Below are 72,089 nucleotides of genomic sequence, written 5' to 3'. Positions count from 1 at the left end.
CGTTCTGTCACGGTTCACTACGACAGAACCCAGAAGCAGACCAGGACGAGGTGAGTTGAACGAAGGTGAGTATTTATTAACAGATTCAAAAAGATGCAGAGTAATCCAGGAGACGGAGCGGGCGGCGGAGATGAGTTGGTGGAGGTGAAGTGGCAGATCCAATGATGGCTCGGCAGCCGCCGACAACCAGGCAGGGGTTGGGTGAAGGTCCCGGGAGAATGATGTTCATGGCTAACGATCCGGCAGGGAATGGATGTCAGGTCAGAGCTTATGAAGGGGTGATGATCAGGACCAGGTGTGCCGAAGCTGATGAGAAGCAGATGCGGGTAATCGAGAGATCACCCGCCTAGCAACGTCGCCCGGCAACCGGACAGGGTGTGTTCAGGAACCTTCAGGAAACAGGAGATTCAGAGCAGAAAAACGGCAACACAGGCAGGAACAGACTCAGGACGCAGGGTTCATGACATTTACATTACATTTTACATTTACATTTTAGTCATTTAGCAGACGCTCTTATCCAGAGCGACTTACAGGAGCAATTAGGGTTAAGTGCCTTGCTCAAGGGCACATTTACGTCATTTAGCAGACGCTCTAGTCCAGAGCGACTCACAAATTGATGCATTCACCCTATAGCCAGTGGGATAACCACTTTACAATTTTTTTTTGGGGGGGGGGGGTAGAAGGATTACTTTATCCTATCTCAGGTATTCCTTAAAGAGGTGGGGTTTCAAATGTCTCCGGAAGGTGGTGAGCGACTCCGCTGTGTGTGGGGGGGGGGGGTAGAAGGATTACTTTATCCTATCCCAGGTATTCCTTAAAGAGGTGGGGTTTCAAATGTCTCCGGAAGGTGGTGAGTGACTCCGCTGTGGGGTGGGGTGGGGGGGGGGGGGGGGTAGAAGGATTACTTTATCCTATCCCAGGTATTCCTTAAAGAGGTGGGGTTTCAAATGTCTCCGGAAGGTGGTGAACGACTCCGCTGTGTGTGTGTGGGGGGGGGTAGAAGGATTGCTTTATCCTATCCCAGGTATTCCTTAAAGAGGTGGGGTTTCAAATGTCTCCGGAAGGTGGTGAGTGACTCCGCTGTCCTGGCGTCGTGAGGGAGCTTGTTCCACCATTGGGGTGCCAGAGCAGCGAACAGTTTTGACTGGGCTGAGCGGGAACTATGCTTCCGCAGAGGAAGGGGAGCCAGCAGGCCAGAGGTGGATGAACGCAATGCCCTCGTTTGGGTGTAGGGACTGATCAGAGCCCGAAGGTACAGAGGTGCCGTTCCCCTCGCTGCTCCAAAGGCAAGCACCATGGTCTTGTAACGGATGCGAGCTTCAACTGGAAGCCAGTGGAGTGTGCGGAGGAGGGGGGTGACGTGAGAGAACTTGGGAAGGTTGAACACCAGACGGGCTGCGGCATTCTGGATGAGTTGTAGGGGTTTAATGGCACATGCAGGGAGGCCAGCCAACAGCGAGTTGCAGTAATCCAGACGGGAGATGACAAGTGCCTGGATTAGGACCTGTGCCGCTTCCTGTGTAAGGCAGGGTCGTACTCTCCGAATGTTGTAGAGCATGAACCTGCAGGAGCGGGTCACCGCCTTGATGTTAGCGGAGAACGACAGGGTGTTGTCCAGGGTCACGCCAAGGCTCTTCGCACTCTGGGAGGAGGACACAACGGAGTTGTCAACCGTGATGGCGAGATCATGGAACGGGCAGTCCTTCCCCGGGAGGAAGAGCAGCTCCGTCTTGCCAGGGTTCAGCTTGAGGTGGTGATCCGTCATCCATACTGATATGTCTGCCAGACATGCAGAGATGCGATTCGCCACCTGGTTATCAGAAGGGGGAAAGGAGAAGATTAGTTGTGTATCGTCAGCGTAGCAATGATAGGAGAGGCCGTGTGAGGATATGACAGAGCCAAGTGACTTGGTGTATAGGGAGAAAAGGAGAGGGCCTAGAACTGAGCCCTGGGGGACACCAGTGGTGAGAGCACGTGGTGCGGAGACAGCTTCTCGCCACGCCACTTGGTAGGAGCGACCGGTCAGGTAGGACGCAATCCAGGAGTGAGCCGCGCCGGAGATGCCCAGCTCGGAGAGGGTGGAGAGGAGGATCTGATGGTTCACAGTATCAAAGGCAGCAGACAGGTCTAGAAGGACAAGAGCAGAGGAGAGAGAGTTAGCTTTAGCAGTGCGGAGAGTCTCCGTGACACAGAGAAGAGCAGTCTCAGTTGAATGACCAGTCCTGAAACCTGATTGACAACTCAACCACCTTTATGTCGCATATTGTTTTATTTATCCCTCATATTGAACTTCATCTCTATTCCCATCCTATTTCAGGGAGCTAGCAGATGATAGCCGCTTGAGTGCAGCGTCAAACTCCTAAATGTCTAGCCCACTTTATGCTTTTACAATTCTGCCTCTTTTCGCTCCTGCCCAGTTATTTTCCCTTGAGGTGAGAGAGATGTTGTTTCCCATCTGGCTGACTCCATGGCAGACAGTCTGTTTGCAACTCTCTTGTGACCTGCTGCTCTGTTGCCTACTCTCATGTTCTTCCTACTACCAGAAGCTTGCTCTGAATTAATTCATGACCATTTTACATGATTTGATAGTGCTTACTTAAGTCCAAACAACTGCAATTGTTTTCCTCATTGTATGAATTGATGTACAACAGTAAACTACTGTGGATTTGTTATAATATGCTAATTCTATTATATGATATTACTGTAATGATCACCAATCACTATTCAACATATAATTCATAATACAGTATGTAACAGAAAGCATAACAGCGAAGGTCATTATCTGTGGAAGCAGTTTTGTTTTGCTTCTGGGGTAGTATAAGGACAGGACTGACTATACAGTATGGAAATGATTCAGGTTTGCTGTGTGGGAGAGAGCCATCCCAAATGCATAATCGCTCCTTAACGTCAAACTGCCGAAGGGGGAAATCTGACACTGAAACCACCCCACTGAGATAAGATTCTCTTTAGATCTGGGAACTATATTTAAATGTGTTGACCCTCTTCTTCCACAGCACAGTCCCTCTTCCCAGTTTCATGAAGGCCTCCGAAATCCATGGGTGCATCCCAAATCGCACCCTATTCCCTACAAAGTGCACTACTTTTGACCAGAACCCTATGGGCCCTAGACAAAACAAGTGCACTATATATGGAATATGGTGCCATAGGGAAAATGGTGCCATTTGGGACACGGCAACACATATTTATTGGCCAGATGACACTCAAGTCTCCCTCTCCTGTCCTATCATGAAAATAGAGCTATCATGAAAATAGAGCTCTTTGGCCACGCACACTAAGTTTTAAGTTTCAAGTTTTAATGTCAAGTGCACAAGTACAATGAAATGCCTTTCTTGCCAGCTCTAAACCCAACAATGCAGTGATCAATAACTATGTAATAATAAAAATAACATACGGTAGAACAAAAAATAAGAAATAAGAAGAACACGAGAAAGTAAGTAAGCATACTATATACAGGGTCAGTCAGTTCCAGAACCATATTTACAATGTGCAGGGATACTGGAGTGATAGAGGTAGATATGTATAGGAGTCAGCATAAATGTGCATATTATGTATGTGTGAGCTAATGATGGAGTGAGTGTTTGTGTGTTGGAGTGTCAGTGTGCGTGAGTGTGTCGGGACCTGTTAAGTGTGCATAGAGACAGCGGCAAAAAAAAATACAAGTGTAAACTTTGAATTAGCTATTTAGCAGTCTTATGGCTTTGGGATAGAAGCTGTTCATGAGCCTGTTGGTGTCAAACTTGATGCACCGGTACCGCTTGCCGTGCGGAAGCAGAGAGAACAGTCTATGGCTTAGGTGGCTAGAGTCTTTCACGATTGTCCGGGCTTTCCTTTCACACCGCCTGATATAGAGGTCCTGAATGGCAGGGAGCTCGGCCAAAGTGATATACTGGGCTGGCACACCACCCTCTGTAGCCCAATGCGATCGAGGGCGGTGCTATTGCCATACCAACCAGTGGTGCAGCCAGTCAAGATGCTCTCAGTGGTGCAGCTGTAGAACCTTTTGAGGATTTGAGGGCCCATGGCAAACCTTTCTAACCTCCTGAGGGGGAAAAGGCGCTGTCGTGCCTTCTTCATGACTGTGCGCGTGTGTGTGGCCCATTTTAAGTTCTTAGTGATTTGGACACAGAGGAACTTGAAGCTCTCGACCCGCTCCACTGCAGCCCAGTCGAGGGGGAGGGGGGATGGTGGCGTCCCCCCCCCCCCCTTTTCCTGTAGTCCAAGATCAGATCCTTGGTCTTACTGACGTTGAGCGAGAGGTTGTTGTTCCGGCACCACACTGCAAGGTCCTCCTCCCGGTAGGCTGTCTCATCGTTGCCGGTGATCAGGCCTACCACAGTTGTGCTGTCAGCAAACTTCATGATGGCGTAGGAGTCGTGCGTGGCCACTCAGTCGTGGGTAAACAGGGAGTACAGGAGGGGACTAAGCATGCACCTCTGTGGGGTCCCCGTGTTGAGGATCAGCGTGGCGGAGGTGATGTTGCCTACCCTCATCACCTGGGGTCGCCCCGTCAGGAAGTCCAGGATCCAGTTGCAGGGGGAGGTGTTCAGTCCCAGGGTCCTAAGGTTGGTGACGAGCTTGGAGGGGACAATGGTGTTGAACGTTGAGCTGTAGTCAATGAACAGAATTCTCACATACAGTGGGGAGAACAAGTATTTGATACACTGCTGATTTTGCAGGTTTTCCTACTTACAAAGCATGTAGAGGTCTGTAATTTTTATCATAGGTACACTTCAACTGTGAGAGACGGAATCTAAAACAAAAATCCAGAAAATCACATTGTATGATTTTTAAGTAATTAATATGCATTGTATTGCATGACATAAGTATTTGAAACATCAGAAAAGCAGAACTTAATATTTGGTACAGAAAACTTTGTTTGCAATTACAGAGATCATACGTTTCCTGTAGGTCTTGACCAGGTTTGCACACACTGCAGCAGGGATTTTGGCCCACTCCTCCATACAGACCTTCTCCATATCCTTCAGGTTTCGGGGCTGTCGCTGGGCAATACGGACTTTCAGCTCCCTCCAAAGATTTTCTATTGGGTTCAGGTCTGGAGACTGGCTAGGCCACTCCAGGACCTTGAGATGCTTCTTACGGAGCCACTCCTTAGTTTCCCTGGCTGTCTGTTTCGGGTCGTTGTCATGCTGGAAGACCCAGCCACGACCCATCTTCAATGCTCTTACAGAGGGAAGGAGGTTGTTGGCCAAGATCTCGCGATACATGGCCCCATCCATCCTCCCCTCAATACGGTGCAGTCGTCCTGTCCCCTTTGCAGAAAAGCATCCCCAAAGAATGATGTTTCCACCTCCATGCTTCATGGTTGGGATGGTGTTCTTGGTGTTGTACTCATCCTTCTTCTTCCTCCAAACACGGCGAGTGGAGTTTAGACCAAAAAGCTATATTTTTGTCTCATCAGACCACATGACCTTCTCCCATTCCTCCTGTGGATCATCCAGATGGTCATTGGCAAACTTCAGACGGGCCTGGACATGCGCTGGCTTGAGCAGGGGGACCTTGCGTGCACTGCAGGATTTTAATCCATGACGGCGTAGTGTGTTACTAATGGTTTTCTTTGAGACTGTGGTCCCAGCTCTCTTCAGGTCATTGACCAGGTCCTGCCGTGTAGTTCTGGGCTGATCCCTCACCTTCCTCATGATCATTGATGCCCCACGAGGTGAGATCTTGCATGGAGCCCCAGACTGAGGGTGATTGACCGTCATCTTGAACTTCTTCCATTTTCTAATAATTGCGCCAACAGTTGTTGCCTTCTCACCAAGCTGCTTGCCTATTGTCCTGTAGCCCATCCCAGCCTTGTGCAGGTCTACAATTGTATCCCTGATGTCCTTACACAGCTCTCTGGTCTTGGCAATTGTGGAGCGGTTGGAGTCTGTTTGATTGAGTGTGTGGACAGGTGTCTTTTATACAGGTAACGAGTTCAAACAGGTGCAGTTAATACAGGTAATGAGTGGAGAACAGGAGGGCTTCTTAAAGAAAAACTAACAGGTCTATGAGAGCCGGAATTCTTACTGGTTGGTAGGTGATCAAATACTTATGTCATGCAATAAAATGCAAATGAATTACTTAAAAATCATACAATGTGATTTTCTGGATTTTTGTTTTAGATTCCGTCTCTCACAGTTGAAGTGTACCTATGATAAAAATTACAGACCTCTACATGCTTTGTAAGTAGGAAAACCTGCAAAATCGGCAGTGTATCAAATACTTGTTCTCCCCACTGTATGTATTCCTCTTATCTAGGTGGGTGAGGGCCATGTGGAGTGCAATTCAGATTGCATCGTCTATGGATCTGTTGGGGCGGTATGCAAATTGGCGTGGGTCTAGAGTGTCTGGGATGATGGAGTTGATGTGTGCATAACCAGTCTCTCAAAGCACTTCATGATTACAGATGTGAGTGATGCAGGGCAGAGGTCATTGTGGCATGAAGCCTTAGTTCTTTGGAACAGCAATGATGGTGGTCATCTTAAAACATGTGGGGATTACAGACTGGGACAAGGAGAGGTTGAAAATTACTGTGAATATGCCTGCCAACTGTTCTGCGCATACTCTGAGAACGCGCCCTGGAATACTGTCTGGCCCCGCAGCCTTGCAGGTGTTGACCTGATTAAAAGACCTTACTGATGACGGCCTCAGAGAGCAAGATCACTCAGTCCTCTGGGTCAGTGACGGCCCTCACACCTGGCACGATGTGGTTATTGTCAAAGCGTGCATAAAACGCATTGAGTTTGTCTGCTAGAGAGGCATCGTTGAGCAGATCAAGGCTGGGTCTTCCTTTGTAATCCGTAATGGACTGTAGCCCATGCCACATGCGGCAGGCATTGGAGCCTGTGTAATATGATTCCACCTTATTCCTATATTGTCCTTTTGCTCATTTGATGACTCTGCGGAGGTCATAGCAGGACTTCTTGTTCATGTTCCTGTCCTCAGCCATAGCCTCAGAGTTGTCAACGATAGCCCTGTGTGTGGTAGCACTGTCCTTTAGTTTAGCACTAACCTCTGTGTTAATCCAGGGCTTTTGATTGGGAAAGCAGCAAACCTTTACTGTGGGGACAACGTCGCTGATACATTTCCTAACGAAGACGGTGACTGAGGTGTTTTTATAAATATTCTATAATTATTAGATGATGCTTACCCAGACATACTTACCCAGACACTCTAAATTGATGGGTCATGTGAAAGAAATGCCGTATTCACCCCCAGACACACCTGGCTAACATGATGGGTCTTGTAATCATCTGGCGAACTGGTCTTTTGTTTAGACATGTAGCTAGCTAGCTAGTTAGCTAAACAATGAACCATAATTCCAACCCATACAGTACAAACGGATTGTCACAGCTAGCCACCATGAAATGCGGTAGTATGAATCTGCAGGTAGCTAAAGCTAACCAACTTGGTTCAATGTTAGCTAGCCAGATAACATTAGGCTATAACTAGCAATGAAAATGGCTTTCTGAGATATGAATAACATTAGTACACAGATCACACACGTAACGTTAGCTAGCGAGACAGCAAGCTAACTTTAGCTAGCTAGCTAACAGTACGTTTTAACATGCAATGAAAACAACTTTCTGACAAAATTAGAAACATATAATATCTAAAATGTAGCTACTCGTATACAGTCGTGGTCAAAAGTTTTGAGAATGACACAAGTATTGGTCTTCACAAAGTTCGCTGCTTCAGTGTTATGAGATATTTTTGTCAGATGTTACTATGGTATACTGAAGTATAATTGCAAGCATTCCATAAGTGTCAAAGGCTTTTATTGACAATTACATTAAGTTTATGCAAAGAGTCAATATTTGCAGTGTTGACCCTCTGCAATCCACCCTGGCATGCTGTCAATTAACTTCTGGGCCACATCCTGACTGATGGCAGCCCATTCTTGAATAATCAATGCTTGGTTTGTCAGAATTTGTGGGGTTTTGTTTGTCCACCCGCCTCTTGAGGATCAACCAGAAATTCTCAATGGGATTAAGGTCTGGGGAGTTTCCTGGCCATGGACCCAAAATGTCTATGTTTTGTTCCCCGAGCCACTTAGTTATCACTTTTGCCTTATGGCAAGATGCTCCATCATGCTGGAAAAGGCATTGGTCGTCACCAAACTGTTATTGGATGGTTGAGAGAAGTTGCTCTCGGAGGATGTGTTGGTACCATTCTATATTCATGGCTGTGTTCTTAGGCAAAATTGTGAGTGAGCCCACTCCCTTGGCTGAGAAGCAACCCCACACATGAATGGTCTCGGGATGCTTTACTGTTGGCATGACACAGGACTGATGGTAGCGCTCACCTTGTCTTCTCCAGACAAGGTGTTTTCCGGATGCCCCAACAATCGGAAACGGGATTCATCAGAGAAAATGACTTTACCCCAGTCCTCAGCAGTCCAATCCCTGTACCTTTTGCAAAATATCAGTCTGTCCCTGATGTTTTTCCTGGAGAGAAGTGGCTTCTTTGCTGCCCCTCTTGACACCAGGCCATCCTCCAAAAGTCTTCGCCTCACTGTGCTTACAGATGCACTCACACCTGCCTGCTGCCATTCCTGAGCAAGCTCTGCACTGGTGGTGCCCCGATCCCAACTTTAGGAGACGGTCCTGGCGCTTGCTGGACTTTCTTGGGCGCCCTGACGCCTTTTCACAACAATTGAACCTCTCTCCTTTAAGTTCTTGATGATCCGATAAATGGTTGAATTAGGTGCAATGTTACTAGCAGCAATATCCTTGCCTGTGAAGCCCTTTTTGTGCAAAGCAATGATGACGGCACGTGTTTCCTTGCAGGTAACCATGGTTAACAGAGGAAGAACAATGATTTCAAGCACCACCCTCTTTTTAAAGCTTCCAGTCTGTTATTCTAACTCAATCAGCATGACAGAGTGGCAAAGAGGGACTTTGCAATTAATTGCAATTCATCTGATCACTCTTCATGACATTCTGGAGTATATGCAAATTGCCATCGTCAACTGAGGCAGCAGACTTTGTGAAAATTAGTATTTGTGTCATTCTCAAAACTTTTGACCACGACTGTACATGGATGAACATTTCACGGCAGACTGGAACCACGTTAACTAAGTAAGACATCTTGTGTCGTTTCCGTTATGTTTGTAGCTACAGCTTGTTTGGCCCGTTGTTTCAAGTCACTCCGGAGCACACTGACCGTGTGCAGAAAGTAGTCCATCATAACTTTTTCCCACTGATCTTTGTCGATAGCGCCTGCTAAATTCAGGGCAGCAATGTTGTTGAGACCAGTAGCAACACTTTTGTAGTTCTCCATGGCTAACTTTATATCTTAAAAAAAATCTGCAGTAGCAAGGATTATCTACACATACTAAGCAGCTCATGTTATAGACAGAAGCACGCTACATGGCAGACCAATCGAAACTCATCTCTTGGCATGTCCAGCCCAGCCATTATATCAGCCAATCATGACTAGTGGGAAGGTTCCTTCTCTTTTTCCGTGGCTAAACCAACTAGGATCGTAATTTAAATGTTTTATTAGTATTTACAGGTGGCATACAGGTTTGTTATTAAGGCACATGAAAGTTCACATGTTCCAGGAGTCATTTCTGCCCAAAAAATGCACTTTGATAAAAAATTAAAAAGAACATTCAAATTCCTCTCCTGTGAAGTAGTGACGTGCAACATATGCCTAGCTTCCAGAAACTGGTCACATTTGAGAAAACAGGCTCCGCGCTGTTATCCTCACAAGGTGAGTTGTTGAAAGGTATTGAAAACAGGGGTGCAAACAATTTTGACCCCTATCTTTTTGAGAAAACAGAAAATTAAACAATGTCAATATTTTTGAGCATACAATACTCAGAATTTGTGTTATTTATTTTATACAGTGTTTTTTTGCTCATCCTTTTCAAAGGACAAGGTTGCCAATATTTTGGACCTGACTGTATATATTCAAATATGTTTTGATGAAAGTTCAGATGTAGGTTCTTAATTTGAGCCAGTTTGCTACATTAGGAAAATAAACCTGCACCAACAGGAAATTTGAATTATTATGTGGGTTGTAATTAATCGACATATTTTGTAGGGGTTTATTTTTTATTTTTTTATTTCACCTTTATTTAACCAGGTAAGCCAGTTGAGAACAGGTTCTCATTTACAACTGCGACCTGGCCAAGATAAAGCAAAGCAGTGCAATAAAAACAACACAGAGTTACATATGGGGTAAAAAACATAAAGTCAAAAATACAACAGAAAATATATATACAGTGTGTGCAAATGTAGCAAGTTATGGAGGTAAGGCAATAAATAGGCTATAGTGCAAAATAATTACAATAGTATTAACACTGGAATGCTAGATGTGCAAGAGATTATGTGCAAATAGAGATACTGGGGTGCAAAAAAGCAAAATAAATAACAATATAGGGATGAGGTAGCTGGGTGGGCTAATTTCAGATGGGCTGTGTACAGGTGCAGTGATCGGTAAGGTGCTCTGACAACTGATGTTTAAAGTTATTGAGGGAGATAAGAGTCTCCAGCTTCAGAGATTTTTGCAATTCGTTCCAGTCATTGGCAGCAGAGAACTGGAAGGAATGGCGGCCAAAGGAGGTGTTGGCTTTGGGAATGACCAGTGAGATATACCTGCTGGAGCGCAGACTACGGGTGGGTGCTGCTATGGTGACCAATGAGCTAAGATAAGGCGGGGATTTGCCTAGCAGTGATGTATAGATGGCCTGGAGCCAGTGGGTTTGACGACGAACATGTAGTGAGGACCAGCCAACAAGAGCATACAGGTCACAGTGGTGGGTAGTGTATGGGGCTTTGGAGACAAAACGGATGGCACTGTGATAGACTACATCCAATTTGCTAAGTAGAGTGTTGGAGGCTATTTTGTAAATGACATCGCCGAAGTCAAGGATCGGTAGGATAGTCAGTTTTACGAGGGCATGTTTGGCAGCATGAGTGAAGGAGGCTTTGTTGCGAAATAGGAAGCCGATTCTAGATTTAACTTTGGATTGGAGATTCTTTATGTGAGTCTGGAAGGAGAGTTTACAGTCTAACCAGACACCTAGGTATTTGTAGTTGTCCACATACTCTAGGTCAGACCCGTCGAGAGTGGTGATTCTAGTCGGGTGGGCGGGTGCCAGCAGCGTTCGATTGAAAAGCATGCATTTAGTTTTACTAGTGTTTAAGAGCAGTTGGAGGCTACTGAAGGAGTGTTGTATGGCATTGAAGCTCGTTTGGAGGTTTGTTAACACAGTGTCCAATGAATGACTGTTGTCCTCTGTAGCTCAGCTGGTAGAGCACGGCGCTTGTAACGCCAAGGTAGTGGGTTCGATCCCCGGGACCACCCATACACAAAAATGTATTTACGAATGACTGTAAGTCGCTTTGGATAAAAGCGTCTGCTAAATGGCATATTATTATTATTATTATAAGGGCCAGATGTATACAAAATGGTGTCGTCTGCGTAGAGGTGGATCTGAGAGTCACCAGCAGCAAGAGCGACATCATTGATATACACAGAGAAAAGTGTCAGCCCAAGAATTGAACCCTGTGGCACCCCCATAGAGACTGCCATAGGTCCAGACAACAGGCCCTCCGATTTGACACACTGAACTCTATCCGAGAAGTAGTTGGTGAACCAGGCGAGGCAGTCATTTGAGAAACCAAGGCTATTTAGTCTGCCAATAAGAATGCGGTGGTTGACAGAGTCGAAAGCCTTGGCCAGGTCGATGAAGACGGCTGCACAGTACTGTCTATTATCAATCGCGGTTATAATATCGTTTAGGACCTTGAGCGTGGCTGAAGTGCACCCATGACCAGCTCGGAAACCGGATTGCATAGTGGAGAAGGTACGGTGGTATTCGAAATGGTCGGTGATCTGTTTGTTAACTTGGCTTTCAAATACTTTCGAAAGGCAGGGCAGGATGGATATAGGTCTGTAGCAGTTTGGATCTAGAGTGTCACCCCCTTTGGCGGTTGGGGATACATTTTTCATTAGGGAAAATCATGTCTGACATTTTAAAGTGTAAATTACAAACTATAGAAGCCTTTTTAAACCTTGAATACACGACAAGTTTGCATTTCCTGCAACAAAACTCAATCAGCATGACAGGGCTAGGGAAGGAGGGGTCTCCTCCATTACCTTCACTGTTTGCCTGGTTTGCAGGGAGGCTTTTGTGTATGCTGATGATGTAATTAGCACAAAAGAGTGATCAAATTAAGATCCTACATCTGTAGCAATCATTAGAAGATAAATAAAAACGATTGGTTTGGCTCAGATTGCTGGATGCGTTTGAGTTTCAACACGCAGAGGGGTACCACTGAAATTAGGTGCATGCAATTATACACAGACTATTGCTGTAGCTATAACATATAATATTGTTGGGAGCGTATATTTTGCAATGTTTTACAATGAAATTATAGTGAGGATCTCCACTACTTGAGTTAGAACAGTGTGCCTCAATGTTACTGGAACTGCAGCAGTAGCTGTTCCAGCAAATTGAGTGTTTGACTCTGTCACAAATGGGACCCTATTCCCTCTATAGTGGACTACTTTTGACTACCCACTACGGTGTAGGCTTACATTTAACTTTTATATTGACCTCAAGCACTTAGCCAGGTGCGTAAATGCTGAGTTTATTAATTTCTTCCCCATGTAATTTCCACCTCTCTGTGTGGTGATGCCTTTCTCCTGCTTCTAGTTTATAACTGATCATAGATAAAGATAACTCAGCTTATTTAAGCAATAAGGCCCGAGGAGGTGTGGTATATGAACAATGTACCACGGCTAAGGGCTGTTCTTATGTACAACGTGCCTGGACACAGCCGTTAGCCATGGTATATTGGCCATATATCACAAACCCCCGAGGTGCCTTATTGCTATTATCAACTGGTTACCAATGTAATTAGAGCAGTAAAAATAAATGTTTTTTCATACCCCTGGTATACGGTCTGATATACCACAGCTGTCAGCCAATCAGCACTCAGGGCTCAAACCACCCAGTTTATAATTAGTAACATGTCAGTTACTCTGTTACTGTGGGTGCCAGAGGCAGAATGTTGTTGAAACACAACCTACTGTAAAAGTCCATCAGGATAATTTGGCCTGTGGCTGATTCATTCAAGTAGGGGTCTGTATGTGTGAGTGTGTGCGTGCGTGCATGCATGCATGTGAAAGGGAGAGACAGAGAGAAGCCCATTACATATTCCACTTCCATATGTTCTCCTCTCATTTGAATCCACTTTCCTTGGGGGAATAATCATATTAGAGTGAGTCACACTTGACTTCCCATACAGAAGATTTAAATGGACAATAAATACTCCACAAATATGGTCAAATCATTGATATGTGTGCTATGTACTGAGAATTTTCCTGTACCGCAACAAATGTAGAATTCACTGAAATTCTGCAGGAACAAACTGTTATATTAACAGTATTGCACTTTTCGTGTATTCTAATTTTGGCCAGCCAATAGCCTAACCCCTGATCAAGCAACATTATGGACTAAAAGTTTAGGATTATTTTGTTGCAACAATACTGGTCAAATTAAGATCCTATACCTGTAGGAAATAATAGAAAATGTAGGAGTGAAATAATTATTCTGCTTTGCTAAACATGCAGACATCTATAAAAGAGAATCTAACAGGGCTAGGGAAGGAGGGGTCTCCTCCATTACCTTCACTGTTTGCCTAGTTTGCAGGGAGGCTTTTGTGTATGCTGATGATGTAATTAGCACAGATACATTAAACATGAGCTAAGCATTGGACACTGGATTAAAAGGGAACAGATTGTTAGCGTATTTTGAGCAAAGTCAGACTGAATAATTTCAGCCTACGGAGGATACTGCTAAAATGGCCCCTACCACCACTTTTAATTGCCCATCACCACCAATGTTTGTCCGGCAGAGATACTGTTGATGTTTTCAAATCATCGTGATTTGGTTCTGGACTTCTGTCCCTTTGTCCAAATCTGTTTTGATGCTGTCTGTCTACCTCAATCAGCCGATGTGATATGATGGCAGCAGGATCAAATGCTAGGCTGAGATAACTGTGCTGCTCTTTTGTCCTTGATGGGATAGTTGTCCAAAGCCATATCTGTAATGTCAGGAAAGAAGAGAATAGATGATGCCCATTGTTGAATTGAAATCTTTCCTTTGTGCATTGATGTGTTTCTTATATACTAACCCAGATAAGTCTTACTGTATGTCTATTTGGTCATTTCTTTGGTTTATATCGTTGTCAACCATATTGGCAACAACAACCCGGACAAATTAATTTGAATCTCATTGGTACGAACTCTAATAATGTTAAGCTGTGCTCACACCGACTAGACTAGACTATACCTGAAAAATGTTGACCCGTGTGTTGATTCAGATGGTGAGTCAAGCTGCTGCCCTAAGGAGTTCATCATTCCTGTTACCATAGAAAGTCAGGCTCACTGGAAGTCTCCAACAGGCACCACCACTGCAGCTGTCAGGCCAGACATCGATATAGCCCACCGATCAATTAGATAATGTATGCAGTCAAATATCAGTGATTTTCTCAGCGACAGTTCCCTCTTGGTTTATCACTAGCCACGCCGTATCCAGATAATAATGGATGCTTGTAAATGTGTAGTGAAGATATCTTTCAGAAACGTACCTTACTTTATTTTCATTTTGACAAATCAATCCATCAAAAGTCCTACTGTGCTGTTTTGTCCTATTCGTGAGGGTAAAATAGAAAGTTAAACAAACCAAATCTAAATCTAAATGATTTATCCAAAAATAAATGGCATGGTAGGCATTTTATTTTGGCTCGACAGTGTTGTACATTACAGATATAGAGTGATTCATTCCGTCTGACAAGTAGCCCCATAATTTAATGTACCTGTCATTTGCCGTGATGAGAAGGCTGTCAGAGTCACCCACGTTCTAGTTCTCTTTCCGCCCTGTAAGCCAACCCCCGAACGCTCCAAGTTCCAACCCTAATTAAGATTGTTTCACCATTCCACCACTGCCTTGAAAATAAATTCCAGCCAGGAAAAATAGGGCAGAGGGCGAAACAACAATAAGGGTCCATTTCAAATTTGAGCTGACCAATTACAGGGTTTGTATAAACAGAATTAAAATGACTCTTTCAGTCATTTTGTCAGCTAGGAGACAAGTTCTACTTTTTTGATGGTTGATGAATCCAGGGGATGTATATTTATTGAGCACCTCAGAGTAGAAGTGCTGATCTAGGATCAGGTCTCCCCTGTCCATAAATGACAGACGCAGGTCTTCTTTAGGTTAGTATCACTTTCGACAGTAGTAGAAAGCTACAATAACAGTAGGGTTTGTCATTTTATTCTAAGACATTTGGCTGCGTCCTAAATGGAACCCTATTTGCTTGATAGTGTGCTACTTTTGACCAACGCCCTATATTTATTGAATTAGCTCCCTGTGGATTAAAGGTTAGAGAGGTTTAGGCTCCAGCAGTTAACCAAAGTGGATGCTGTGTGAATGCTGCTTCTTCTTTTTCTTTTAATAGCATTTTAGAAAATGTAGGTGAGGTCTATCTTATAAGTGCTTTAGCCCTGAAGTGAAAGAAGCTACCCACTGCGCAAAAACTGGTTGAATCAACATTGTTTCCACGTCATTTCAACCAAAACATTTAATGTGATAATGTTGAATCAACTTGGAAAACTGATTGGATTTGAAAAATGTAATCAACATAAGGGAATTTCGTCTTTTAACCTAAATCCAGTGACATGGTGACATGTTTTATTGATTTCACGTTGAATTCAAATTAGTTGACAACTCAACCACATGTAAATCACAACTACATGTAGAACTGACATCTGTGCCCAGTGGGTACCCTATCCTTCCATACCAGTATAGAACTGGACTCAGACTAAACCATCAGCCATCTATTATTTATGAGGTACTTGTGTTGCATGAAAATCTTTTTGAGAGACAGAGGGCCTCAGGAGTCTGACTAGTCATGTCAAGGTGAACTCTATGTGACAACAGTGCATGGATTGTCTGAAGCCTACCGGGTTTAAACCAGGGTCTTCTCCTGGGCCACAAGACTGTGTTAGCCTGCTGAGCTAAAGTCTAGGCACACTGTTTTTAACAAAAATATCTGGTATTTTCTAACACTGTCTTAAGATGTAAAGATATGCAATATGAGAGAGAGAGAGAGAGAGAGAGAGAGAGAGAGAGAGAGAGAGAGAGAGAGAGAGAGAGAGAGAGAGAGAGAGAGAGAGAGAGAGAGAGAGAGAGAGAGAGAGAGAGAGAGAGAGAGAGAGAGAGAGAGAGAGAGAGAGAGAGAGAGAGAGAGAGAGAGAGAGAGAGAGAGAGAGAGAGAGAGAGAGAGAGAGAGGTGAAAAGTCAAGTGCCCAGGAAAAATGTACTAAGCTGTGTTGAGCAGTAGACTTTCCCAGGAGGATGGTCTGAAGTAGAGCACATTACACCTTACAACCAGGGGATGTAATCAAGCACAATACAGAATGGGGACTCTTTAAATATTCATTATACAATAACAGTACAAGGGCCTGGGGTCTTTTTGGAAAAAAAATGCCAAGAAATGCCTCAACAGCTTTTTACAGCAATGTCAGGCCATTTCAGCCAGAGACAAAGAAAATCGGGGAGATATAGGCACAGAGATCCTATTAAATGACTATGTTCTACATGTAATTAGAATAATACGAGTTCTATATGTAATTCTATGGATATACCATCCTGCTTTAACATTGACCGCCTGAGATCAATAGCACAATCATGGTAAAGGTAAACACATAAAATATGTAAGTCAACATAATCATATTTCATGACAGGCAAAGTCAGTGTTTGCTCATATGAAATTAATAGCCATGTGTGCAGAGCCTGGGATGACCTACAGTGGTACTTGAATAAAGTACATCTCTGTAGCAAGGAAAATGCCTAAGCGAAATTGAAATTAATATTTATGTTCTTAAAACATTTACAATAATTGTTGAATTCAAATTGAGGCCTATAATTCCTAGTCCTTGCATGACTTTGAGAACATAATTTAATTCAGATGCCGTTTGCAGTTGCTAGGTAGCAAGTATATGTGGAAAATCCTCATCATGAAGTATTTAGAATGCATCATTAATTATTAATTCTCACACAAGACATTGAGCATTCCTCCTCAATATTATATTTTGTAGGATAGTATTTGAACTTTTTTGACTTAATTTCATCACATACATACATGCCTGTCCATGTTTCAAAATAAATATGATTATTATTGTTACTGTACATATAACTAGCTTACAGTATGTGATTCTTCCTTGGATCATTTGTTATTTCTATGTATGTATGTGTGAATGACTATATATATGCATGTGCATAGAACTTTAAAGAATGTGACACATGCAACTAGGGACTGGCTTATGAAACCATGGTGCTTCCATAGCAGCAGAACAGAGAGCACCCGAAGATGCAGTGGAATGAGTCCCACCAGCGTATGAAAAGGCGTATTTTTAGCAAGCATGGATTATCTGAGAGCACTTGTTTTATTTCAGTCCTAGCGGCTCTGCTTCAAGCACCACAATTATTAGGATACTCTCAGTATGCACAAAGTCCATTTCCCTCCCTTCAGTATCTTTACAACAGATGGGTGGCTAAACACTGATGTTATTTATTGTTGCTCAAGCAGCCTGCAGAATAAGATTCCTCATGGCGATGTATTTGATAAAGCATGCCCTGCTTTTGCTTATTCTGAAAAAATCTCATCAGTGGCTTCCGTAATGGAAGGTAATATGAGATTCCATGGAAATGCAGCCCCAATTCGTAGAATTATTTAATTTAATTCAATTTAATTCAATTTATTCAATATACTCGTCCTTGTATGCTATTTTGTGCCAGTATGAAGCTGCAAGAACACGAAGTCATAGTTAGAGCATCATCACAATACGACAGCCAAACGATCAATAATTATTGTAATGTCTGCAGTACATTCTTCAGTGGTAAATACTGTGTGGCATGCAAGGGTTTCTGAATAGAACAACGATGATAAACAACTGTTTAGATCATCGCCGTCACCCATTTTTTATTCATGTTCTCTATTGCGATGTATTACTTTCCAGAACAGTGTCTGTGCCACTGGCGTAACGCAGTTTCTCTGGACCTCCGCAAGGTTGGAGTTAGCCCCCCCCCCCTCCCCCCTCCCCACTCCCCCTCCCCTCACCTCCCCTCCCCCCTCCCCTCTCCCTAAAAAAAATCGAATATGTCAGCCTGACAGCTACTCACAAAGTATAGACTACCGATCGCTGTCCATGGTGCTGAAATTGCGACATGTCTATGTGGCTGCATGCCTATCGAATCAATGATTTCTGTGGTGTCATGGCATGTAGAGCTTTGCTTTAACTATGGATAAATGTTTATTGGTAGGCCTATTTGGTCGTCATTTTTCCCTTGTTAAGCCTAACATTTCACGAAGCTATACATGGTGTCGCAGTGCTGACATTTGTTTACTGCTGGCTGGTGGCAATAATGTAATTAAAGTTGGAAATTCAAATATCGCAGGTTGTAAAATAAATGTTCGATGCAACATCATACTAATCAGCTACCAATAGATTTTTTTGAATATGCAACTGTCCTGTATAGGCTAGCTGAACCTGCATTACACAATCGTCCTCTGCTCTCTTCCAGCTCGGATAGAAAGTTGTTTTGCATAAAACCAGCCTATTAATTCCAAATCATACAGTCAGTCCAGGATTGTTTTATTATGCAGTGTATTACATTTACGTCATTTATCCAGAGTGACTTACAGGTAGTGAGTGCATACATTATACTTTTATTTTTTTCATACTGGCCCCCCTTTGGAATCAAACCCACAACCCTGGCGTTGCAAACGCCATGCTCTACCAACTGAGCTACAACCCTGCCGGCCATTCCCTCCCATACCCTGGACGACGCTGGGCTAATTGTGCGCCGGCTACGACAGAGCCTGGATTCGAACCAGGATCTCTAGTGGCACAGCTAGCACTGCGATGCAGTGCCTTAGACCACTGCCCCACTCGGGAGACGTGTACTAGCTATAGCTAGGATATACCGTATTTAGCTGCTATTTATAAACTTTTTCTAAAAAATTACACATCAAATAGCCTAACAATGAGGGGAAAAGTAGGCTTGAGGATCAATTCAGCCACTATTTATTGTTGAACTCAGCGGGTTTTGTCTGGCTAATAGCCTACACAAACGGGCAATTTTCAAGGTAAATTAAATCCAACTTGAGAGACTCCTCTGGTCTCCTTTTGTGTGTGCAAATGTTTTCACCACAGCCTTTAGGTCCAGGTTGCGGGATCGATAGTTTTCTATACTGAGTAGGCTATTGCCAACCCAGACAGTCTTCCCACTGGGCACAGACGTCAATTCAACGTCTATTCCACATTGATTCTACGCAATTTCATTGAAATGATTCAACTAGTGTGTGCCCAGTGGGTTTCCTGAGATATTGTCCATTGCGCTGCACACAATTTATACTTAGTCTTGAATGATGCATGACAAGATATAGGCCTACCAGAGTTAAGGGACTGTTGACATTGCAAGCACACAACTCAAATGCCGATTCACCAGTATGAACGAAATGGCAAACCACTTTTTTTGTTCAAGCATGAGAACTGTTTTCCGCTAAAGACGATAATCTGTTTGTATCTGCCAATTTATTGGCTGTCCAATATCCAGGCGACCTGCCCCCAGATCTTCCTATACAGTTAATTTATTATGTAACGTGTTGAGGCCGGCAATTAAGGAAAATGAGAGGCTCAATTAAATATATTGATGTATTTGAAGCACCACTCTCTTCTGCCCAGTTTCCCTGATGTTTCTAAGGCAATCAAGCTGTTTTACCATCCCTGTAACTGTCGCTTCTGTGGAGAGATCGTTTTTTAAACTAAAACTCATAAATCCACCTAAGCGGCATTAGGCTCCCGGTCTGATCTGCACTGGCCATGCAGCATTTACGGAGATGTGGCCTCTGCAGAAGTCAGGGCATTCATACTTCTTGCGCTTAGATCAGCGCAGAGCTGTTGTGAAGGAAGTTGTCAAGGAAGTGAGTTTGTGTTTATACAGGACCTCCGGCCCTCACCTACCATCAACCAATCATGTCAATGCAGAGCTACTGTATATGGAGCCCTCTGCATTGTTCCAAAATTTGAGATGCACATGCTCAATTTGGCCTCTGCATGCCTCTGGAGGCTTCGCAATTGCTTCACACCATCCATATGCTGCCTCCAACCACATTTTCGGATGAAGAATAAATTGGCTCTTATACTTTCAATCAGTAAAATGTTTTCTTTTTCAAGCCTTAGGCACTTTTTCAGTCACATTCCTGAAGCCCAAGAAACAAACACTTAGCTTCCTAGTACATATGGAGTTTTTGGAGGGTTACTGTCCAAATGATTTATTAAAAAAATTAAAAAATAGACATAGATGGCAGGCTAGCTAAGTGGGGAGGAAACCCAACAGCATCATGTGTCTATGAGCCTACTGTGTATTGGTTGCTAGGCAACGCCGGGCCCTCAAAAATAAGGAGATGGGACACCATAGTGTTAGCTTTAGGAACATGTTTAGTAAGATACAACTTGATATAGTTACAGAGCATTATGGGTACTGTAGTACATCATGCTACAGAGGAGGACAATAGTTCTTACAGCAAACATGTAATGTGGGAGAGAAAATAAAGAGAGCATCAACAGAGCAGTGAGACACGAAATGGCACCCTATTCCCTATACAGTGCACTACTTTTGACCGGAGCCCCATATGCCATTTGGGATGCAGACAAAGTATTCCAGAGAGAGTGGGCTTGGTGTGATTCTCTCCTCAGCTCTTTTTCACCACACTTGCTGCTGGCGACTCGAGCCGAGATGGATTCTGACTCAGGTGCAAAGCTGTTTTGCAGACGCCTACACCAGAGTTATCTTACAAATACAATACACCAGAGACGAGGCATCTGTTAGGCTGCATGTGCACTCATGCACATATGCGTGTGTATGTGGAGGGAGTTCGGGGCACATGTTTGTGAGAGAGAGATTTTTTCTAAGATATAGAGAAAGAGTAAAACGTGGGTGTGTGGGGGGTAAGTGGGGGGTGAGGGGAGGTATTGATTTTTCTCTCTTATATTGATCCTGTGAATTGTGTGTCTAATTGTCTGTGTCTTTCACGTGGGTTCATGAGATTTGTCTTACAATTGAGCATTTAGGTCTTAAAGGCCCAGTGCAGTCAAAAATCTGATTTTCCTGATTTTCCATCCCTACGGTGAAGCATGGTGGTGGCAGCATCATGCTGTGGGGATGTTTGTCAGTGGCAGGGACTGGGAGACTAGTCATGATCGAGGCAAAAATGAACGGAGCAAAGTACAGAGAGATCCTTGATGAAAACCTGCTCCAGAGCGCTCAGGACCTCAGACTGGAGCGATGACCCAAAGCACACAGCCAAGACAAAGCAGGAGTGGCTTCAGGACAAGTCTCTGAATGTCCTTGAGTGGCCCAACCAGATCGAACATCTCTGGAGAGACCTGAAAATAGCTGTGCAGCAACGCTCCCCATCCAACTTGACAGAGCTTGAGAGGATCTGAAGAAGAAAGGGAGAAACTCCCCAAATACATGTGTGCCAAGCTTGTAGCATCCTACCCAAGAAGACTCCAGGCTGTAATCGCTGCCAAAGGTGCTTCAACAAAGTACTGAGTAAAGGGTCTGAATACTTATGTAAATGTTATATTTCCGTTTTTTATTTTTAATACATTTGCAAAAATTTCTAAAAACCTGTTTTTGCTTCATCATTATGGGGTATTCTGTGTAGATTGATGAGGGACAAAAACAATTTAATCCATTTTAGAACAAGGCTGTAACGTAACAAAAAGTGGAATAAGTTAAGGGGTCTGAATACTTTCCGAAGCACTGTATATATATTTCCACACTATGAGATTAGAATAATACTGTGAAATGGTTACAATTATGATAATGCCCTTTTGTGTAAGAGCGGATTGAAAAACCGCCTGAAATTTCAGCCATTTTTGGAGGGAGGGAGATTTGGGTGACATCACCATGCGGTAAATTTGTTAATAGACCAATAAGAAATGGCCCACTGGGCACAAACTGGTTGAATCAACTTAATTTGTCAACGTATTGTGACGTGTTTTGAGAGTGAAATTTCAACCACAAGATTGTGTCATCATGGTAACCAAATTTCAACATAGACAAACCTTGTATAAAATACTTTCAATTTGTACCTTTAAAACAATGTCAGATACATTAGGCTAAGCAGCACCTCCTACTGGAGAATTGATCAATCTACAGCTACCTTTTGGTCTTCCATCCAGGGTTTTAACCAAGCCCAGCCCTGCATAGCTATGATATTTTTCACTGACTATTACCAATGTGCTATAATGAGAATGCTTGTTGAGAAATCTCCACTTGAAAATGAAATAGATTCACTGTTGCTATCGAAATCATCCCAAAGGGTAGGTTTAACAGAGCAAATTAAATGTGACCATTAAATGTATCACTCATATATCATCAATGATGGTATTTAGGCCTATATAGCATTTGCAAAGTCATCAACAGCTATATTTGAATTGAATCCAGAATTCAGCTAAAAATAGAAAAAACAATAAGCCTAGTGTTTCAAGCTCTGGTTGATTTCAAATGTAATGATATTTAGTGATATTGAATTGTGTTAGGTTGTCAACGTAACCAAATATAAACATTTGAAGGAGATGTATCTTCTGCTTGGATAGTTCCATCTGTGCCACTGATTAAGTCTGGCTTTAACAAATTATTAACAAATTAATAATTCATATGTTTGATTCACGTCTCCATCTCAACTAAAAATCTAAATTAAAGAATAGGACTAAATCAAATCAGACTTTGTAAAAGTGCATTTAAAGTTTGATTTGATTTAGTCCTATTCTTTAATTTTGATTTTTAGTTGAAATGGAGACGTGAATCCAACATATAAATTATTAATTTGTAGACAAACTGGAATTAAAGCCAGACTGTCACGACTTCCTCCGAGGCTGCCTCCTCTCCTTGTTCGGGCAGGCTTCGGCGTTCGTCGTCAACGGCCTTCTAGCCACTGCTGCTCCTCATCTCATCATTCCATTTGTTTTGTCTTGTTTATTACACACACCTGGTTCATATCCCCTCATCAGTACCTGTATAAGTGTTCCTTCTGCCCCCTTGTCTTTGTGTGTGATTGTTTATTGTGAGGATAGTGAAGCTCGGTGGAGCTCCTTGTATTTTGTATCGCTGTGTTATTTTCCCTGTGTGCCTTGTTGGTTCCAGTGCGCCTGTTCTGCGCACTGGACTGTTTTGACGCTTTACTGCGTAACTCTATATTCAGGAATAAATCATTTTATTCTGTGATTTACCCTCCTGCGCCTGACACCTTCAAATCACCCAGAGGGATCCATATATCCCGACCACGGAATTTCGACGGGATAGCTGCTCTCTGCCAGGGATTCCTCCTACAACTGGAGCTATATAATTCGAACGTCAGCCCGGCTCCATCGGAGCGGGAGAAGGTGTCCGCCCTCATCTCCTGTCTCTCGGGGAAAGCCCTGGAGTGGGCCAACGTGGCTTAGAGTGAAGGAGGAGCCATGTTGGACAGCTATGGCTGGTGGCAGGGGACGAGGACCGCGCAGGTCTTCGCCCTGGAGTTTCGGACTCTAGCGGCTGGGACCGGGTGGAAAGAGCGGGCCTTCATCGACCACTTCCGGTGCCATCTACGAGAGGACGTCCGAAGGGAGCTGGCCTGCCAGGACACCATGTTGTCCTTCGATCAACTGGTGGACATGGCCATCCGGTTGGACAACCTGCTGGCTGCTAGAGGATGTCCTGGAAGGGGCCTGCCCATTCCACCCCCCGCCCCCCCCAACCCGGATCACGAGATGATGGAGCTGGGTGGAGCGGCGATCCGGGAGAGCGGAGGACGACAGCGCCCATGTCACTCTCGTGGCGCGAGAGGACATTCTCCTGCACGCTGTCTTCTGCATTCTTTTGGGTCTGGAGGCGGCAGGCAGGACACTCTCACGTCACCCCAGGTATCGAACACCCACACTCGTTCAGAGCCCTATGCTGCGCACTGTAGCCTCCTGATTACACAGTAGTTCCCCAGTGTAGGGCGCTGGTCGATTCGGGCGCAGCTGGGAACTTTATGGACAGGTCATTTGCACATACAGTAGTCTAGGTATTACATTGGTTCCCTTATTCATTCCACTCCCCATCAGAGCACTTGACAGTCAACCATTAGGGTCCGGGTTCGTTAGGGAAGTTACAGCACCAGTCACTATGGTTACGCACGAGACTCATCGAGAGCAAGTCACTTTTTCTTATTATTGAGTCTCCTGATTTCCCTGTTGTGTTAGGTCTTCCCTGGTTAGCACTACACAACCCCATCTTTTCATGGCCGCAGAGGGTTCTTACGGCGTGGTCACGAGAGTGTCAGGGTAGGTATCTAGGTGTTTCCGTTGGTGCAACCACGGTGGAAAGTCCAGACACTACCTCCACCGTGCGCATTCCCCCTGTTTTCCAAAACGCAGGCGACCAAATTACCACCTCATCGGGCTGGGGATTGCGCAATAAACCTCCGGGTAGACGCTGTGCCTCCCAGGAGTCATGTGTATCCCCTGTCACAGGCTGAAACAGAGGCTATGGAGACATACGTCTCTGAGTCCCTGCACCAGGAGTTCATACGTCCCTCCACTTCACCCACCTCCTCAAGTTTATTTTTTGTGAAGGAGAAATACGGAGGTCTGCGCCCTCCGTGTAGCTCAGTTGGTAGAGAATGGCGCTTGCAACGCCAGGGTTGTGGGTTTGATTCCCACGGGGGGGCAGTATGAATAAAAAATGAATGCACTCACTAAGTGTAAGTCGCTCTGGATAAGAGCGTCTGCTAAATGACAAAAATGTTAATTACCGAGCACTGAACAAGGGGACAATACTTTATAGTTATCCTCTACCCCTCATTCCATCTGTGATCGAGTCAATGCATGGGGCGCGCTTCTTCGTACAACCTGGTGCGTGTCCGAGAGGGGGACGAGTGGTAGACAGCATTCAGCACAACCACGGGGCATTACGAATACTTGGTGATGCCTTACGGTTTGCTGAATGCTCCATGTGTCTTCCAGGCCTTTGTGAACGAGGTGTTTCGGGACATGCTTGGTCGCGATGTAGTGGTCTACATCAATGACATTCAGTTGTATTCCGCTACGCGCGCCGAGCATGTGTCCCTGGTTCGCAAAGTGCTGGCCTGACTGTTGGAACATGACATTTATGCCAAGGCAGAAAAGTGTCTGTTTTCCCAGCAGTCCGTCTCCTTCCTCGGATACCGTATTACCACCTCAGGTGTGGAGATGGAGGGAGATCGCATTTCAGCCGTGCGTAATTGGCCATCTCCAACAACGGTTAAGGAGGTGCAGAGCTTTATTGGCTTTGCCAACTACTATCGGAGATCTTACATTCCGGGTACGAAGAACGTGAAGGCAGACACACTGTCACGGCTGTATGACACAGAGGAGATGCCCATAGACAACACCCCCATACTCCCGCATTGTGTGTGCCGATAGTATGGGCGATGGACGCGGTCGTTACGAACAGAGCCATCTCCACCTCAGTGTCCAGCTGGGCTGCAGTACGTGCCTTCTCTTGACCGTCTGATCTACTGGGCACACACGTCCCCCTCCTCTGGTCACCCAGGTATCGGTCGTACAGTGCGCTGCCTGACCGGAAAGTACTGGTGGCCTACCTTGGCTAAGGACGTGACGGTGTATGTCTCCTCCTGCTCGGTGTGCGCCCAGAGTAAGGCACCTAGGCACCTGCCAGCGGGTAAGTTACAGCCCTTACCAGTTCCACAACGGCCATGGTCACACTTGTGTATTGACTTCCTTACTGATCTTCCCCTCTCTCAAGGTAACACCACCATCCTGGTTGTTGTGGACCGCTTTTCCAAAGCCTGCCGCCTCCTTCCTCTGCCCGGTCTCCCCACGGCCCTGCAGACTGCAGCGGCCCTGTTTACACACGTCTTCCAGCACTATGGGGTGCCAGAGGACATAGTGTCTGACCGGGGTCCCCAGTTCACATCCAGGGTCTGGAAGGCGTTCATGGAACGTCTGGGGGCCTCGGTCAGCCTGACCTCTGGTTTTCACCCCGAGTCTAATGGGCAGGTGGAACGGGTGACTCAGGATGTGGATAGGTTCCTACTGCCAGGACTGGCCGGGGGAGTGGGCGGTGTTCTTGCCATGGGCCAAATATGCCCAGAACTCTCTCTGCCACTTCTCCACTAACCTAACGCCATTTCAATGTGTTTTAGGTTATCGGCTGGTTCTGGCACCGTGGCATCAGAGCCAGACCGAGGCTCCTGTGGTGGATGACTGGTTTCGGCGTGCGGAGGAGACGTGGAACGCTGCTCACGTCCACCTCCAACGCACCGTGCATTGCCAGAAGGCCAGCGCTGACCGCCATCACAGTGAGGCCCCGGTCTTAGTACAGGGTGATCGGGTCTGGCTCTCGACCCGGAATCTGCCCCTCTGCCTGCCCTGCCAGAAACTGAGCCTGCGGTTTGTTGGGCCATTCAAAGTCCTGAGGAGAATAAATGAGGCTACTTATAGGTTATTACTCCCTCAAGATTACCGTATTAACCCCTCGTTCCATGTGTCTCTCCTCAGGCCGGTGGTGGCTGGTCCACTCCAGGAGTCTGAGGTGCGGGAGGTCCCTCCGCCCCCTCTGGATATCGAGGGGGCCCCGGTGTACTCCGTCCGTTCCATCCTGGATTTGAGGCGTGGGGTGGGGGGCCTTCAGTACCTTGTGGATTGGGAGGGGTGCGGTGCTGGGTCCCGGTGAGGGATATCCTCGATCCCTCCCTGTTGCGGGATGTCTACCGTCGCCATCCGGCTCTCCCTGCTCCACATCCTCCTGGTCATCCCCGAGGCCGGTGTCGGCGCTCTGCTGGAGCTAAGGGTCAAAGGGAGGGGTGGGGGGTACTGTCACGACTTCCTCCGAGGCTGCCTCCTCTCCTTGTTCGGGCAGGCTTCATCTCATCATTCCATTTGTTTTGTCTTGTTTATTACACACACCTGGTTCATATCCCCTCATCAGTACCTGTATAAGTGTTCCCTCTGCCACCTTGTCTTTGTGTGTGATTGTTTATTGTGAGGACAGTGAAGCTCGGTGGAGCTCCTTGTATTTTGTATCGCCGGGTTATTTTCCCCGTGTGCGTTGTTGGTTCCAGTACACCTGTTTTGTGCACTGGACTGTTTTGACGCTTTACTGCGTAACTCTGTATTCCGGAATAAATGTATTCTGTGATTTACCCTCCTGCGCCTGACTCCTTCAAATCACCCATCACACAGACTGACAAACTGGAATTAAAGACAGACTAAGTCAGTGGCACAGATGGAACTATCCAAGCAGGAGATAAATCTCCTTCAAATGTTGTATTTGGTTGCATTGACAACCAAACCCAATTCAATATCACTTTTGAAATACAATAAATATCCTATCAACTGAACGACAAGTTAACAAATTACATGTTGGATTCACCTCTCCAATTCAACCAAAAATAAAAGTTAAGGAATGGGATTAAGACATGGCTCAGATGGAACTATCCAAGCAGTAGATACATCGCCTTTAAATGTTGAAATTTGGATGCAATGTCAACCAAGCACAATTCAAAATTAATTTTGTAATACAGTAAAAAGCCTAAAGTTTTACAAACGAATGTAACATTCAACCTTAAAATGAGTAACACATCCATGGTCACATTTTGAGATTACTGTAACTATAAAGTTCTTCTTATGTAATCATATAAAGTGTGCATGTTCAAGATAGCATGCATAGGTCGTTGCAGGTCTGTGGAGATCTTCACAATTGCTGTAATAATCTACGCAGAATCTCGAACGGCATTGATCACTTGCACCATGTACTTTTAATGTAATCTCAACTGCAATCCAGGTCATTTGGTTCTGCTATTAGATGAAGCTCTATGATGACACATTAATCTGTTGTATAAATAAACAAAATATCTGACATTGTATTCCCATTTGAACGTTGCTTAAATGGTTGAAAGCACAGTGATAGACATTTGGGTGACAACTAAACCAAATATCAGACATTACTTTTCCATTGGAATTTGGTTGTGCTTTTAGATGGTTGAACGCATAGTGATAACACATTGGAAATATTACCCAATTATCCACGTTGAAATGACGTGGTGTGCCCAGTGGGAGAGTTCCAAACCTGTCTGCCAACAACAGCTAAGTTATGGTTTTCCCCTCCTTACTCAAACCACTGCCAGAGATTCTTAGCAAAATTCTTGCTTGAGAAATTGCTCTTTGCTACGAAGCAAGCCATTTTTGTTTCTTTTTTACAATTTTAATGGAAAACAATCACGGTCAGGTACCCAGAAATGATTTGATATTGAGATAAAAACGGCTGTATTGGAGCTTTAAGGTTTTGTTCATCAATAATCTTAAAATAGCAATTCAGCCTCGATGGCATTGTTTGTGTTATAGGAGTTTGGAGAAGTGTGAATCTGTGAAACAAGCCTTGACAGAATCAGACAAGAAGACAGGAAAGTCTCTCTCTCTCACACAAAGGTTAAACATTTTTATCAGCTATGTACAGTGTATAAGTAATGAGAAAATAGTTGTAGTACGAATAGTAGGGGAAGATAAATAAACAGATAAATATTGGTGGTATTTACAATGTTGTTTGTGATCTGTGGGAAATATGTGTCTTTAATGTGGTCATTCATTTGGCAGGAGGTTATGAAGTGCAGCTCAGTTTCCACCTCATTTTGTGGGTAGTGTGCACGTAGCCTGTCTTCTCTCTCGTATGCCTATGGCGGCCTCTCTCAATAGCAAGGCTATGCTCACTGAGTCTGTACATAATCAAGGGTTTTCTTAATTTTGGGTCAGTCACAGTGGTTATTCTTCTGCCACTATGAACTCTCTGTTTAGGGCCAGATAGCATTCCAATTTGCTCTGTTTTTTGGTTGATTCTTTCCAGTGTGTCAAATAGTTCTCTTTTTTCTTTCTCATACTTAGTTTGGGTCTAATTGTATTTCTGTCCTGGGGCTCTGTGGGGTCTGTTTGTGTTTGTGAACAGAGCCTGAGAACCAGCTGGCTGAGGGTACTCTTCTCTAGGTTCATGTCTCTGTAAGTGAGGGCTTTGTGGTGGAATGTGTGGGCATTGCTTCCTTTTAGGTGGTTGTAGAATTTAACAGTTCTTTTCTGGATTTTGATAACTAGCGGGTATAGTCCTAATTCTGTTCTGCATGCATTGTTTGGGGATTTGCATTGTACACAAAGTATATTTTTGCAGAATTCTGCAGGCAGAGTCTCAATTGGGTGTTTGTCCCATTTTGTAAATTATTGGTTGGTGAGTGGACCCCAGACCTCACAGTCCTGGCTACTGGACTTTTTTTGGAACACTTTTTTTGGAATTATTTTGTCTTACTGAGATTCACTGTCAGGGCCCAAGTCTGACATAATCTGTGCAGAAGATATTGGTGCTGCTGTAGGCCCTCCTTGGTTGGGGACAGAAGCACCAGATCATCTGCAAACAGTAGACGTTTGATTTCCGAGTCCAGTAGGTTGAGGCCGGGTTTGTGTACAGTGATTTTATAACGTCATATATTTTTCCCCCGACACCGCTTTCCATCAATTTGTATAGCAGACACTCATGCCAAATTGAGTCAGAAGCTTTTTAAATCAACAAACCCTGAGAAGACTTTGCTTTAGTTTTGTTTTTTTGTGTCTCAATAAGGGTGTGCAGGGTGTATATGTGGTCTGTCATACGGTATTTTGGTAAGAAGCCAATCTGACATTTGCTCAGGACATTATTTTCACTGAGGAAATATTGGTCCTCGCTCTCTGTCTGTCTTCTCACTCTCTCCAACCATTGTAATCTTTCCCTCACGGTAATACGCTGCATTGCTAACTCAATTTTGGTCACTTTGATCACTGACACTCTGCAAATTTACTGGATTATAGGGATTGTGACAAAAACATTATTCATCCTACCCAACCATTTATTCCTCAGCTTCAGCTGTCTGTAATACAATTCTTGTATTTCTCCTGTCAGTCTTGGCTTTTGTTGAACGAAGTCATATGTATTTGAAAGGGTAAATCTGAGTTCAATCCAGAGGCAACGTCAACCAAACACTGGAAAAATCCCAAGGCAACATCTGTTTCAATTATGTAATTAAGATTTGATTGTCATGTCCCAGCAGCAGAATAAAATGGATGAAATTTTAATAACTATATTTTTTCCCATCAAATCAAATGTTATTTGTCACATGCACCGAATACAACAAGTGTAGACTTGACCGTGAAATGCTTACTTACTCACATACTAACAGTGAGTTATGCAGCAGCTCAACATTGTTTTAGGATTAGGATAATAGCAATAGATGAACCTGTATGCTATTCAGTGATGCCTTGATCACACCCACATGCTAGCTTTGTTGACACAACTACCACCATTGTCTTCACATTCAGATTGGATGAGTTATGAGTCTAAATGCAGAGGGACTGCATAAATGTCTAAATGAATGGAAAATCCCTATACAGTCCTCTAAACTCATACTCAAGGCAAATGGATTTCAGTAATATGTCCCTGGATAGAAGCAGGTCATGGCCTTTAATAGTGTGTGATTTCCCGCAGTATTATGTGTCCAGGACCTAAGTTCCAACTTCCCCTAGTAGCCATACCATGTTGGTAAAGGTTGGTTTTGAGTTCTATGCCACCTCAGACTTACTCATTACAGATGGAACATAAATACAAGTACAGTACTACAATAGCATGTTTTCCTATAATAGTGGAACCCCATTAAATTATTGATCAGCTAATCTGAGAGTATCATTCCAATAACATGATGGACATTTCCATTCTGACCTCAAAGCATTCCATTACATGGGTCATGTATAAAAATGCTGGGCAGGCCATTATTTTGGCTACCATGGCCATGCCCCATAGGATGACAATCAATCAATCAAATCAATCAATCAAATTTGATTTATAAAGCCTTTTTACATCAGCAGATGTCACAAAGTGCTATACAGAAACCCAGCCTAAAACCCCAAACAGCAAGCAATGCAGATGTAGAAGCACGGTGGCTCCCTAGAAAGGCAGAAACCTAGGAAGAAACCTAGAGAGGAACCAGGCTCTGAGGTGTGGCCAATCCCCTTCTGGCTGTGCTGGGTGGAGATTATAACAGTACATGGCCATTAAGGCCAGCTTTTTCTCCAAGATGTTCAAACGTTCATAGATGACCAGCAGGGTCAAATAATAATCACAGTGGTTGTAGAGGTTGCAACAGGTCAGTATATCAGGAGTAAATGTCACTTGGCTTTTCATAGCTGGGCATTTAGAGGTTGAAATAGCAGGTGCGGTAGGGAGACAGAGTTAAAAACAGCAGGTCTGGGACAAGGTAGCAAGTCCAGTGAACAGGTCAGGGTTCCATAGCCGCAGGCAGAAGAGTGGAAACTGGAGCAGCAGCACGACCAGGTGGACTGGGGACAGCAAGGAGTCATCAAGCCAGGTAGTCCTGAGGCATGGTCCTAGGGCTCAGGTCCTCCGGGATGGGAGGGAGAGAGGGAGAGAGAGAGAGAATTAGAGGGAGCGTACTTAAATTCACACAGGACACTGGATAAGACAGGAGAATAACACCAGATATAACAGACTGACCCTAGCCCCCCGGCACATAGACTATTGCAGCATAGATACTGGAGGCTGAGACGGGGGGGGGGGGGGGGGGGGACGACACTGTGGCCCCGTCCGATGATACCCCAGGACAGGGCCAACCAGGCAGGATATAACCCCACCCACTTTGCCAAAGCACAGCCCCCACACCACCAGAGGGATATCAACAGACCACCAACCTACTACCCTGAGACAAGGCTGAGTATAGCCCACAAAGATCTCCTCCACTGCACAAGCTCGAGGGAGCGACAAACCGGACAGGAAGATCACGTCAGTGACTCAACCCACTCAAGTGATGCACCCTTCCTAGGGATGGCATGGAAAGCACCAGTAAGCCAGTGACTCAGCCCCCGTAATAGGGTCAGAGGCAGAGAATCCCAATAGAGAGACAGGAACCGGCCAGGCAGAGACAGCAAGGGCAGTTTGTCGCTCCAGTGCCTTTCCGTTCACCTTCGCACCCCTGGGCCAGACTACACTCAATTATAGGACCTACTGAAGAGATGAGTCTTCAGTAAAGACTTAAAGGTCGAGACCGAGTCTGCGTCTCTCACATGGATAGGCAGACCATTCCATAAAAATTTAGCTCTATAGGAGAAAGCCCTGCCTCCAGCTGTTTGCTTAGAAATTCTAGGGACAATAAGGAGGCCTGCGTCTTGTGACCGTAGCGTACGTGTAGGTATGTACGGCAGGACCAAATCGGAGAGATAGGTAGGAGCAAGCCCATGTAATGCTTTGTAGGTTAGCAGTAAAACCTTGAAATCAGCCCTAGCCTTAACAGGAAGTCAGTGTAGAGAGGCTAACACTGGAGTAATATGATCACATTTTTTGGTTCTAGTCAAGATTCTAGCAGCCGTGTTTAGCACTAACTGAAGTTTATTTAGTGCTTTATCCGGGTAGCCGGAGAGTACAGCATTGCAGTAGTCTAATCTAGAAGTGACAAAAGCATGGATTAGCTTTTCTGCATCATTTTTGGACAAAAAGCTTCTGATTTGTGCAATGTTACGAAGATGGAAAAAAGCTGTCCTTGAAATATTATTGATATGTTCGTCAAAAGAGAGATCAGTGTCCAGAGTAACGCAGAGGTCCTTCACAGTTTTTTTTTGAGACGACTGCACAACCATCAAGATTAATTGTCAGATCCAACAGAAGATCTCTTTGTTTCTTGGGACCTAGAACTAACATCTCTGTTTTGTCCAAGTTTAAAAGTAAAATGCCTCCATCCACAGGGTACGAGTGGTCACTGAATGGATTATTAGCATGAAAATGATGTATTGTAAACCATATGCCATGGCTGTCTTAGTCACCAGATCTTAACCTAAATGTGAAATTCTGGAGTGGCGCCTGAGACGGCGTTATCCACCACCATAAAAAAAACACCAAATGATGGAATTTCTTGTGGAAGAATGGTGTCGCCTCCCTCCAATAGAGTTCCAGACACTTGTAGAATCTATACCAAGGTGCATTGAAGCTGTTCTGGCTCGTGGTGGCCCAACGCCCGATTAAGACACTTTACTGTATGTTGGTGTTTCCTTTATTTTGTCAGTTACCTGTATGTACAGTGGGGTTCTAAATTATTGACACCCTTGATAAAGATGAGCAAAAATGACTGTATAAAATAATTAATTCAAATGCTGAGCTATATTAAATGCTCCAAAACATAGGGAAATTATATTTATACTAATACAATTGCTCAAAAAGGTAGGGGTAAAAATTATTGACACCCCTGTTTTCATTGCCTTTCAATACCTCACCTTGAAAGAATAACAGCACTGAATATTTTTCTAAAATGTTTTATGAGTTGGAGAACAAATTGAGAGGGATCCTAGACTATTCCTCCATACATAATCCTTCCAGATCCTTGATATCCTTCTTCTGCCTTTATGGACGGCCCTCTTCAATTCAAACCACAGGTTTTCAATGGGTTTCAAGTCCAGAGACTGCAATGGCCATTGCAAAATGTTGATTTTGTGGCCAATAAACCATTTCTTTGTGGATTTTGATGTGTGCTTGGGGTTATTGTGGAAGCTAAATAGTGTCATAACATCAAAGATCCACCACAATATTTTACAGTAGGTAACTGGTGTGCGTTGCCAAAGAGCTGTATTTTAATGTCATCCAATAAATGTAAATGCCTGGAGTTTGCTAAACGGCACTGGCACTTGGATTGGAACCGGTGCTTTAGTCAGATGACATGAAAATAGCTCTTTGGCCATGCACACCAGTGATGGGTTTGGCATCGAAATGAGCAGAAAATAACCCCTTACCTACTGTAAAATCTGGTGGTGGATGTTTGATGTTATTGGGCTATTTTGCTTCCACTGGTCCTCATTTTGCCATGGGGCAGAGAGAAATATTTGGCAGTTTTACAGCTAATTTCCTGTAATTCTACCCATTTTGCCATGACTTATGCCATGTTAATGATATCTGAGTGAGAGGGACTAACAAAATCAATGGGGCCCCCTGGAGGTCAGGGCCCCTGGGCACGTGCCCTGCATGCCCATTCGGTATTTGGCCATGATTACTACAAGTTAAGATAGCTGGCTAGACTTACCAATCTTACCAATTTAACAAAATTGTTAGCTGACATGGCTAAAGCGAAAAACTCACTAGAAGCGGGCAGGGCGGAGCAAGCAGAACGAGGCAGGTGGAAAGGAAGGGACAGGCAGAGCAGTGACTGTATGCTGTTGTTTTTCCATAAGTGGAAGCATTGGTCTAACTGAGCATGTATGGTAAAGCTTCAACCCTTAGCTACCTCTTCCAATTCAAATGAGCACAAAAAAAATCTGAATAATGAGAACATTTGTATTGTTTTGTGTGTCTACAGCGCCAGGGATAAAATGCAAAAATGGAGACACGTTCGAATTGAGCGAGGTGTCAAAGCGTACAACCTACCTAGTTGGGTCATTTATAATTCAAAACAATGCATTCTAAAATAAATCACACACACGCCTCGCATGCTCGCCTTTGGTGAGTTTAGGCCTTAATTGAGTGACTGTCAGTGACTGACATAACAAGAAAAACTGCTGCACAACTACATTTCGAAATTGCACCTTGTATATTCTAATATTCTAACTGTCAACAGTCAGTTGAGACCCTGACTGAGTTCCTAGGTGACCACCTATGTTGCAAATGCCTGTTAAGGACAACGGCATTATTAACTTCCCCAGTACTAAGATATTTTAGCCAAAAACCTGGTTGCCTCTGCCAGGAGGCCGCAAGTAGATCTTCCACAATAACCCCAAGCGCACATCAAAATCTCCAAAGAAATGGTTAATTGGCCACAAAATCAACATTTTGCAATGACAATCTCAGTCTCCGGACTTGAAACCCATTGAAAACCTGTTTTTTGAATTGAAGAGGGCCGTCCATAAAGGCAGACAAAGGATATCAAGGATCTGGAGGGACTCTGTATGGAGGAATGGTCTAATCAAATCAAATCAAATTTTATTGGTCACATGCGCCGAATACAACAGGTGCAGATATTACAGTGAAATGCTTACTTACAGCCCTTAACCAACAGTGCATTTATTTTTAACAAAAAAAGTAAAAATAAAACAACAACAAAAAAAGTGTTGAGAAAAAAAGAGCAGAAGTAAAATAAAATAACAGTAGGGAGGCTATATATACAGGGAGGTACCGGTGCAGAGTCAATGTGCGGGGGCACCGGCTAGTTGAGATAGTTGAAGTAATATGTACATGTGGGTAGAGTTAAAGTGACTATGCATAAATAATTAACAGAGTAGCAGCAGCGTAAAAAGGATGGGGTGGGGGGGCAGTGCAAATAGTCCGGGTAGCCATGATTAGCTGTTCAGGAGTCTTATGGCTTGGGGGTAGAAGCTGTTGAGAAGTCTTTTGGACCTAGACTTGGCACTCCGGTACCGCTTGCCGTGCGGTAGCAGGGAGAACAGTCTATGACTAGGGTGGCTGGAGTCTTTGACAATTTTGAGGGCCTTCCTCTGACACCGCCTGGTATAGAGGTCCTGGATGGCAGGAAGCTTGGCCCCAGTGATGTACTGGGCCGTACGCACTACCCTCTGTAGTGCCTTGCGGTCGGAGGCCAAGCAGTTGCCATACCAGGCGGTGATGCAACCAGTCAGGATGCTCTCGATGGTGCAGCTGTATAATTTTTTGAGGATCTGAGGACCCATGCCAAATCTTTTCAGTCTCCTGAGGGGGAATAGGCTTTGTCGTGCCCTCTTCACGACTGTCTTGGTGTGTTTGGACCATGATAGTTCGTTGGTGATGTGGACACCAAGGAACTTGAAGCTCTCAACCTGTTCCACTACAGCCCCGTCGATGAGAATGGGGGCGTGCTCAGTCCTCTTTTTTTTCCTGTAGTCCACAATCATCTCCTTTGTCTTGGTCATGTTGAGGGAGAGGTTATTATCCTGGTACCACACGGCCAGGTCTCTGACCTCCTCCCTATAGGCTGTCTCATCGTTGTCGGTGATCAGGCCTACCACTGTTGTGTCGTCGGCAAACTTAATGATGGTGTTGGAGTCGTGCCTGGCCATGCAGTCATGGGTGAACAGAGAGTACAGGAGGGGACTGAGCACGCACCCCTGAGGGGCCCCCGTGTTGAGGATCAGTGTGGCAGATGTGTTGTTACCTACCCTTACCACCTGGGGGCGGCCCGTCAGGAAGTCCAGGATCCAGTTGCAGAGGGAGGTGTTTAGTCCCAGGATCCTTAGCTTAGTGATGAGCTTAGAGGGCACTATGGTGTTGAATGCTGAGCTGTAGTCAATGAATAGCATTCTCACGTAGGTGTTCCTCTTGTCCAGGTGGGAAAGTAGAGATTGCATCATCTGTGGATCTGTTGGGGCGGTATGCAAATTGGAGTGGGTCTAGGGTTTCTGCGATAATGCTGTTGATGTGAGCCATGACCAGCCTTTCAAAGCACTTCATGGCTACAGACGTCAGTGCTACGGGTCGGTAGTCATTTAGGCAGGTTATCTTAGAGTCCTTGGGCACGGGGACTATGGTGGTCTGCTTGAAACATGTTGTTATTACAGACTCAGTCAGGGACATGTTGAAAATGTCAGTGAAGACACTTGCCAGTTGGTCAGCACATGCTCGGAGTACACGTCCTGGTAATCCGTCTGGCCCTGCGGCCTTGTGAATGTTGACCTGCTTAAAAGTCTTACTCACATCGGCTACGGAGAGCGTGATCACATAGTCATCCAGAACAGCTGGTGCTCTCATGCATGCTTCAGTGTTGCTTGCCTCGAAGCGAGCATAGAAGTGGTTTAGCTCGTCTGGTAGGCTTGTGTCACTGGGCAGCTCGCGGCTGTGCTTCCCTTTGTAGTCTGTAATAGTTTTCAAGCCCTGCCACATCCGACGAGCGTCAGAGCCAGTGTAGTACGATTCAATCTTAGCCCTGTATTGACTCTTTGCCTGTTTGATGGTTCGTCGGAGGGCATAGCGGGATTTCTTATAAGCGTCCGGGTTAGAGTCCCGTTCCTTGAAAGCGGCAGCTCTACCCTTTAGCTCAGTGCGGATGTTTCCTGTAATCCATGGCTTCTGGTTGAGGTATGTACGTACGGTCACTGTGGGGACGACATCATCGATGCACTTATTGATGAAGCCAGTGACTGATGTGGTGTACTCCTCAATGCTGTCTGAAGAATCCCGGAACATGTTCCAGTCTGTGCTAGCAAAACAGTCCTGTAGCTTAGCATCTGCGTCATCTGACCACTTTTTTATTAACCGAGTCACTGGTGCTTCCTGCTTTAGTTTTTGCTTATAAGCAGGAATCAGGAGGATAGAGTTATGGTCAGATTTGCCAAATGGAGGGCGAGGGAGAGCTTTGTATGCGTCTCTGTGTGTGGAGTAAAGGTGGTCTAGAGTTTTTTTTCCTCTGGTTGCACATTTACAGTTTTTCTCAGTCGCTTTGGTGCATTTTTCACATCATCCCTAACATGTGCAAAATAATAAGTGCATTTCTCAGAACAATTTGTACAAACTGCAATATACAATAGATATGTTTCTAAAGCTAGTCAGTCACTAAAATTCCTTAGTACATCTCTCAAAAGTAAATATTCATGCCAATGATCATGTCAGTGTCATCAGAATGATAAGTCATTGAGTCATTGTTCACGAACAAGGTTGTCAAAATGTTTAGGCATGTTGTCAATGGAACTGTGTACTTTGACAGTATTACCTGATGTAAACTTAGGCTACAGTTTGGATGACAGTTACTGTATTGAAAATGCACAAGGCTGCACTTCTATGGCATATATCAATTTCAACAGTACTATTTACATATTACTGTATGTGGGTTATTGATTGAAAGAGACTGGACAACCCAAGGGGCACAAAGGAAAAAAAACTAAATTAGAAAGAAACACAGGAAACCACCCCTAAGGCACAACTTTGCCCACAGCACTGTTCTAGTGCTGTCTCTACACATCCAGACGTTCCTGTCTGTCAGCCCACATATTCTCATCCACATCACACCGGATATTTTCCCTTCCAATGCAACGTGGAAAGAATCTTTTGGAATGCCTTATCCATCCTCTGCAGGCGTCTACTGTGGTGTCCTCACATGCTGCATCCATTGCAGCCAGCAGGGTCATCTGTGTGTGTGGCTGACGATCGTACACCTTCCACCTCCATGCTGAAAAGAACTCCTCAATTGGGTTAAGGAATGGTGAATAAGGTGGGAGGAATTCTATGAGCATCCTCGGGTGGGTCACAAACCATTGCCTTATGATGTTTGATCGATGGAAACTCACATTATCACAAATGACCACATACTTTGGCAAATCCTCTCTAAACAGACCCCTCTCATCATCAGGGATGAGAGCCCTGTAGAGAGTCTCTAAAAAGTTGAGTAGATGCTGGGTGTTGTATGGCCCTAAAAGGGGGATATGGGTTAGGACACCATGCTCCGAAATAGCAGCACACATGGTGATATTTCCTCCCCGTTGGCCTGGCAAATCCACAGTAGCTCTGTGACCGATGATATTCCGACCCCGCCTTCTGCATTTGGTCAGGTTGAAGCCAGCCTCATACACGTATACAAAGTTGTGAGAGGGTTCACTTGATTCCAACTCCATTATACGCTATATCCCAGAACACACAGTTGAATTTGTTTTGGTAAGGAAGAGTGACATAAAATGTACATATATTGCATGTTCCTTCCACAGCAATGGAAATGTGCGCAGTTTATGCTTACTGTACTATGTAACACTATAAAATGTTGCTGTAAAGTAGTTACATAGATATATGTTTTACCTGTACATACTGGTTCCGTAGCTCCTTAACTCTGTCCTCATTCCTTTGGAATGGTACACGGTACAGCTGTTTCATACTCATCTGGTTTCTATGCAGAACCCTGTCGATGGTTGAGATGCTAACCGTATGGATGTTTTCAAAGACATCGTTGTCTTCTATAATGGTCTTTTGTATTTCCCTGAGTCTCATGGCATTGTTTGCTCGGACCATGGTGCAAATAGCCTCCTCCTGTTGAGGTGTGAAAAGGCGTCCTCTGCCACCGGTTTGAGGTAATCTTGCAGTCCTATGTGTGGAAAAATGCAGTGATGCATCGCACACTTTCACATAGACAAAAACTATGCGAACACACATTTTACTGTAAAACATACAGGTGGGTGCATGTAAGGTGCAGTATGTATCTGTATAGAGTATATTTCTGTATGCTGTGAAATACAAGTGGACTACTGTAATATGAAGCATTGTAGGAAGTATACAGTATACTGCTTATATACAGTAACAGTGCACTGTACATTGGTGGACATACCTGTTCTCTCTTCGAAACGTTTGTACTATTGAGGACACGGTTGATCTCCCAATATTCGGCTGCACCCTTCGACCCGCCTCAGCCATTGTAAGGCCATGATTGACAACATGGTCTACAATAGTGGCCCTTATGTCATCAGATATGCGCCTATGTCCTCTTCTGCCTCTTCCTCTGTTTTGCCTTCCACCACGCATCCTTGCTCCTCTTCTTCCTCCTCTTGGCTGTTGACCCTGTTCGTTTCCTGGTCCATCCATTATTGGAAAATTGCAACTCTGTGTTGTGGTCTGTCTATATATGCTTGCCAATTGATTCTTCATGAGATGCACCTTTGAGCAATTTAGACAACTGGTTGATTGTTGGTTGAACTAACACTTTACATTCCTTCATGAGTGAGGGTTAATTTCACCTGCACGATTCAGCAATTTACGTTTTTGTACAAAATGTCTAATAGAAATGTGTAAAACTATGCTTGACAGTTTATGACAAATAGTTCAACAATTTTGCATGTAATGGCTTATGCAAGGAACTAATGCCTAGATGTTTTGAGGGGTAAGACTATTCAACAGAGAACCATCTACTATATTTTGATCAACATGACATGAGCAATTGAAAATGTGGAAAAAAGCTGACACTTGTACATTATCAATTGCAATATGTACAAAAGCAATTGCAATTTGTTCAAAGGAATAAGAAATTGCTTTAATGATGTGCACAAGTGACTAGATGATTTGGAATTTGTACAAGTAGTATCAAGAATTGCACTTTTGATCTAAGAAATGCACCAAAGCGACTGAGAAAAACTGTAACATGCTGGTAGAAATTAGGTAGAACGGATTTAAGTTTCCCTGCATTAAAGTCCCCGGCCACTAGGAGCGCTGCATCTGGATGAGCGTTTTCCTGTTGATTTATGGCCTTGTACAACTCATTCAGTGCAATCTTAATGCCAGCATTGGTTTGTGGTGGTAAATAGACAGCTATGAAAAATATAGATGAAAACTCTCTTGGTAAATAGTGTGGTCTACAGCTTATCATAAGATACTCTACCTCAGGCGAGCAAAACCTCGAGACTTCCTTAGTATTTGATTTTGTGCACCAGCTGTTGTTTACAAATATACACAGACCGCCACCCCTTGTCTTACCGGAGTCAGCCGTTCTATCCTGCCGATGTAGTGTATAGCCCGCTAGCTGTATGTTATCATTGTCGTCGTTCAGCCACGACTCGGTGAAACATAGGATATTACAGTTTTTAATGTCCCGTTGGTAGGATAACCGTAATCTTAGGTCATCCAATTTGTTATCCAATGATTGAAGATTGGCTAATAGGATTGATGGAAGAGGCAGTTTACTCGCTCGCCGTCGGATCCTTACAAGGCACCCCGATCTACGTCCACGATATCTCCATCTCTTCCAATGTGTTCTCCAACTCATACAACATTTTAGAAAAAGGCTCAGTGCCGTTATCCTCACAAGGTGAGGGATTGAAAGGTATTGAAAACAGGGGTGTCAATAATTTTCGTATCTTTTTGAGATTTAAAAAAAAAACTTGTTAAACAAAATCTCTTTCTCTGAACAATTGTATTAGTGCAAAATATATTATAAAAAAAATTTGAGCATACAATATAGCTCAGTATTTTTATTATTTATTTTATACAGTCATTTTAGCTCATCTTTATCAAAGATGTCAATAATTTCAGACCCCACTGTATGTCACTAACTAGGAATTTGATGATGATGGAATCACTTTTCTGTCATTGTATCTAAGATGTGTAAGATATAAACTACTCCCAAAATCTATTTAGGTACAACCAGTAGCGGTGCGTGGGTAAAATCACTGGGGAAGCCAAGCCAGGAAAAAAAAAGCCATTTAATTGCGTTGTTTGCTCTATAGCCTGTTAGTTCATATGCCTTGCCACCGTGATATACAGACCTAAGGGCGAGACAATCAGAAGAAACACAGAGCAACAGCTGTCCGGAGGAGTCCACAAAGCATATTGCATGTAACAAACAGTTACAGTAGGGAGAACAAGTATTTGATACACTGCCGATTTTGCAGGTTTTCCTACTTACAAAGCATGTAGAGGTCTGTAATTTTTAACATAGGTACACTTCAACTGTGAGAGACGGAATCTAAAACAAAAACAAAAATCCAGAAAATCACATTGTATGATTTTTAAGTAATTCATTTGCATTTTATTGCATGACATAAGTATTTGATACATCAGAAAAGCAGAACTTAATATTTGGTACATAAACCTTTGTTTGCAATTACAGAGATCATACATTTCCTGTAGGTCTTGACCAGGTTTGCACGCACTGCAGCAGGGATTTTGGCCCACTCCTCCATACAGACCTTCTCCAGATCCTTCAGGTTTCAGGGCTGTCGCTGGGCAATACGGACTTTCAGCTCCCTCCAAAGATTTTCTATTGGGTTCAGGTCTGGAGACTGGCTAGGCCACTCCAGGACCTTGAGATGCTTCTTACGGAGCCACTTCTTAGTTGCCCTGGCTGTGTGTTTCGGGTCGTTGTCATGCTGGAAGACCCAGCCACGACCCATCTTCAATGCTCTTACTGAGGGAAGGAGGTTGTTGGCCAAGATCTTGCAATACATTGCCCCATCCATCCTCCCCTTAATACGGTGCAGTCGTCCTGTCCCCTTTGCAGAAAAGCATCCCCAAAGAATGATGTTTCCACCTCCATGCTTCACGGTTGGGATGGTGTTCTGGGGTTGTACTCAAAAGCTCTATTTTTGTCTCATCAGACCACATTACCTTCTCCCATTCCACCTCTGGATCATCCAGATGGTCATTGGCAAACTTCAGACGGGCCTGGACATGCGCTGGCTTGAGCAGGGGGACCTTGCGTGCGCTGCAAGATTTTAATCCATGACGGCGTAGTGTGTTACTAATGGTTTTCTTTGAGACTGTGGTCCCAGCTCTCTTCAGGTCATTGACCAGGTCCTGCCGTGTAGTTCTGGACTGATCCCTCACCTTCCTCATGATCATTGATGCCCCACGAGGTGAGATCTTGCATGGAGCCCCAGACCGAGGGTGATTGACCGTCATCTTGAACTTCTTCCATTTTCTAATAATTGCGCCAACAGTTGTTGCCTTCTCACCAAGCTGCTTGCCTATTGTCCTGTAGCCCATCCCAGCCTTGTGCAGGTCTACAATTTTATCCCTGATGTCCTTACACAGCTCTCTGGTCTTGGCCATCGTGGAGAGGTTGGAGTCTGTTTGATTGAGTGTGTGGACAGGTGTCTTTTATACAGGTAACGAGTTCAAACAGGTGCAGTTAATACAGGTAATGAGTGGAGAACAGGAGGGCTTCTTAAAGAAAAACTAACAGGTCTGTGAGAGCCGGAATTCTTACTGGTTGGTAGGTGATCAAATACTTATGTCATGCAATAAAATGCAAATTAATTACTTAAAAATCATACAATGTGATTTTCTGGAGTTTTAGATTCCGTCTCACAGTTGAAGTGTAACTATAATAAAAATGACAGACCTCTACATGCTTTGTAAGTAGGAAAACCTGCAAAATTGGCAGTGTATCAAATACTTGTTCTCCCCACTGTACATGACCTACAGCATGGTCAACCAAGTTAATGTTTCCAAGATTTTCGGACTACTAAACAACTATTGATTTAGAACACCAGAGAGTTACCGCAAGTCGCAAAGAAAACAGAAAATGCCTACACCAGGGGTGTCAAACGTCCGGCCCGCGGGCCGGATCAGGCCCGCAAACGGGTTTAATCCGGCCCGCGAGATGATATTGTAAAGTACAAAAATGCGCTGCAATTTTTCAATAAAATAAACTGCTGTTCCAATTGCGTCCACTGGATGGCGCAATAGCAATTGTGTTAAGCAAGCAAACTGTTTATACCGGGGCAGAGCAAGTAGGTCAAGCACGTGCAGCCAGTCCGGATGAGCTACTTTGTTTTGCCCGCAATATTTATTACGGCTTCTACTTTTAACATTATGTGCTTTGGCACCCTCATTTTCCCAATATGTCTGTCAAAAAAGAGAAAAGTGGACGCAGAGTGCAGAGTGTTCCAAGAAAAATGGTCATCCTCCTATTTATTCACGAAATTGAATGGGAGAGCTGTATGTTTGGTGTGTTCACAGCATGTTGCAGTGCTGAAAGAATATAACCTTCGTCGCCTCTATGTGAGTCTTCATGCCGACAAATATGACAACTTTCAAGGACAGCGGAGAAGAGAGAAGGTGAATGAACTGTTGGCGGGTCTGAAGAAACAGTGTTTACTCACAGCCGAGACATCAGTTTACGCTGCAGTGAAAGCTAGCTACCTCATTGCTAATGAAATCGCAGTGGCTTCAAAACCATTTAGTGAGGGTGAATTTGTAAAAACATGCATGATGAAGGCAGCGGAGATTGTGTGCCCTGAAAAGCGTCAGGCTTTTGTAAATATCAGCCTGACAAGAAACACAGTTGCAGACAGGATTTCCGATCTTTCAGTGGATTTGGACAGCCAGTTGAAGCAAAAAGTAAAGTAATTTATTGCGTTTTCGGTTGCAATTGATGAAAGCACGGACATTACAGATGTTGCACAACTGGCCATTTTCATCCGCGGAGTTGATGACACATTGACCGTCACCGAGGAGTTCGTGGAGTTGGTGCCGATGACAGATACAACGACCGCAGCTGATATTTTTACCTCACTCGTCGGCGCGCTGTACAGGGTCGGAGTGGACTGGTCCCGCGCTGTCAGCCTGGCTACAGATGGTGCGCCCTCAATGATCGGGAAAAAAGCAGGCGTTGTGACAAAGTTCAGAGAGAAAGTGCAATCTGCAAATGGAGGACGTGATTTTTTGACTTTTCACTGTATTTTGCACCAGGAGGCTTTGTGTTGCAAGTCATTAAAGATGGATAACGTCATGAAGGTGGTCATCCAAACTGTTAATTTCATCCGATCCAGAAGCCTGAATCACCGTCAGTTTGACAGACTTCTCAGAGAGAAAGACCACATCTATGGCCTGCCATACCACACTGAGGTAAGATGGTTAAGCCGAGGTGCTGTGCTGAGGCGTTTCTTTGATTTACGAGAAGAAATTGAACAGTTCATGGAAGAAAAGGGCAAACCAGTGTTAGAATTTCATTCCGCAGAATGGATGCAGGACCTTGTATTTATTGTGGATGTTATAGAGCACCTGAATAACTTGAACAAACAGCTGCAAGGGCGCAACAAAGTTGTCACGCAGTATTATGACAGCATACGTTCTTTCAAGTTGAAGCTGTCGTTGTGGGAGACGCAACTCGCCGGTGGTGATGCAGCTCACTTCCCCTGTCTGAAAAATGTGTGCGCGACCCAACATGTGGCAGACATGAAGCGGTTCAAGGATAAAATAACGGGACTGTTACGGGAGTTTGAGCAACGCTTTCAGATTTTTGGTGAACTGGAGAAAGACTTCAAAGTTTTTTGCTCGCCATTCACCGTGAATCCCTCTGATCTGCCCATCAGCATCCAACTTGAAATAATAGACTTGCAGTGTGACTCGGATTTGAAGGGCAAATTTTCCGCAGCTGGCTTGGACACATTTTATCAGAATCTCTTGCCAGGTTACCCCAACTTGACAGCCCTCGCTGCAAAACTGTTGTGCATGTTTGGAACCACATATATTTGTGAGCAAGTTTTCTCTGTAATGAGCATAAATAAAACAAAGCTGCACTCAAGGCTCACGCACAAGCACTTGAATCAAATCCTGAAGTTGGCTGCCACTCAGGATGTGACGCCTGATATTGATGCGCTGGTGAAAGCTAAAAGATGCCAGGTATCAGGAGTCAAATAAACTATGCAACCCCACTTAAAGTGCTGCATGAGACACCCTGATATAGTTCTGTGATCTGTGATATACTTCTGTGAATCACTGAGGCATTGTGTGTTTGTGTGTTCTTTGTCCTCAGAACTTTCAAATAACTTGAGGTGTTTTATGATTAATAGTGATGTTGTGCTTTTGGACACACTGTCCTCAGGCTCCAGCTTTATGTTTATATGTTTTTATGTTGATGTGCTATTGTTTTTAATTGATTTTATTTTATTTGTATATTTAACCTATTCTTGACTCTGTGGTTCTTGCACTTGTTTGGGGAACAGGATTTCATTATTTGTATCTACATTTCTGCCTGAGAAATGACACCCTGATATAGTTCTGTGATCTGTGAAACAGTTCTGTTAATCACTGAGGCATTGTGTGTTTGTCTGTTCTTTTTCTTTAGAATTTTCAAATAAACTTGACGTGTTTTATGATTAATAGTGATGTTGTGCTTGTACTATTTTGGACACACTGTCCTCAGGCTCCAGCTTTATGTTTTATGTTGATCGTATTAAAACAAAGAAAACAATCTGAAGTTGTTGTTTTTAAGTTATATATACCATGATTTTTCCGGTCCGGCCCACTTGGGAATAGATTTTCCTCCATGTGGCCCCTGAGCTAAAATGAGTTTGACACCCCTGGCCTACACTATTTCAGCACCATTTCAACTTCAACGTGTCAACATCATCATATCACCTATGCTTAGTCTAAAGGCGTCTGCATGATTCACAGCCAAAACAGTTCGGAAGAGTTTGTGCATTTATTATGACGACACTTTGTGACGTTTGTTTTGAACTTTGGTGAGCTTTTTTTCAGCACATTCTTTCATTGAAAAATACTGCACCAAAGATCTTAGAAGTAAAATTGTGTGACTAAGCTGTCCTAGGCAAAAACATCAAAATTAATGACAGATTTCTTGAGTTATCTTAGATTAATTCTGACTATTTTGAGGAAGTGTATACTGGCTACGGCATCTCAAAATGGACAAACAGTACTATTGCCGCTTTTTTCTTGTTTTTCAAGCAAAGGTCTTTTAAGGGAGTATGCAAGCACACTCGTTCGGTTCGCCAAGCCGACTTCAGCTAGCCGCCAGACGAACTGAAGCATGCTGATGCCTTAATACAGTGACAACTAAAAGATTCCAAAAACAATTTAGTCCAATCAACAGAAGCTAAATATCATGTGGCTGTCCATGGTTACTGATCTCTGTGTGTGAGTGTGTGAGTGTGTGTGTGTGTGTGTGTGTGTGTGTGTGCGTAAGTAGACAAAAAATGTTAACTCACACTATTTATAGAGAAACGCCAATGCCATCTTCCTCTTTTTCATGTTGCCGAAACGATCTGTGACTCTGTCATACAGTACACGCTTTTCGTTTTTGTTGTCCTAGGCTACCAGGCTAAAATGCTTGCTCGCTAGCCTAACTTCCTTTCATGGGCAACGACTAGCCAGCTAGTTAACAATTTTAGCTAGCCAGCCACCGGAGGACAACACAACGAGATGCAACAATTAAAGTTTTTTCTGTCAATGAGGTGTGGCTTCATGTGAAGTTATTGGTGTGAAGACAAATCCAAACTGGCTTCCCTTGACACTTTTTTTGGGTGCGCCAGGACCATTCACAATTCACAGTTGAGCTAACTCAGTTTAGCTCAACGCTGATTGGCTATAATTGTAAAAACAAATATCAAGGGAGGCCAAATGCTTGCTGGCTTCCCTTGCATTCAATGTTACAGGCGGCAACAATAATCAATACTATTTTTGACCAGTTTCGGGTCGTTGTCATGCTTCGCTAACTCGGATGCTTTCTCCAGTGAGATACATTCAGCCTCTTGCGAATTGTAGGACAATTATGAAACACAGAGAGACTAAAGATACATTATTTTATATGTTTTTCTCTTGGTAATTTTTTGGAGGGCCTGGCTTCCCTTTGCTTCCATGAATACACGCCACTGGGAATAACATAACTATGGTGCAGCTGATTTATATTTAGAATTCATAAAGTGTCTGTTCGGCTGTCACTCACCGAGAGAGAGCGCGAGAGAGAGCTGTGCAAACAGTCAGTCGTCATAAGTCTACAGACTATATTTAGCATGGAATATTCAACTCAGTGCCACTGTTGTTGTGATATGAAAACAAAGTGGGATTATAATTGCAAATGGCTGAATGCAAGAACATTTCTGTTATTTAGCAAACAAATAGATGGAGAAAGGGTGTTTGTTTTAGTTTCGTTTGGATTCTATGGAACCGCTGATGGATTCAACTGGAGAATTTAGTAATTTTAAGTGCATTACCAGCCAGTTCTAAATTTAATTTATTTGGATAATCAGCTGCTAATGATTGCAGTGTCCTTGCAATAGGCAGCCTCACTTTACAGGATATAGTATGAAAAAGCATTTCCAAAACGCCTTCACATGTTTAACTCTTCAGATATCAACAACGATTTTGTATTTTATTGTAGTACCCTCTTTACAGTTAGTACCAACAGATACAGCCAATGCCAATAAAACAAAGAGACACATCAGCAGAGCCATTAAATTCAACTCAATTGCTCTGCTAATTCTAATTCCACCAACACGTCTGAGCATAATTATAATTCAGAGTTTCTGCTATTCCCTGCCTCTTCTACAGTAGGAGAGATATGACAAAGATTTACACATCTTCAAAGTTCACATACAGTAAGTCAATGAATACAGTAAGGGTGCAATTTTTCTGGGTGCAGTTATGAGACCTTTAATGGATAGAGATCTCAGCGACACCGACGTTCTGAGGGCAGATGATAAAGGCAAATGGCACCTGGTGCAAAGATTTCCTTGGTGATAAAAGGAAATTGGCTCAGCTGAGTTAAGTGCTGATTTAAGGTGCATTATGAGGATTTAGACTATACTTCAGGAGCACTGAGGAAAATGGCACCAGGAGCTCTCAAATTATGATCCATGTCATATAGGCTTACTTAAGATTCTGAACAAAGGCTTATCTCTGGATAGAGAACAGACTTAACCCAATGTCAAGCTTGACATGATACTGCATTGACTTACTGTATACAATAAACCATTTTAGGTAACTCTAGAAAATAAAGCCAGATGTGCTTATTCATACATTCAATACATACCTTTAGAAATTATTAGTGCATATGGAAAGCATTCAGACCCCTTGACTTTTTCCACATTTTGTTACATTACAGCCTTATTCTAAAATGGATTCAATTGTTTTTTCCCCTCATCAATCTACACACAGTACCCCATAATGACAAAGCAAAAACAGGTTTTTAGAAACCTGTTTTTTGCTTCACTGTAGGGATGGTGCCAGGTTTCCTCCAGACGTGACGTTTGGCATTCAGGCCAAAGAGTTCAATCTTGGTTTCATCAGACCAGAGAATCTTGTTTCTCATGGTCTGAGAGTCCTTTAGGTGCCTTTTGGCAAACTCCAAGCGGGCTGTCATGTGCCTTTTACAGAGGAGTGGCTTCCGTCTTGCTCCTGATTGGTGGAGTGCTGCAGAGATGGTTGTCCTTCTGGAACGTTCTCCCATCTCCACAGAGGAATTCCAGAGCTCTGTCAGAGTGACCATCGGGTTCTTGGACACCTCCCTGACCAGGGCCCTTCTGCCCCGATTGCTCAGTTTGGCCGGGCGGCCAGAGTCTTGGTGGTTCCAAATTAATTCCATTTAAGAATGATGGAGGCCACTGTGTTCTTGGGGACCTTCGATGCTGCAGACATCTCGACACAATCCTGTCTCGGAGCTCTACGGACAATTCCTTCGACCTCATGGCTTGGTTTCTGCTCTGACATGCACTGTCAACTGTGGGACCTTATATAGACAGGTGTGTGCCTTTCCAAATCATGTCCAATCAATTTAATTTACACAGGTGGACTCCAATCAAGTTGTAGAAACATCTCAAGGATGATCAATGGAAACAGGATGCACCTGAGCTCAATTTCAAGTCTCATAGCAAAGGGTCTGAATACTTATGTAAATAAGGTATTTCTGTTTTTAATTTTTTTTATACATTTGCACACCCCAAAAATAAACTCTTTCACTTTGTCATTATGGGGTATTGTGTGTAGATTGATGAGGAACATTTTGTATTTAATCAATTTTAGAATAAGGCTGTAACGTAACAAAATGTGGTAAAAGTCAAGGGGTCTGAATACTCTCCGAATGCACTGTATGTAATATCCATAACAAGTAAGGCTTTTTTAATGTTTTTGTTTTCTATGCAAGCCTTTTTATTTTTTTGATAGTGTCCACAAAAAGCTAGCTACCTGTGTCCCATTAAATCAATGTGTCAAGAATTGATCTTAGATCTTTATTCCTGAAGAGTTTGAGGATCATACAATATCATTGATGACTTTAGTTTAACCAGATTCCATGGATTCAGTAAATATAATGGTTATGGGACTGCTGCAGACCCTGTGGCTATATAAAGATTAGTCATTATAACATTATTGCTTTAGTTAAACAGGGAGCATATGGACTCTTAAGACAAAGGTGGTGACTTTTTCCTAAATATAGGTCCACCTCTAAATCTATATTTATTCAGTAACACTTAAGTTGAAATTTTGGTGCACATGTTCATTAAATTAAATGTAGAATGAATAATAATTTGAACTTCCAAACTACTGTTCAATAAGGCATGCGTGACCATGTATTTAGTTGTTTTACTTCCATGTAAAAGAGTAATTTACAGTACTGTTCAGGACATTTATGTCATAAAGCCAAAAATGCTTACTGCCATAAAGAGTGCCATAAACAGTGTACTGTGTGTTGTGCTTATAAGGCTGTAATATTGGCCCTTAAAACGTAAGTGTTACCTTGAAAAGTGAGTTCACGTTGCTTAATAAGATTGTGCCCAGTTCCAATATGTCATATGATGTGGATCATACATTTTCAAATATAGATTGCATCATCCAGCAACATACAGTACGCTTGCTGAACTAAGAAATTCTTAAAATTGCACATGGTAAAATATCATCCTATACATGAAAATACCAAAAATACAGCTGTGAACAAACGTGGAAATGGAAACAAGGTAATATAGTTAAGGCTAAACATCTGTGTCTATTACCTTTGTCTAGCTAAGTCAATAAAAGTAGCATGCATTTAACAGAACATTGCCACACAATTTTACATTAAACAACAAAAGCAGCCAACTCAAATCGAATGTATGTACCCTTCTCCACCGCAAATTAGTCCCAATGTTGTGTAGGTTTTCCATTTCGTAAACCATATGGCTTTGTGCAACTGTTCGGATCCATTGCAAGTAAAGTCACTGTTCAAATCATCTCTGTAAAATAATATATCTATAAATGTCATGCCAGAAATTAGAGAGACTATGTTTTACATGCGCTTAATGTATTGTACTTGCCAGATTGTGCTTATCATACATTGTCTTTCATCATAGCATGTATACTTACATCCAGGAACAAATCTGCGGTAATCTATCACCCTATTTTATATAAGGTATACTTAATCTGTACGTATTTATATACTACATTTTCTTGAATATAAGAATCATGTCCTTTAATAAATTAGAAATAATAAAAGGGTTGGGGAAAAGGGTTGGGGTATAATAAGTTTAAACTGGTCGTCCATTCTACGTGAAGCGGTCGGAATTCATCTTTCTGAGTTTCGGGGGCAGGTGTCCGTCCATTCGGCCCCCTACTCCCCCTCCCCCCTGCATCCTTAGCAGCTTTGGGGGCAAGTCTGCCATGGATTGGCTGATGTGATCGGAGCTGATCTTGGAGGCCATCTTGTTCACCTGTTTCTCATCGGAGACGCCGGGGACGGAGCTGATGCGCTGCAGCTTCATGGGCAGGTCCCCCATGCTCCCGGGGTAGATCATCTCTGATGTGGTGGAGCTCATTCTCAGCAGCTTCCTAGGCATGGGTAGCCCGTCCCGGCCGCAGCCACCCCCTTGCATCTTCTGCAGCTTAGACGGCAGCTTGGTGGTGGTGTTCTCCTTGTCCTCCAGGGTCTCCAGGCAGTCCATGGAGCTGTTCTTCCCCCCCTCGCCGCTGTTGCACAGGGACGGGGCCATGAGAGGAGAGGATATGAGCAGGTTTTCCTCCTGCTCCTTGACGCTATACGGGGGAGTGTTTACCTCAAACGTGGCGTGGAACTGGGAGTAGTCCACCTTGAAGAACCCCTCCTCCAGGGAGATGACTGGGAAGAAACGATGTCCCCATAGAACCTCGTCCTCAGTGTAAGAAGTCCTCGCTTGGCAAGTCATCCCTGTCGAACACAGACAAAACAACAAAAACAAAAAGATAATGGTTGATTGGCTTGATTGTCTCCATGTCTTTATTTCAGGAAATTTACTTGACGACTTCGACTCCATGCAGAGAATTATGCACAATTTTCTGTGGACAAGGCACACAAGGCTAATGCTGTGGAGATTATATATTTGTCTAGCATAGCATTAAGCAAACACTTCAGAATCAAAGATGAACCCTGATTCAATTACATGCCTGACGCAGTGCCCTTAGCTCAGTCACAACAGTGGTGTTCCTCAAATATTATTTTCATTCAACAAACAATATCACTCACAAACTGACATGGTTAATTTGTACATATAACACAGAAAGTTGCCTCAAAAAACACTTAATTGATTTTCAGATTCCATACAACACTAATGAGCAAGTTCCTCAGTAATTTGAGAAAGACGCAGAGGATAGCTGAGTCAGTGTAGGAGTCCATCAGGTAATTACTTTTAAGATGAAAAGCACTACAATATAATATAATAACACTGTTTAATTTCTGAGATTTTATCCTGTATAGATTTGTCTGATGAGAAAATAACTCAACCATTACTTCTCCCAAACAATGGTAACAAACTTAAAAAACACACAATTAACTTATTAACCACTCTGTTGTTGGTACAACATTCACTATGTAAGTGCTAAAATACTCAACTACTAAAGGTGCCACTTTTACGCACATTCTGTAACAGGTATCTATCTACCTCCTTGTTCTCATCAATGTACAGTACCAGTCAAAAGTTTGGACACACCTACTCATTCAAGGGGTTTTCTTTATTTTTACTATTTTCTACATTGTAGAATAATAGTGAAGACATCAAAACTATGAAATAACACATATGGAATCATGTAGCAACCAAAAACGTGTTAAACAAATCAAAATATATTTTATATTTGAGACTCTTCAAATAGCCACCCTTTGCCTTGATGACAGCTTTGCACACTCTTGGCATTCTCTCAACCAGCTTCACCTGGAATGCTTTTCCAACAGTCTTGAAGGAGTTCCCACATATACTGAGCACTTGTTGGCTGCTTTTCCTTCACTCTGCCATCCGACTCATCCCAAACCATCTCAACTGGGTTGAGGTCGGGGGATTGTGGAGGCCAGGTCATCTGATGCAGCCCTCCATCACTCTCCTTCTTGGTAAAATAGCCCTTAAACAGCCTGGAGGTGTGTTGGGTCATTGTCCTGTTGAAAAACAAATGATAGTCCCACTAAGCCCAAACCAGATGAGATGGCGTATCGCTGCAGAATGCTGTGATAGCCATGCTGGTTAAGTGTGCCTTGAATTCTAAATAAATCACAGACAGTGTCACCAGCAAAGCACCCCCACACCATCACACCTCCTCCACCATGCTTTACGGTGGGAACTACACATGTGGAGATCATCCGTTCACCCACACCGCATCTCACAAAGACAAGGCGGTTGGAACCAAAAATCTCCAATTTGGACTCCAGACCAAAGGACACATTTCCACCAGTCTAATGTCCATTGCTCGTATTTCTTGGCCCAAGCAGGTCTCTTCTTCTTATTGGTGTCCTTTAGTAGTGGTTTCTTTGCAGCAATTCAATCATGAAAGCCTAATTCACACAGTCCCCTCTGAACAGTTGATGTTGAGATGTGTCTGTGACTTGAACTCTGTGAAGCATTTATTTGGGCTGCAATTTCTGAGGCTGGTAACTCTAATGAACTTATCCTCTGCAGCAGAGGTAACTCTGGGTCTTCCATTCCTGAGGCGGTCCTCATGAGAGCAAATTTCATCATAGTGCTTGATGGTTTTTGCGACTGCACATGAAGAAACTTTCCAAAGTTCTTGAAATGTTCCGTATTGACTGACCTTCATGTCTTAAAGTAATGAAACTGTCGTTTCTCTTTGCTTATTTAAGCTGTTCTTGCCATAATATGGACTTGGTCTTTTACCAAATAGGGCTATCTTCTGTATACCCCCCCTACCTTGTCACAACACAACTGATTGGCTCAAACTCATTAAGAAGGAAAGAAATTCCACAAATTAACTTTTAAGAAGGCACACCTGTTAATTGAAATGCATTCCAGGTGACTACCTCATGAAGCTGGTTGAGAGAATGCCAAGAGTGTGAAAGCTGTCATCAAGGCAAAGGGTGGCTATTTGAAGAATCTCAATTATAAAATATATATTTATTTGTTTAACACTTTTTTGGTTACTACATGATTCCATATGTGTTATTTCATAGTTTTGATGTCTTCACTTTTATTCTACAATGTAAAAAATAGTAAAAATAAAGAAAAGCCCTTGAATGAGTAGGTGTGTCCAAACTTTTGACTGGTAATGCATGAGCAACAATACTGGGATAATGAAAATAAGCAACTACAAGCATTAATCTAATACAAAATGCATACAGTACAGGTCACACGAGTGGGATTCATTGTCTTTGGCGGAGTACAACATAAAAAATATTTATTACATTTTACATTTTGCAGACGCTCTTATCCAGAGCGACTTACATGAGCAATTAGGGTTAAGTGCCTTACTCAAGGGCACATCAACAGATGTTTCACCTAGTCGGCTCGGGGATTAGAACCAGCGACCTTTCGGTTACTGGCACAACGCTCTTAACCACTAAGCTACCTGCCGCCCCATTTATCCTAAAATACTGTTTTAATTTAGTCTTGCATTGACAGGGAAACAATTGCTATTTCAGAGGCACTGAATCATGTTAAGACACTTTAAAAACAATTTCCTAAATAAGTAGATGTCTTCTATCTAAGCCACCTGGTGTCTTTTGCTTCTTATGAATTTAGTCCACATCGTAACCTTGGTTAGGAACTACAAAAGAGCAGATTAAGATAATCAAATTACTTAAGTGGTGGACCACAGGAGGCTTAGCAAAGATAAGGGTGCAATGGGTCCAATGGGCTTTCCTGACAACTCATTTCTCTTTTGGAGAAAATAATATTCATCACCATGTATGGGACTTCCAATTCAAAGCCTGTTATATAACATGTTTGGTCTCAAAATATTAATGCGCCTATGACAAGTGGTTAATTAGGTCATCATAGTGCTGCCTAAAGAATTTCAGCCGGACCAAAGCAGATTTCATGCATTATTTATTTTTTTATTTAAAAGTTGCTTTTAAGAAAGGAAGATGGAGTTAAAATAAGAGAGGTTTGTGGGATACTCTTTTAGCAAGGTCAGTTTGGTCAGCCATGTTGCCTGTCAAGGTCCGTGAAGGAAAGTTCAAAGTTCATAAGGTTTGTTTCCATAGATTAAACAACATACACTCGATCATGAGCACCAGGCATTCATTTTTTGTTACTGGAGACGTTGAATTAAATGAATGCTTAACAAACGTTCCACCCGTGTCCCCGTAAACAAATTAATACAATTAGTCAAATGATGAGGATACATTTTATGAGCAACAACATTAATTTGCTTTACATAAAGTTACGGGTTCATCTTCAGTGATAACCCTCTCATCACTGTTATTCGGGAGATGCTATCGTAATTATTATTACATGATCTGAATACTTGCATTGTATCAATTCACCCTGCACAGAGCTCAATGCAACCTTTTGTTCTTTGGAATGTCTATGAAAACATGGCTGCTGAAAGCAGTATTTTGCACAGCTGCCCCACAATTCATGAATCAATAGAAACAAATTCTAACAGAGATGAGATGCACACTTATCATCTGTCAGTCCGGAACATTGAACTGAGCCACGTCTTCCTTTTCCTTTTAACTAAGTATCCAAGCTGTTACAAAGCTGGAGGCACTTGTGTTCTTGAAGGTCTGTTGAAGTCCATTAAAAGCTGATTGGTTGCCCTGATATAAATACCACATATACTAATTGCTAGCGTAATAATGCCCTGGCAGCAATTAATGAATCATAAGCATAAGCATTCAAAGAGACTAAAGATCATGGTACAGTAGGTATTGTGAATCTTAATTGAAGCTATGATCATCTTTGTTTCTGTCACTGTTTCCAAGGTCCATGCAATAATGCGCTGATAACAGCTTTTAACAGTCACAGTCAAGTCACAGATGTGCCAGAGTTATTAACATTGAGTATGGTCAGGGTATTCTGGGCATTATTTCTGCCCTATCACTCTGCACTTCTGAGTGCTCTCGGCATATGGAAATATGCTTCAATGACTGGGGTCCACAGTAATAATAGGGACTTGAGGCTGAGAAGCCAATTGAGGCAAAGTGCAGGGAACCTTGTAGTCATTTGTATCATGAACTTGTCACTCTGCAATAATCTGCCAAAGCATAGTCACACCACATGTTTACCAACATGCATATACTGTAAGTTCAAAGCTCTAGTGTTGGTGTACACATGCAAAAGCACACTTCTTCTACACTGGTATTTTGCTTAAACCCTCAGTAATTCTTGTATAATTTTACCACCAATAACAGCTTGCCTGTTATGTAGATTTTGTACTTTCTCCCTATATAATAATAATATTATATGCCATTTAACAGATACTTTTAGCCATTGCGAAATACAGCAGTGAGTACCTACATTTTCGTAAGGGTGGTAGCGGGAATCGAATCCAAATCCCTGGTGTAGGAAGCTCCATGCTCTATCAACTGAGCCGCTCTGCTATATTAGTCAACAGTGGGCTAAGAGAAACAGCCCAAAGACTGCCAGAGAAACAGTCAATATCACACACCACTCAATGGAAAATAATCAGTAGAGGATATTCAAATATTGTGACAAAGTTCAGCAGAACTGGCCCGGAGCATGACAGGAGGTTATTAAAGCAAACAAACAGAATTTTTCTCCATTAATTCTAGCACAAATAAACAAAAATAAAACTTTCCTCCATTAACTCTGTAACATAATCATATTCAGTGATCTATAGTGATTGGCACACGTAAGGATAATCGTACTTTTCATCTGAAATCAGATAATCAACTTGTGATTCACTGTTGGGTAACTCTGTTTTCTGATCTGCATCCTATTGAGCGGCCTCATATTGGAGGAGAGCCCAGCAATTTTGTAATAGCACCATCGACAGCATGGCAAAAAGGTAAATTGGTGATATGTAAGTGGGTACATTCCTGCATCCATACACTAAAGGCCATCAACAGTCTCACTGAAGAGGCTGCTCTGTGCTTTCCTTTTCACCAATAGGGAAAAAGCCACAATTACAGGCAAATTGCTATCATAACCATTTGGAAACTTGGAGGTGATATGAGTACAATTAAACACAGCCAAACAGCTTTGCTGTGCGCTTAATAAGAGTATAATAAACAACACTATATACAGTGCATTCGGAAAGTGCATTCCACATTTTGTTACGTTACAGCCTTATTCTAAAATGGCCGGCCAGCTCTTTCCCTGAGAAATCAGGGGAGAAGGGCCTTGGTCAGGGAGGTGACCAAGAACCTGATGGTCAGTCTGACAGAGCTCCAGAGTTCCTCTGTGGAGATGGGAGAACCTTCCAGAAGGACAACCATTTCTGCGGCACTCCACCAATCAGGCCTTTATGGTAGAATGGCCAGACGGAAGCGACTCCTCAGTAAAAGGCACATGACAGCCCGCTTGGAGTTTGCCAAAAGGCACCTAAAGGACTCTCAGACCATGAGAAACAAGATTCTCTGGTCTGATGAAACCAAGATTGAACTCTTTGGCCTCAATTCCAAGCGTCATGTCTGGAGGAAACCTGGCACCATCCCTACGGTGAAGCATCGTGGTGGCAGCATCATGTTGTGGGGATGTTTTCAGCAGCAGGGACTGGGAGACTAGTCAGGATCGAGTGAAAGATGAACGGAGCAAAGTACAGAGAGACCCTTGATGAAAACCTGCTCCAGAGCGCTCAGGACCTCATCCTGGGGCGAAGGTTCACCTTCCAACAGGACAAAGACCCTAAGCACACAGCTAAGCCAACGCAGGAGTGGCTTCGGGACAAGTCTCTGAATATCCTTGAGTGGCCCAGCCAGAGCCCGGACTTGAAATCGATCAAACATCTCTGGAGAGACCAGAAAATAGCTGTGCAGTGACGCTCCCCATCCAACCTGACAGACCTTGAGAGGATCTGCAGAGAAAAATGGGAGAAACTCCCCAAATACAGGTGTGCCAAGCTTGTAGCGTCATACCCAAGAAGACTCAAGGCTTTAATCGCTGCCAAAGGTGCTTCAACAAAGTACTGAGTAAAGGGTCTGAATTCTTATTTAAATGTGATATTTCAGTTTTTTATTTTTAATACATTTGTCATTATGGGGTTTTGTGTGTAGATTGATGAGGGGAAAAAACAATTTAATCCATTTCAGAATAAGGCTGTAACGTAACAAAATGTGGAAAAGTCAAGGGGTCTGAATACTTTCCGAATGCACTATATACAAAAGTATGTTGGCACCCCTTCAAATTAGTGGATTCGGCTATTTCAGCCACACCCGTTGCTGACAGGTGTATAAAATCGAGAACACAGCCATGCAATCTCCAAAGACAAACATTGGCAGTAGAATGGCCTTACTGAAGAGCTCAGTGACTTTCAACGTGGCACCGTCATAGGATGCACCTTTCCAACAAGTCAGTTCATCAAATTTCTGCCCTGCTAGAGCTGCATCGTTCAACTGTAAGTGCTGTTATTGTGAAGTGGAAACCTCTAGGAGCAACAACGGCTCAGTCGTGAAGTGGTAGGCCACACAAGCTCACAAAACGAGACCGTCGAGTGCTGAAGTGCGTAGCACAAAAAAAATTGTCTGTCCTCAGTTGTAACACTCACTACCGAGTTCCTAACGGCCTCTGGAAGCACGTCAGGACTGTTCGTCGGGAGCTTCATGAAATGGGTTTCCATGGCAGAACAGCCGCACACAAGACTAAGGTCACCATGTGCAATGCCAAGTGTCGGCTGGAGTGGTGTAAAGCTCACCGCCATTGGACTCTGGAGCAGTGGAAACGCGTTCTCTGGAGTGATGAATCATGCTTCATCGTCTGGGTTTGGCGGATGCCAGGAGAACACTACCTGCCCGAATGCATAATCGCAACTGTAAAGTTTGGTGGAGGTGGAATAATGGTCTGGGGCTGTTTTTCATGGTTCGGGCTAGGCCACTTAGTTCCAGTGAAGGGAAATATTAACGCTACAGCATACAATGACGATTCTGCGCTTCCAACTTTGTGGCAACAGTTTGAGGAAGGCCCTTTCCTGTTCCGTGCACAAAGCGAGGTTCATACAGAAACGGTTTGTCGAGATCGGTGTGGAAGAACTTTACGTGCCTGCACAGAGCCCTGACTTCAACCCTATCGAACACCTTTGGGATGAATTGGAACGCCGACTGCGAGCCAGGCCTAATCGCCCAACACCAGTGCCCAACCTCACTATTGCTCCTGGCTGAATGGAATTAAGTCCCTAGTGGAAAGCCTTCCCAGAAGAGTGGAGGCTGTTAAGGCAGGAAAGGGGGCACCAACCCCATAATAATGCCCATGAATTTGAACTGAGATGTTTGACAAGCAGGTGTCCACATACTTTTGGTCATGTAGTGTACCAACAGGCATAAAACATCACGTAATCATCTCACCTGCCTGTAATGGTGTGTTCCTATGGAAACCAAATCTACCAATGGTACGTGAGTATAAACACACCATATGAAGTCTATTTGGATCGTCACCTTTGAGTGCAACTCGAGGCAAATGTGGCGGACATACAGTAAACACAAAAGTATATTTCTTGTCTTTGACCATCCCAATCGAAACAACCATTGGTTTTATCACTCAATATTGGATGATGCATTATACCCCTAGTTCCTGACCACAGTGAACTGGTTTGGATGCCTGTATGCCCCTGACCTTTTCCAGCACATCACTGCTCCTCAAAGTGTATTTGTTTTGGTCGAATCATATGTAGTATCTTATCATTGACGTGAGCTCATATTACAAATGCCATATTTAATAAGCACAGTGAAAGGTTCCTTTATTACCGTCTGTCGGGCTCTTTCATCCTCACGGACACAGACTGTGCTTTGTGTACAGACCTCTCTTTGATTTTCCAATGTATACCCTGTAATGTGTACTGCTGGATGGGCACAGTCTATCCAAGGCAGTGGAGGCTGCTGAGGGGAGGACTGCTCATAATAATGTCTGGAACGGAGCGAATAGAATGGCATCAAACAAATGGAAACCTGTGTTTGATACCATTCCACTGATTCCGCTCCAGCCGTTACCACGAGCCTGTCTTTCCCAATTAAGGTGCCACCAACCTCCTGTGATCCCAGGTCCAAACAAGTCCTAGAGAAAGAAACATCACCTATGGTGGTGTCAGTCTGTTTTAGAGCCATTACTTTATATCATGCCTTCTCTGAATAAATTGGACGTGGCCATCAATGTTAGGCCTACTGCAGGATTATTAATTAATGTAAGGAATATTTAACTTTAATTAGATGGTGAAATCAGATAATGACAGGGACTGCTTTAATCATAAACTGGATTTGAAGCGTGAAAGCCCTGCAAAACACAATATCAAATATCCGATTATTAGGAAAGAAAACTGAGCTGCAAACAAAACACTCAATCTCCCTTCTTTTTACAACTGGTAAATCTACAACATACCAAAGGAATTTTGCTCTTCAAATTGAATATACACTATATTTCTCAAGCAATAACGTGTTGCCATTGAGAGAGTATTAAGGGCAGAGGACATTAATCTCTCTGGGGTTGTATGTTTGGGAGTCTATCAAAAACTAGTACTTTGTGAATGAATGAAGCTAGCTAGTACTGCAGGATAACACTGAGCTAGCTTTTGTGGTTCAAATAACAAAGTCGAGAAGCAGCCAAGTCACTAAGGTGACAGGGAGATAAAATTGATTCTTTGGGTGGCAAGAATGGAACGTAAACTAGGGGGAAGCTTGCCAGTAGTTTCTGCTTGATGGTGGCTCACTAAGCTTACTGGCATTCATGGAGCAGAGTCGCTAACATAAGCTTATCCAGGATATAGAAGCCACAGGAGCTGAGGATTATATCTGTTTGCTGCATTGCTCAGTCGTATACTGGAGATCAGGGCTGCACAACTCCACTGTCTCCACACCTCAAGGACCAGAGTCCTGCATCCTGGCTTTAGATAGATGCCTGTTTTATTCAATCCAGTTCTTACATATCAACAAATCCATACACATAATTTGACTTCAGAAAACAGCTTATTTTACAAAACACTCACAACCACCTGCACTCTTTGGAAAATAGAGCAATGCAAATTGAGGAAAGAATTTACATACTTATGCAAATGGAGGATTGTCCGTTATTCAGATTAGCCTTTTTCTGCACTTCGACTCTCACAGCCCAAGTCACTGGGAGACAGGTGGGCGTAAGGAGTCCTCCCCGACCTCTCAATTCTCTCACAGAAAAGGATCTGCAGATGTAAGACATTCTTTCACAAACACGCACACACACACATGCATGCATGCAAGTGTAGCACATGGAGATGTGTGAAACTTACTCCTCAGCCTGAAGTGTCCGCACTTGCGCCAGTGAATGGCTAGCTTTTCGCGTAGCGCCAACTGGTAAGATGCAGGAGGGTGGTCAGGTGTGCTAGCAAGGCAGAGGTCCTGGGTTCGCGCCTCGGTTTGAGACGAATCAGGAGGAAGTGGTACTCGCTAAAAGCAGCGTGACGTCCTTTACGCACACAACAAACAGTCATCCACGCACCCTCACTCACCAGTATATGGATGTCAGCACAATCCCCTGACACAGTATATGGGCTTTAGAAGCAACTGAAGTGTTATCTATGAAGAAAACAGTGGCGGAAGCAAGATGGCGAATCTGCGCTCTGGACAGTGAATACAGAGAATCACAACTCAACCCTCTTATGCTTGCACCCAAACACCGTTAAGATTATTTTATGTGATAAATGACATTAACATATGAATAGTTTAATTATTTACCAAAAGGTGAGCAACAACAACACAATAACAATGCATCATGTGGAAGGTTGTTGCTGAAAAGCAGAAGAAACCATCCCTTCTTGACTACTTTTTGGCCCAGTGGTATAAAATATTAAAGAGATGCACTGAGCTAGAGCGACATTGAGGACAACTGACAAAAGAGAGGGGGAATAAGCGATGTCCTCTTTAATGGAGAAGGAACAGTTTAATTCACAGGACATACAGTACAGCAATAATACTGTGCTGAGTACAGTACTTTGGGTTCCTAACAACTGAATGTTCACATTTTCCAATGAAATGCCTGAAAGGACACAACAAATTGTGTCTATTTGAGGATATGAAAAATGTTTAGCTCATTTTGATACAGATACATCTGTTATGGGCACAATTCCTCTCTAAGAGAGATAATCTGTTTCTATGGTGACCACCATCAAATGGTAGGCTGAGAAAAAACCCAGTATTATTTTAGGGGCCTGCTTTTTCCTCTTTCATTCTTCGTAGATTAATATAAAGCTCTCAGCTGTAATATCATTTAAGTATTCAATCAATTTGTTAAGGTTGCATCCCGAGCTTCCAGCTCTGATGTTTATTCCACATTATACAACATGCGGTAGGCAAAATGTGTGCCAAAAAAAACACAGAGATGGAAATACACTGGCGGATAAAAAATGGTGTAGAAATGTACTGCTATGGGGGATGGGTGTTGAGGGAGCCAGAACACTCAGACAATAACATCAGTGTGGAGGTAGACAGAGCAGAGAAGAGAGGAGCAGAGCAGGGGCTGTGAGTGAGAGAGAGAGAGAGAGAGAGAGAGAGAGAGAGAGAGAGAGAGAGAGAGAGAGAGAGAGAGAGAGAGAGAGAGAGAGAGAGAGAGAGAGAGAGAGAGAGAGAGAGAGAGAGAGAGAGAGAGAGAGAGAGAGAGAGAGAGAGAGAGAGAGAGAGAGGAGAGTGTCATTGCCTGCCAAGCCTCTACACAGGGTGAGGTGACAGACCAGGCACAGGAACATACGGCTGACCATTAACAAGCTACAGGAAAAAAACTAACATTATCAAGGAAAGAGGGTGTTGGTGGTGAGGAGTAAGAGAGGGGGAAGAGGGGCAAACGATCGATAGCCTTGAAGCCAAACACCAACTAATGGTGGGCAGACAAATCACACTCGGAGTGTGGCTATTTAAATAGGGATATCGCATGTTCAGTTAAGCTTGTGTTTTCTCACTATGGTTTGAGTGAGGTCCAATACCCCACAGCATGTCAATGGGACTGAAATAGAAAGCATGCATCCCCCAAGGATTGTCTCGCTAGAAGCGCATCCAAAAGACAAAATGTAAATGTGGCTGTGTCTGTTTAGACCTAGATCGATTAACGTGGGCTTCAGGGACACTCAGACGCTATCAATCAATACTGCACAGTGACCAAAACACTAAGAGCTAGGCTAGCGATTAGAGCATTGGGCCAGTAACCGAAAGGTTGCTGGTTCGAATATCCAAGCTGACAAGGTGGAAATCTGTCGAGGTGCTCTTGAGCAAAGCACTTAACCTTAATTTTCTCCAGGGGTGCCATACTACTATGGCTGACCCTGTAAAACAACACATTTCACTGCACCTATCCAGTGTATGACACAAAAATTATATATATATTTTTAAGCAGAGCACAACCTTTATCACTTGACGATAACAGATGGTTATTGAGGAGCCACCCTCTTTAGTCAGTTTTGACCAAGCCTACCCATCCTTTGTGAGTCTTTTATATAACCAAGATCTTTGTCGGGTTCCTTTTAGTTCTGGGTGACAAAAGCGGCAACATGATACCATGATCAACGATCTAACTGACCCTTTATACACTCTTAGAAACAAAAGGTGCTATCTAGAACCTAAAATGTTTCTTGGGTAACAATTTAAATAACCATTTTTTGGTTCTAGGTATAACCCTTTCCAGAGAGGGTTCTACCTGGAACCCAAAAGGGTTCTACCAAGAACCAAAAAGGGTTATCCTATGGGGACAGCCAAATAGCCCTTTTGGAACCTTTTTTTCTTAGGGGGTAGGCATTAAACAGTAACATTGGCAATATTACTATACACAATACATTATTATTAGACTTGCATTTTAATTCCAAAACACATGCAAGTCCTTGGAGAGAAAGATACAATTATTTCCAACTCTTAAGTAGAGTGACGGCTCTCCACATCGTGGCCTGACTGTTACCTTGGATCTAGTAGCGTCACCAAATGAGTTCAGTCCAATAGTGCCACGCCACACCCCTCCCTCCCCCCAGGATTTATTACAGTCCAACAGAGACCTGACAAATCCCCAAAGACACAATTTAAGCTTGTTTCCCCTTGGGAAAGTTCTAAAGGGGATAAATAATCCATGTCATAGCTGGTTTAACCCAATGCCCATTATGTGGAGTTCATTCCTAGTGCAATTACTATATCTTCAGAAATGGTAAAGCTCTCCAGTGTGTTGTCTGAATCGACACTTTCTCTCACAGTGGGACAAATTTAGACAAAAGTACGCTGTCACTGAGTGGTTCTCTCTTAAAGCAAACTGGTCATGTGCAATTCAACACAATATAGATTTAGTCTATTACAGGAAGTACAGTACCTGAACTGAGTTAGCAAAAACAATTCCAGCATGAGACGTATGTACTACAATATAAACTGAGAAAAAATGACATTCCACAAAGATTCTCGCACTAAATTTGGTCACTGATCACAATTAATGTTTGCGTTGGAAAAACACAAAGCTCCAACGCGGCTTCTTAATGCAATGAAATGCGTGAGACGGGTAGTTAAAAAAACAAGTTAAATTAAACAAATGAATAAAAAACACCGTAACCCACTGGAGAACAGGAAGCTATTAAATATGCGTCTTATCAGCGCACCCTTTGGGGAGGGCCGTGACTCTGCCGTACTCTGACCCTGGGCACATTAGATTTAATTGGAGACTCCCGCTCTCACCTGCTCAGAAGGCCGACTTCCCCGGCTGAACCCACATTAACCCTTTGAACCGCAGAGTGCTTGAGTGCGGCACGGAATGGAGAGCGAAGATCAGCACGGACATGCTCTGAGTATAATCATTCAGAATGAATTATGCTCACTTTCTCCAGGGGCCTGTCTATCCTTTCACAGTGATGTGTAATCACAAGCTCCATTCTGCCACTATTTACCTCGGACCAATGCATGCCTCTGACTTCTCGGCTAATCTGCTACACGAGATGTATCCATTTTCTGAATAAATTATTCTGCTGCAACTCTTTGTGCACGACAAACTCCTCTTTGCTTGTTTTACTTTCAAGATTATAACGGAAAAGTTTATTAATAATGCAATATGTGGATACTATTAATATCTAATTACAACAATTAAAATATTATCAAAAAGAGACACAACTTTGTTTGCTTTTAGGCCAAAGCAAAGTTCTACATGCCCTCGCAAAACATGAGGTTACTTGCGTAAACCCGGTTCACTGATATTATGAGTGAGATATCTCACATCTGGGGGATTCGCTAAGGATCGCCTGCTCACGGAAGGACGTATCAAAAGCTTCTGTTGGGGACAGATTGGTAGAGTGGCGAATGAGGTGAGACCCTCACCTCCCTTAAAAGGAGCCACTCTCCCGCCCTCTGGTTATTCTCAAGCATGCTTCTCTTCCTCACGCTCTTGTGAGCAGGGGAATGCGGTGAGACATCTCACTCATGATATCAGAGAAGCAGGGTTACGCAAGTAACCATAAGTTCTCTTTCAATTATTCGTTTCGATATCTCAAATGTGGGGATATGGCCAACTCCCATATCTCGAAACATGCCCTCCGAAGCCAGAGTATTCCCAACATCAGCAACCCTCAGAAGTCCTGAAACTAAGAAACTCATAACAAAGTGAGGGGAAGCACAATACAAAGCGCATACAATCTTAGTTTAATGGGACATGTCCCTAAAACAGTGCCCAAGAGGTAAACTCCTATGTGGGAGAGGGCCCTTCCAGGCCCCTCCAAAGGTTGTCACCCTTGCTATTATAAATCAAAATAATAGTCCCATAATCCAGGCAGGATATCGTCAGATATCTTCTGAGGGTGGTTGCCCAATGAGCGAAGAGCATGACCCTCTTGCCCGAGCTCTCCTACAGTTCAAGTAGACGCCCACCGTGCATACTGGACAACGACGTGGACGCTCTTCTAGGGAAGCCGACAGGTCAAAAGCCATAGGCACATTAACCTGAATGAAAAAACCCTGGACAGGCTGCGGGCGCGAACAGTGGCTGGTAGAGCAAGTTCCTGCAAGGAACATAGGACCATGGAAAAACAGATTGTAGGAAAGAACAATCTGTATAGGCTCTGTCGCAGCCGGCCGCGACCGGGAGACTCATGGGCGGCGCACAATTGGCCCAGCGTCGTCCAGGGTAGGGGAGGGAATGGCCGGCAGGGATGTAGCTCAGTTGATAGAGCATGGCGTTTGTAACGCCAGGGTTGTGGGTTCGATTCCCACGGGGGGCCAGTATAAAAAAAAAAGAAAGAAGATATGTATTCACTAACTGTAAGTCGCTCTGGATAAGAGCGTCTGCTAAATGACTAAAATGTAAAAAATGTAAATGTATAGTCACACCACTTCTCCACGAAAAGACGGGCCAACTGTAAAACAGAGAGAGTGCATAAGGGGTTGGCACTGTTTTTCAAGAGTCGCGGGCCTGTCTCTTTACTTTTTATTCTATCACTGGTCATTGAGGGGCTTGAAGATGATGAGGGAAAGCATACGGCATTAACCAATTTTTCCTGGGTGTATCAGCTCTTCAACCCCAAACGGCGTGGTCATCGTGTTTTGGGATGAGGTCTCCCTGGGCCCTCATAGAACTGGTCGTTGCTTCTACCAGGCTGCAGCAAGTCAGTCTGGATAGATCGGGGAAGCGGGCTCTCTCGGGACAGAGCAGCCAGTGACATGACGTAAGACATCAGGCAATATACCCGCTCTGTCTTAGTTATGCATTACACATTTATCTTTTTCATACTTTTTGTCCAATATGCAGCATTTCTGTTTAATATTCAACATTGAGCCAAAGATGGGAAAATCCATTGCAAGTACAGAAATATAATTCAAGAGGCTCATAAATCATGATGTACATTGAAACATGGTAATAACATAATTTCCAAGGTTTCCATATCCAATGCATTATACTAGTGAAGTGATTCAACTGGCAAAATATTTGGTACAGGATAAGCCAAACTGTGAGACTACGTGTAACTCTAAAAACACTTTCTTTATCCAATACTAGAATTTCCACAAGACAAACATACTGTATTTATATGCTCACAGATACACATGAATAAACATCAAGTGTACTTTAAATCAATTCAAGTCCACAACAGTCTCATGCCACCCACACGTCTTAGCATGAACAAATAGCAGAAAAACAATAACAAGGGAGATTCTATTTTTTCTCCAATACCAGTGAATCGTGAAAAAGGCTTGGGCTGCCATGAAGGGGGCATAGAGGAAGCCAAGAAAATATGCCACGTCAACGCACAGCTAACTAGTTATGGACCATGTCCCAAATGCCACCCTATTCCCTATGTAGTGCACTACCTTTGACCAGAATAATATGGGAATTGCTCTTTTCAAATAGTCTAACAAAGTGTTCCACTGTAGCTTTCGGCTGGAGTTGTTCGGAAAATATTTGTAAACGCCTTGTTAGCATCATGTAAATGCAACAGCATGTTCCCAATAGCCCATCAATCATTAGCGTTTGCATGAAAGTCACATCGCAGTCTTCTCACAGAGCTCATTTTCTGCTGATGTGGCAGCCACTGCTTTTCTAAACATAATTGATGAGCGAACACAAAACTTAAATTAAGTGCATCACAAAATGTTTGTTTTGCTGAACTGCGAAGTGTCTTGTTAATAAAGTACCACACACAACTTTTCAGGGAGAAACGTGTTGGTGACAGCGTTCTTCCTCTAGTCAATCACACATTCAAAGTCAGCTTGCCATGAAATTAAAATCCCAGCCTGTTTGTAATGTAACTGAGCTGATCAAAGATAGAGAATGGGACTAAAGTACAAAATTGCATGTTAGATGTACTGTGTATAATTGGCGTACCATTCGAACAGAAGAGTGGTAAAGCAATTGCAGTCTGAGCAATTTCACGTCTGCATAATACAAAGAAAATGTTATTGCAACTCAGTGATTCCGTATAGTGTTCCCCGCTATGTTTTAAAAAAACAACTTTTATAGAAGGAACAGTTAACTAAACCTTAACAATTTGGATTAAACAATCTTATCTGTTATATCAATTTCAAATATGTACATGACAATGTTATAATACTTGAATCAGTACTCCCTGATGAAGGATATGTTGAAACGTACGTTTTTTATATTATTATATTATAACACTCTCATAAAATACTTTCATGCATGCAGTGACTATGTTCAAATCTCTGATAATCTAACAGATGGGAAGCCATGTGGTGATGACTTTGAGTTTATGATTTCATGAGAGGTTGTGATGACGATGTCATTTCATAAGCTCATTATGTGAATATGGAGAAATACTGAGTGAGAGAGCTGATTTTCTATGAACACGTAAAAAACAATGTACCTGTAAAACTTGGACATGCTGATGTTAGCTAAAACCAGTAAATGCCAAGTCTCTGAATTAATATTTTATCACACATTCTATCTGGCTCAGACTTTATTCACTTGTTCTGGCACCCATTAAGCCCTGTAACACCTCATGGTAGCTCTCACGATTCCACCTCCTAATTTGAGCTCAGAAAAAGTAGTTCTCTTAATATCAGGTTATTTTGTCAGTAGACCTCTTTTGTTTTGTGTACGGTTACCACATGTTCACTGGTGTATTACTGAAAATTACATTGCATTACAGTTTCCTCCATACCATAGGAATAAAATCTAAGTTCAGGTGCAGTGCTGCAATCCTGAACGCTCAAAGAGAGGTTGCCATGGAAACAGAGTTACATTGGACTGAAATGAAAGTGGCTGAGGATTAGACTTTCACTGTACATACATTTTTAACCACATATTGTTTTCACATCGACATCTCTCTTTTTGCTCTTTAACCTAACCCGACCACATACGTTTGCATTGACACAGTCGAGATTACACTACTACTGTATCTAGAATTAACATTGACATTGAGAAAATATCAAAAATATGTTAAATTACAATTACAAAATGTGTTTGCTGTCTAATTTTGTTGTTGTGCCCAGTGCATATGATGCATGTGAACCTTTACCTCCAAAGTGTATGTTTTGGAATTCTTATCCGCATTCTAGAATTTTTTGTGTTGAAGACTGACCGATTAATCAAAACTTTGGGAAAAGATGATGACATTTCTAGTTCTAAATATATATTCTACAGGGCAGCACCATTATGTCAGACACATCATACAGTCATTTCTCTGCACCTTTTTTTCTATATAACATCAATATGTAACCCCTCATGAATAAAATAGTCCAATTAAATGTTCATATACTATATGAGTTGTGTCAGTAAGTTGCATGTCAGTTGTTACTGATTTTTCATCAACACTTAAAAATCTATATTGAAAACAGGGATTCTGAACAAATCTGAGGACCGAAAAAAATTCTGATTTGAGATACAACTTTACTTTTTTTGTAAAGTTATATATAATGACATGATGTGTACCGTATGCTACTGCCACATACATACAGTACGGTACAGGCCCAACTTTTTCATGATCAACATAACTTTTTTCTGCAGTGGTCTGTATTGCATCAGACAGGACTGGTATGTCATTCCACAATCTTAAAGGACTCCCTGCAGCCCTTTATTAACTGTCTCAAATGAAACAGTTGAATTTGAAATATGATCACAGTAACCAAAATGTTTCTCAAGTGTCATTACTGTTTTTATTGAATTGACGTTTCCAATTTCAAAAAGCAATGAGGAAAGCAAAGTATACCCCCAGAAGAGTATGAGGTTTGTATTGTAAAACAGCACAACTGTTCCCTAGACAGCAACTATTTTAGGAGATCTCATAAAAAATGTTGTAAATTATTTATAAAAATCTATCAAGGGACTGGCTCTTTAGATAAACTAAACATAATTGCATACCATGCCATGGTGATGTACTGTATTAAACACAGGCCAACCAAATTCAAAAGAGATTGAGCATATCCAACTGCAATTAGTTTTTTTGTCATTTCCCTTGCAAACGTAAAATCAATCAGAACATATATGATTTATAAACCTATCCAGTTGTGCCACAGAAAATCAATAGCATGCAATCAATGACATCCACTAACATCCAGGGGTCAATGGAGAGGCCCATCTGGGTCAACATGGCCCACTTACAGAAACACCTGCAACTTCACGTTATACTGATTCACTTTATACTCATCATTATAACACTCATACTAGCGCATTAATTTGCTGGCATATACTTTAGCCAGAGCCAAACATTCTCCACTAGTTTATCTCAGGGCATAGATATACAATAGGCCGAAAGGCCTCTGGTCTTTAATAATACTGCAAGAAAGAAAAACAAACAAGGTATTTGTGATAACTTACCAGTGGTTTCCACTATTCCTTCCAATATGACCACAATTTCAAACTGCTCTGTTTGCATGGATCTCTGGGAGAGTTCGTAAAATGGGCTTTTAGTGTCAATCACATGGCAGATTGTAAGTGGTGAGACAAGGAAGAGCTGATCCGCCCCGGTACTGAAGCCCACGTCCAATTCCAACTGATCCAGTGGAAGAAACTCACCTTCAGGCGTCTGACGAGACTATGGAAGTATACAGAGATAGCAAGAGAAAGAGAGACAGAGAGAGAGAGAGAGGGAGATATAGATAGATATAGATAGATAGATAGATAGATAGATAGATAGATAGATAGATAGATAGATAGATAGATAGATAGATAGATAGATAGATAGATAGATAGATAGATAGATAGATAGATAGATAGATAGATAGATAGATAGGGGGGGACAACAAACAGTTTAACTACTGCAACCCAGTGAGCCCTACTGAAAGCTATCCACATTTTGTGAGATCAATCACCTGTAAATAGACAGAGTTAGTAAATCAATGCCTATAGCCAGAGCCATATATAGCTCTGGCTATAGCTAATCAGGCACATCAAGCCACATCAAAGGCACATCTTAAGATGTTGATGACCCAGTGACTCTCTTCTACTTCAGGAGGCCTGTATAATGGTAACATTATTATTGCTATATGAATAGCATTGCCACTAAACTTCCCTGGAATTAATTGCTTTAAGTGTTAATTCACATTGGTAGGCCTATTTGCAAAGAACGTGAAAAAACGATTGTTCATAAAAGTAGGCTCTAGAAATCCATTATTCTATGTTTAATTAGGCCTACGTTCATATCATTATAAATATCTCTAACGCGATAAAAGAGCAATACTGGTATTAAAATATCATATCAGCAGAGAATAATTAACTTTATAATAAAGTATTTTATGTGTAATTGTGGCGAAATTAAACAATAAGAAAACTAAACACTCATGACAGAAGTAAATGGGGTACTAACGTTTTAATACACATATATTATTGGGCATGGGGCCGTAGAAGTGCCACTTACTTTCAGCAATTTGCAGCGGATCTGTGCCGAGACCATATGGCTATTACGCAGGTTGCCGACTCTGAACATGAGAGTTAGTTTTCCATCTCGCATCGAAATAGCTGCATGTTCACTAAACATCAATGTCTCTGCCCTTTTTTTGGGCTGGGACATCTTAATGAACATGCAGCCAATCAAAAAAGCATCAACGATTGATCCCAGGATTGACTGGAAAAGAAAGAGAATTATCCCCTCAGGACATTTGTCCGTGATATACCTATAGCCATATCCTATTGTGGCTTCCGTTTCTATAAAGAATAAAAACGCTGAGGGAAAGTTGTAGACATTGGCAACGCATGGCGTATACTTGTCATCGTGGGCTCGATGGAGGTCTCCTCTGATGTAGGCTATGATCCACCACATGAAGGCCATAAAGAGCCATGCCACCGTGTATGTTAGGATGAAGATGAATAAATTCCAGCGCCATTTCAAATCAACCAGTGTAGTGAATAAATCGGAAAGGTATCTACTGGTTTCACCACCCAGGTTTCCATGCTGGACGTTACATCGCCCGTTCTTGTCCACAAAGCGTTGCCTCTTCTTCTTCTTCTCTGGTGCCGGCTGGTTGAATCCAGACCCACTGGATGAGGTGGTCACTACCTGATAGTCGTCCCCAAATTTCTTTCGAAGTGCAGACATACTATGATGACAGCAGCGAGAGAAATAATCTGAAGGGTTCAATATAAAGTATATTTCTGTACAGGACTTCGTTGTAGTTGCAGTAATTGACCTTATGTTGTGCGCAATATCTCGGAATTGGAAATAAGGCGTGGAAAGTGCGTTCTGTAACGAACTAATCATGCACTGTCCCCTCTCCACATACTGTTACTACTACTGCACTTCAAATCCATGAAAATAAAGGAATAATGTCAATTCAATCACTACAAACAGATCTTCATCCAAAAAGTAGTCTGCTAAAAAACAATTACGCATAGGATCATCTTCTATCCAAACGCGTCCGTCGCAGTTCAGGTTTTGAACAGTTTATTATTTCGTGCGTCGCTGCTGATCATCCCCCTCCCAGGCTAGAGCAATCAATGCAGGTTGGCTCAACACTGTCCTCATCTGTGAAGTCCACACCTTGGGT

At 43.0% G+C, this 72,089-nt stretch overlaps 1 protein-coding gene across 1 annotated transcript; it reads right to left on the bottom strand.

The window, feature by feature from the left end:
• Positions 1 to 50,862: 50,862 nt before the first annotated feature.
• On the bottom strand, positions 50,863 to 71,803 carry LOC311129799 (G protein-activated inward rectifier potassium channel 1-like; the record flags this gene model as incomplete). Its single annotated transcript, XM_084162252.1, has 3 exons — positions 50,863 to 51,500; positions 69,925 to 70,141; positions 70,964 to 71,803. The coding sequence occupies 3 exons, from the start codon at positions 71,801 to 71,803 to the stop codon at positions 50,863 to 50,865; spliced, it is 1,695 nt and encodes a 564-aa protein (XP_084018378.1).
• Between the last annotated feature and the right edge of the window lie 286 nt (positions 71,804 to 72,089).

Source organism: Coregonus lavaretus (genome assembly GCF_964263955.1).
Source record: "Coregonus lavaretus genome assembly, chromosome: 5".
Taxonomy (NCBI): domain Eukaryota; kingdom Metazoa; phylum Chordata; class Actinopteri; order Salmoniformes; family Salmonidae; genus Coregonus; species Coregonus lavaretus.
Note: the sequence above shows the minus strand (reverse complement) of the source record. Positions and strands in the feature narration are given on the sequence as shown.